The sequence below is a fragment of the Crassostrea angulata genome, chromosome 10 (assembly GCF_025612915.1).
Source record: "Crassostrea angulata isolate pt1a10 chromosome 10, ASM2561291v2, whole genome shotgun sequence".
NCBI lineage: Eukaryota > Metazoa > Mollusca > Bivalvia > Ostreida > Ostreidae > Magallana > Magallana angulata.
Window position 1 is genome coordinate 53708524 of NC_069120.1, and position 56905 is coordinate 53765428.

Genomic DNA, 56905 nt, shown 5'->3' on the forward strand with positions numbered 1-56905 from the left:
GATAAAAAATGAATATCTAAAATAATTATTTCACAAAGTAACAACAAAAGCCCCTGCGGGATTCGAACTCGGGATGAACAGATCACAAGTCCGACACTTTATCCACTCAGCTATGGAGTAAGTTACATGTTTCAGTTCATAAAATCCTTTTAATAAAACGAAATGTCATTTCGATCAGCGGTCAGCCTATTTGTGATGATGTATTTTATTCCACTTTAAAAACATTTAGCCTAAACAATGGCCATGACCATCCAGCCGTAATAAGCAATATTCGGAATGATTTCAAAATAATTAAGATTTTCTTCATCTTTCTTTCCACTAAATTAAGATACTAGTTGCTTAGAAAAGACATCTTTTTCTTTGTAATCTAAAACTGAAGCTCTCTGCTTTATTATTGGCAAACACATATGATCTCAATACTTATGACTGTGTAGAAGTGCAACTCTTCATCATTATAAACTATGTCTGGGTTGATTTTAACTCGATCAAGTTTTAAACATTTTGGATATCCAAGTTTGTCTCACAATTTGTTTATTATGAATATCTGTTTTTGAAGTTTTTGTACAATGAATCTAAAGTGTTCATTTCCTTCTTGGTAAACAACTATTGCTCAGAACAGATTGCATGTTTCATGGGATCACTTAGAATAGTCTTGTTTCCACAGGTACTCCTGTTGATACTGGTTGCCTTGGTAACAGTTTTTGGAGCAGGTATACACACAGAGGGTCCCCCAGTCAATGCTGGCTCCCACCTGGTCCACCCCCAGGTGACTCAGTAGCTGGGGCATCACCTACAGACACACACACAAAAACCCACTCTCAGATGCATGGCCGCATACATACAATTAACACATTTATAGTAATAAATGATTTATAGTAACTGTTTTTTTTTTTTAAATTTCACAGTTTAACATGCTTAACTAAAGTATTTCCAATTGTCAGTGTCAGATGTCAAGATTTACGACACAGTAAAAATGTACAGAGCACACATTTCTTTGTTATGTAAAATGTGCAACCCATTTAGGTTTCAATTTCCTGTGAAGGATTTATAGTAGCTAGATCATTAATTGACATTGATTGGAGCAGGGTCACCTTGACACACACTGTTAACATCTTCTGAGGCCTGTTCAGCAGAGCAGAGCTGCGTTTAAGATCGTAGCTGCTATGCAGGGCTACGTAGTTGAACGGTAACCTAGCCTAGCCACTACATAGATATTTATAGCCTAAATATTTTATGCTAAGCATCAAATTCAAGATGGCCACCTTAGTAACCACTTTGTAACAAACATGAAATCTATTTCTTTAGTGATATTTTGTTCATCCCTTCAGTTATAATGAATTTTAACATGTATATTTCCGCTTGAAATTAACAATTTTGTCGAACTAATAAGCGGGTAGGTTAAGGCAACTCATAGTTTAATGACCGTCAAAATTATGATCAATTTAAATAATTTTTATTTTTATGAAAACAGCGCTGGATATTAATACCAAGGGAAAGAGTTCACCAAGGTATTATTTTTCTACTTCGGAATCGACTCAATCTTTGAAGCTGCCGTGCCATGGTATCACGTGACAGTTAAAAATAGATCACTTTTTTACCTTAACAAAAAATCAAAAAGTGTAACACTACCCCGAAGTTCATTTGTATGGTTTCTACAATAATTCGATTGGAAATTAGTTCATGTTTATTAGTATTACTGCTAGAATCCTATTGTACATCGCATAAAATAAATATTGTAAATATTTATCTGAAACCCTCTCAACTTCTAAAATTTCATTGAAAATACTACGTATTTTTCGTTTAAAACAACAAAGCACAGGATTCTAGCAGCACTTTTCATGTAATTTAGGCATATACCGTTGATATTTACCAAAGTCATCTTTCCTAATATCCAGGGTAGTGTTACACTTTTGCCATTTTTTGTACACACTGACAGAGGAAAGGCTGGTCAAGCCATATAAATGTCGATCCCCTTACCTTACAACACTCGCTGATTAAACAAAATATCCATGCCTGTATTATCCTGATTATATTCGAACTGACACTCATCTAAATCTTAGGTATCCGTATTAAATAAGTCTTATTTCGGCATTGTTTACACTGCATTCCGATAATTTGTCTCCCGACATGATCTTCTCTTTTAAACATGCTTGTGACGTCATCAATGATAATTATACGTAATAGAGAGAAATCGAAGATATATTCAGTTAGAAGAGTTTCTAGTGATATTTCATGTCTGTAATTTTTATAATATAAACCAGAGATAAAGTTAAAATCGACATGTTTCTGAGTAAAATATGACATCATGCTGCTTATTGTGACGTCATATCGATTAGAGGAATTTGATCGCTGTGAGTTGCCTTATCATACCCGCGTAGTCTGTAGTTGAATATTTCCACTTCAAATTTGAGACCTAGCAGCTAACTTATCAGTCCGTTCAATAGACCTAGATATTTACAATCTAGCAGCTAGGCTAGCTGCTACGATCTTGAAAGCAGCCCAGGTGCTCACCAGAATTCCCTCTATGCATTTTACGCAAATTTTGGCGAGCGACTCATGAGCATCGATCTGTCTGCTAAACAGGCCTATATATACAACTCTTCATGTGCAGAAAACAGATTTTTTAAAATGAAATCTTCTCACTTTGATATAATTGTACTAGTTTTCAGTGTCTGTAGAATATACAATTATCATCTTGGTACTGTATATTTTGTCCACCTGGACATCAAATCAAACTGATAATTCCATTCTGTATACAATGCCATGTCTTTACAGTTTATTGTTGAGACTATAACATAATCATTTGATGTAGAATATATACATGTACATGCATGTATATTGATAAACATTAAGTCTTGACACATTTTTTTTTAAATTTCTGATTCTGTTTGACTTATAAAAAGACCTGTATTGATAGAAAATTCAAGTTGTTCGTAAGAATTGTTTCAGTCTATGAGACCAACCTGAAACTCAAACTGTCGTTTGGCTCCACAGGTGCATTGTGGGATATTGTCTGGTTTGTTGTCATTGGATACCAACAAAGGACTGCCTTCACGGTCATATCGCAAAACCTAGGCGGAACAATTACAAGTCATTTAACATATCGTTTGGACTATTTTATCACATGCAATATTGCAAGTTCTCATTCACTTATTTCAGACAAACTTTTAAATTACCTTTAAAATATATGCAAATTTAAACAAATTTCTGTGGAATAATGAACAGAGTTGGTGGCTCATTATTTGTGGATATTTCTAACCCATGTACGAATTAATATCCCACTGAATTTTGAAACAGTTTTATTTAGTACCATATTCATTTTGTAAAAATGCATCCCAATATAGCAGCAGAATTGTAGCTCCACGGGAAAATCAGGTTGATGGACCTTAGAACTATAGGTCCATCAATATAAATAACTGTATGGCACGCAACATTTTGTGCGCAATAAATATACATGTTTTTATATGATTGAACCTGAAGCTCCACGGTCTGTCAACCTAAATTTCATGTGGAGCTTCAGTTCTGCCAGCTAAACACCAACCCTTTCAAAAATTGATAATCCACAAAAAATTGGCCCCCACAAAATTGAAAGATTCCACGGTCAAATCTAGTTGATTACATGTATTTCCTGGAGGAGAGTTTGGTAAACCAAACATCCAAAGATGTTAGAATTAGACTTAAAGCTGAACACCGCTGGCAAATAAGAACCGTCACACATGTATATAAACCCTTCAAATCTGCTTGCACACCCGAAACTTGTGGCCTACATGTACCGTAGTACCGGATTCCTTTTATGATCTTTGGATTTTGTGCATTTATTTCTCAATTTTTGTGCACATTCTGTTTGTAAATAATGCATTGACCTGCTTATTTGATGTAAGTGATCTACTGTCCTGGAAAATGTACTGAAAATTTGTCAAATTCATAATTTCATAGCCACTAAACACTGAACATTACGACCTCATTAAGATTGAAGCCTTTATTACAATAATGTAATGCATGCATGTACTACCTGATCCGGAGCGTGCTCGACCCGCTTCCTGAACTTGCTAAAGGTCCTGTCCTCTGATTGGTTGGACATTTTCTCCAGCTCCTCCGGAGTACAGTCCTGTAACAGTGAGCTCGCCTTGTCCGATGTCAGAAACGAACTCAGCTCTTCTTTCTTCTCAGACTCTGACTTTTCTTCCTTCTTCTGAAACTCTTCTTCTTCAATCAGTAGTTCATACTCTGGAAAGAGAACCTGTGATCTCTTCGTAGATCCGTCCTCTACAATGTACAGTAAAAACATACATCAATATCAAATTTATATAAATAAAAATAATTCTATGTTTTTAGCCAACTTTGAAGATTAATAATAAAATTGCAAGAGCAATATGATAGGTTCAGCAAAATGCAAATTCGAAAAATTCAGAAATATGTACGATAGAAAATAACAAAAAAACTTTGATTATCAAAAGTGATTTTTCTGGGAAATCCATCTCCCCAGGAGTCTAGGTCAAATCTTTAGTCATTTGCAATAGATCCTTTGGATGGAGGACCTGGGACATGTAGGAGATTCAGTTCCATATGTATTAAAAAGTTGCAATTTAACATACTTGTCGCAAATTTGCGACTTGCAATATTTCATTCCAAAATTCCCCCCCCACATTTTACTACAGATATTGTCACTTTTACTTGCCTCTGATACTGTAGATTCCTTATTAAATGCGAGGAATTAATATATCCGCATAAAATCGCAAGAATCAACTAATGTGAACTTTAAAATCTTGTTTTTATTTTCAGACAGTTTAGAACTATATGAAATTATAACAAAAAATTGTTACTCACAATTTTATATTCTCACTATTTGATGGAAAACAACGGACTTGCGGAACTTAAAGTACTCGTTCAAAAAATAGGGAATTTACAGTATTAATATAAACAACATTATCAGCCCTGTAAAATAGAGTGGTTGAGTTTATTTACATGTCAAATGGTGACCTTGATCTGCAAGTAAATTAATCATATTTCTTCATTTTTCGTGGTTGGATAGTATTTTTAAGAGAAAATTTCAGGAAAGTAAAGATGTGACATCAGTCTGTGGAACTTAAAGAGGTTCGATCCTCTGATTTTGGGTAGCCATTTTGTGTCACCTCTAGTCTGGAAATTCTGTGTCATATATGAATTCTACTTGTAAATTCCTTTTTTACTATGCCAAATAAACTCTATTGAATAAAATAGTGAAGAAAAAATTCCATATTTAGAGAGTGTAGTAAGGGACTATATTTTGTGGCGGAAGGTTTTTAAGAAGAAAATGAACATTTTTCATAACTCAGTTGTTTTAGAGTACCATAATTTTAGCTTTCTTATTTTCCGTGCAGACCAAATTCTCAGATAGTTTATGCATTGGGATATCTTCGTATTGTTTCAAAGAACATATTTCAATAATATTTCAATATTTCTATCGACATACATTGGCATGTTTAAGTGATATTTCATAAAAGTAAAGAAAAAATCAACTCCAATTTCCCGCTAAAATTAGCTTATTTCATGCCATATCTCAAAATTTACATCATAGACCCATACTTTTGGTTTTATTTTCTGAATATTTAAGTTTCTTTTGACAAGTCTGTCATAATTTGAGAAAAAGTTTAAGACTTTTAAATTATTTAATTGCATGTTAAATAATAAATAACAAGAGGCCCATGGGCCACATCGCTCACCCGAACAACAGTTCCTTGTAACATTCTATTTCATAGCATATGTTATTTCTATTTTAAACTTTGAACCCCTTTCTGGGGCCCCAGTATTAGTCCGGGGTTTATGGTTGGCTTTAACAACTACACTATTTGAGGATCCTTGCATTGTAATCTCACAAACTGTAGCATTGTAGTTCTCAAGAAGAAATTTTTTAAACATTTTCCATATATATTTCTATGTTAAACTTTGAACCCCACTTGGGGCCTCAGTATTGGTCTGGGGGTCTTAGGGCCCAAGTATTAGTCCGGGGGTCACAATTTTACCAATTTAGAATCTACAATAGCCAATTATGCTTGCATAGTAATCTCACAAACTGTTGCACTGTAGTTCTTGAGAACAAGATTTTTAAACATGTTCCCTATATATTTCTATGTTAATTTTGAACCTCTTCTTGGGCCCTAATATTAGTCTGGGGGTCACGGCTTCCACTATTTAGAAACTTTACAATTTGAGAATGCTTGCATAGTAATCTCACAAATTGAAGCATTGTAGTTCTCCTCCATAAGATTTTTAAACATGTTCCCTCCTATCTTTCTATGTGAAACATTGAACCCCTTCTTCTGGAGCCCCAGTATTAGATCGCTTTTATAATTTAACGTTTTCACTATTTGAGGATCCATGTAAAGTAATCTCACAAAGTATGACACTGTAGTTCTCGAAAAGATTTTTTTAAACGTTTCCTATATATTTCTATGTTAAACTTTGAACCCCTCTTGATGCCCAAGTATTAGTCCGAGGGTCATGATTTAACACTTTAGAATCTACAATTGCCAAGGATGTATGCATAGTAATATCCCAAACTGTTGCATTGTAGTTCTTGAGAAGAAGATTTAACTTTGAACCCTGCCTGGGAGCCCAGTTTTTGCCCGGGGGTCACAATTTTAACATATAGAATTTTCACTATACATACAAGCTTTTGTATAAATATTGGAATTTCTGGTGCAGTGGTTCTTGATATGAAGATTTTTAAACAATTTCCCTACATATTTCTATGTTTAAGTTGTAGCCCGGACCGCCTGGGGCCCCAGTTTTGGTCCAGGGGTCACGATTTTTACAATTCAGAATCTTCACTATATATACAAGCTTTTGTGTAAATGTTGGCATTTCTGGTGCAGTGGTTTTTGAGAAAGAAATTTTAAACATTTATCCTATGGATTTTCATGTTAAACTTTGAACCATGCCTGGGGCCCCAGTTTTGGTCCGGGGGTCACAATTTTTAAAATTTAGAATTTTCACTATATATAAAAGCTTTTGTGTGAATATTGGCTTTTCTGGTGCAGTGGTTCGTGAAGATTTTTAAACATTTATCCTATGGATTTCTATGTTAAACTTTAAACCCCGCCTGGGGCCTTAGTTTTGGTCCAGGAGTCGTGATTTTTATAATTCAGAATCTTCACTATATATACAAGTTTTTGTGTAAATATTGGCATTTCTGGTGCAGTGGGTCTTGAGAAGATGATTTTTAAACATTTTTCCTACGTATTTCCATGTTAAATTTTGCACCCTGCCTGGGGCCCCAGTTTTGGTCCGGGGGGTCGCAATTTTTACAATTTAGAATCTTCACTATATATACAAGCTTTTGTGTAAATATTGGCATTTCTGGTGCAGTGGTTCTTGAGAAGAAGATTTTCAAACATTTTTCCATTGTATTTCCATGTTAAATTTTGAACCCCGCCTGGGGCCCCAGTTTTGATCCGGGGGTCACGATTTTTACAATTTAGAATCTTCACTATATATACAAGCTTTTGTGTAAATATTGGCATTTCAGGTGCAGTGGTTCTTGAGAAGAAGATTTTTAAAGACATGCACCCTATTTTCACTGTTTCGTAATTATCTCCCCTTTAAAAAGGGTTGTACACTTTATTTTAACAATTTAGAATCCCCTTTTCATAAGGATGCTTTGTACTAAGTTTGGTTAAATTTGGTCCAGAGGTTTTTGAGAAGAAGTCAAAAATGTGAAAAGTTTACAGACGGACAGACAGACAGACGGACGGACAGACGGACGACGGACAACGGGTGATCAGAAAAGCTCACTTGAACCTTCGGTTCAGGTGAGCTAAAAATAGTATTTTTTCAGTGCAAAAAGGTCAAAATATCAATAAGAAGAAAAAATTGCAAACTTTTTCATTATGATAATTTTAATTTTATTAATTCTAAATAATGTAAATTTGTATTTGATACCATGGTTCATTTCGATAAAAAATTATAGAGGGAAAAGCGATTTATGTGCAATTTGCATTCTCAGTGCAGAAAGGTCATATTAAATACACCGTAGCACCAAAAGGAGTATATAGACCGGGTCTTATTTTTAATTTTAAAAAAAGATGCAATAAATAGTGCTAATTGCTGCATTCAGTACCTGACATTATATTAAAAATACCATATTTTTTTAATAACCTAATTGTTTCACTGAAATGAAATAATCATTAAATAAAAAAAATTAAAATTGAATATCTGAATATAGAATAGCAATACTATAGTTGAACACCCCCCCCCCCTCTCTCTCTCTCTCTCTTGCTTAAAGCTGACATGAATTCATAAATACGCATTACATGTATTACCCTTTTATCTCCAACTACCGCCATATTAGTTGTCAATTTCTATTGTTCTGCCTATCGCTACACACCCCCTATATAAGGCCGAAAGCACTATTCATGCTTTACCGCATTCAGGTATTTCATTCACCCGAACACGTTACCTTGGACGAAAAGACGTGTAAAAACGCGTTTTGAACAAAAAATAATATGACAACCACTGCACTGGCAAGAAATATTCAATGAACGACGAAACAAGACAAACTGAAATCCAGACACTGATGCTTAAAAAATCCTCGATAATTGTAGACCGTTTTCCTGTGTATGTTATAACATTGCACATGCGCAATCACACACTGTGGCAGATCGAGCATTGTCAATGATCGCATGGATTTTTTTTGTAGGAAAAGATGTCACGTTGTTACTTTCTTGGGTTTACTATCATTTATCTACTGTGTTAGATGTAGTGCCGCCAGGGTTTTCAAAAAGATGCAGACGTTATGCACTCTGTATGATCGACACACGTGTTCGATGTGCATGTGAAGTAAGGCAGTACTATTTGTGCAAAATAGTACGGATACATTAGAAATTCTTTCAAAGAATAAATATATTTTGTATTTTATTCGTTGCTGTTTCCTTTATTCTTTACTACAAAGATTTTACTACAATATGTTGTTCATGCATTTAGAAGTCCGTGTAACCTGAATGCCTCGATCGGAAAGCAACCGACCGCAACTTTTTCAACCGGTATATATACCTCAGTGGCAGTAGAGGAGCGATCGAAAGTAATATGGCGACCAAATGCTTTTATGAATTCATGTCAGCTTTAAGATTAGAATAGCAATACTATAGTTGAACACCCCCCCTCTCTCTCTCTCTCTTGCTTAAGATTAGAATAGCAATACTAAAGTTGAACACCCCCCTCTCTCTCTCTCTCTCTCTTGCTTGAGATTAGAATAGCAATACTATAGTTGAACACCCCCCTCTCTCTCTCTCTCTCTCTTGCTTAAGATTAGAATAGCAATACTATAGTTGAACACCCCCCTCTCTCTCTCTCTTGCTTAAGATTAGAATAGCAATACTAAAGTTGAACACCCCCCCTCTCTCTCTCTCTCTCTCTTGCTTGAGATTAGAATAGCAATACTATAGTTGAACACCCCCCTCTCTCTCTCTCTCTCTCTTGCTTAAGATTAGAATAGCAATACTATAGTTGAACACCCCCCTCTCTCTCTCTCTTGCTTAAGATTAGAATAGCAATACTATAGTTGAACACCCCCCCCCTCTCTCTCTCTCTCTTGCTTAAGATTAGAATAGCAATACTAAAGTTGAACACCCCCCTCTCTCTCTCTCTTGCTTAAGATTAGAATAGTGATACTTTAGTTGAACACCCCCCTCTCTCTCTCTTGCTTAAGATTAGAATAGCAATACTATAGTTGAACACCCCCTCTCTCTCTCTCTCTTGTTTAAGATTAGAATAGCAATACTATAGTTGAACACCCCCTCTCTCTCTCTCTCTCTCTCTTGCTTAAGATTAGAATAGTGATACTATAGTTGAACACCCCCCTCTCTCTCTCTTGCTTAAGATTAGAATAGCAATACTATAGTTGAACACCCCCTCTCTCTCTCTCTCTTGCTTAAGATTAGAATAGCAATACTATAGTTGAACACCCCCTCTCTCTCTCTCTCTCTCTCTCTCTCTCTTGCTTAAGATTAGAATAGCAATACTATAGTTGAACACCCCCCTCTCTCTCTCTCTTGCTTAAGATTAGAATAGCAATACTATAGTTGAACACCCCCCCCCCCTCTCTCTCTTGCTTAAGATTAGAATAGCAATACTATAGTTGAACACCCCCCCCCCCTCTCTCTCTCTCTCTTGCTTAAGATTAGAATAGCAATACTAAAGTTGAACACCCCCCCTCTCTCTCTCTCTCTCTCTTGCTTGAGATTAGAATAGCAATACTATAGTTGAACACCCCCCTCTCTCTCTCTCTCTCTCTTGCTTAAGATTAGAATAGTGATACTTTAGTTGAACACCCCCCTCTCTCTCTCTCTTGCTTAAGATTAGAATAGCAATACTATAGTTGAACACCCCCCCTCTCTCTCTCTCTCTCTTGCTTAAGATTAGAATAGCAATACTAAAGTTGAACACCCCCCTCTCTCTCTCTCTTGCTTAAGATTAGAATAGTGATACTTTAGTTGAACACCCCCCTCTCTCTCTCTTGCTTAAGATTAGAATAGCAATACTATAGTTGAACACCCCCTCTCTCTCTCTCTCTTGTTTAAGATTAGAATAGCAATACTATAGTTGAACACCCCCCTCTCTCTCTCTCTCTCTCTCTTGCTTAAGATTAGAATAGTGATACTATAGTTGAACACCCCCCTCTCTCTCTCTTGCTTAAGATTAGAATAGCAATACTATAGTTGAACACCCCCTCTCTCTCTCTCTCTTGCTTAAGATTAGAATAGCAATACTATAGTTGAACACCCTCTCTCTCTCTCTCTCTCTCTCTCTCTCTTGCTTAAGATTAGAATAGCAATACTATAGTTGAACACCCCCCTCTCTCTCTCTCTTGCTTAAGATTAGAATAGCAATACTATAGTTGAACACCCCCCCCTCTCTCTCTTGCTTAAGATTAGAATAGCAATACTATAGTTGAACACCCCCCCCCCTCTCTCTCTCTCTTGCTTAAGATTAGAATAGCAATACTATAGTTGAACACCCCCCTCTCTCTCTCTCTTGCTTAAGATTAGAATAGCAATACTATAGTTGAACACCCCCCTCTCTCTCTCTCTTGCTTAAGATTAGAATAGCAATACTAAAGTTGAACACCCCCCTCTCTCTCTCTCTTGCTTAAGATTAGAATAGCAATACTATAGTTGAACACCCCCCCTCTCTCTCTCTCTCTCTCTTGCTTAAGATTAGAATAGCAATACTATACTTGAACACACCTCTCTCTCTCTCTCTCTCTCTCTCTCTCTCTCTCTCTCTCTCTCTGTTGCCATTTTAAAAAAAATACATAACATATAATACCAGCCAGCAGAATCGTAAACCAGTCACTGATGTCAACAATTTATGTGTTCGAAAAAGTTTAACAAGTAAATTATTCTGTAACGCACAGAACCGATAATCTCTTAAAGATTTCTCAAAGAAATGAAGTACCTGGTAATTATCACTTGATTGAATTGAAATAGGTATGGACAAATAATACCGCCTTACAGAATGGATGCTTCCTTACATGCCAAATGACGGGTGTCTTGTATTCACAAAGGGTGAATTTGATTGAATGATATGAATACCTCGAGTTGCCAGAGTTGTCAATAAAACACATATTGTATGACACTAGTGTTGAACATTTGAAAAGTTTACTCCTGCTTCTAGTGAAAACACAAGATTTTCAAGATGGCGAAAAAAGATGAGCAAGAAGAAACAGTGTTTTGTCTGTTTTACCATGAGCGCATGTTTGTCTATTGATCTCCTTTTAACATAAGCTTATATTTATAAATACTAATGTAGATGATAACCCGAGCAAGAGTGGGAATTGACACTTTACACATTATTATGATATAATGCTTAATAATTTGAACCATATTTTTTTGTTCATTTTTGTAGAGACTCTGTTCAATTTTTTTCCTTATCTTATTTTTTAAAATTGAAATAAAAAACAAACTGCTTTTTTATTGTATTTATTTCAAACCAGTGAATGGGTATTTAGTGTATATCTCTCTTAATTTGGTTCTTTAGGTCAATATTCAATATAATTTCTATTACTGTCCCAAATAAGAATTTCAGATACAAACAATCTGCAGGGGGGCATCCCCATTAAACTTCCCCGTTTCATACATACATCATTTATCCATATAGACGTAGAATACAATAATCTGTTCATTAATGTTTACAAATTAATGTCTGTCGTGGTTTGAAAATCTATGAAATTAAAACACACTAGGTTATGCATTTTTATCCATTTGCATGCATATTTTAAAACAAAGTTGTCAGATTCAAAGTATCTGCCAGATGGTTAACTCGCTCTACACTTTCCGCCATAATGTCAATTAGTCAACCCGTTTCTGGCCACCCTGCTCTAGAAAGTTCTTTCCATTGATACTAAAGTCGCAATAATTGTTCCATTTATAATATTTATTAACTTTTTGTATTAATCAAAGTCCAATCCAAGGTATCTGCTCGCGATGCATGATGAACTCGTCCTACACTTTTCGTTAATTTTGTCAATCCGCGTTCTTGGTAACCCCGTTCTGGAAAGTTCTCTCACCAGAGGCCATGCTTTCCAAGCGAATGAGTATCAAAACTAAAATCGGCCACTAAAGAAACGAATTGACTCATTTTATTTTCTCAACATTTGTCAAATATTAATTTTTATGTATTATCTAAATAGGCTCACAGTAAATATTTTCACTCTTTGCGTAATCATTCAATATTATTTCATTGCAAGTATATATTTTGATCGAGACTATCCCTGACTTGGATCCGCCAAAGTGTGTCCACCACCTTATCCTCATTTTTGCTATTTCGGGCTTGTTTATTGAAAACGAAAGTAGGTTTTTAATTAATTTCACAATAATAACTTATCAGCTAAAATTCAATTATACCTTACGGACATCATCACATATGTGTTGATATACCAAAAGTGTAAGCAGTTACTCTGGTGCAGGTGTTTTGTAGTTTATTTGCAAAATGCCTTAATTCATAAGTATAGATACAACTACCATTAAAAGGAGTACAATAGATAAACCTGCGCTGACTATGTATTAAGTCAGTAAAAAAGTGGGCGTTCGACTCATTTACCCATTGGAGATTCAAGAAAATATAATGACCCCTACCTATGACAATGACTTCATTCTTTGTAAAAAATGAACTTTAAATTGATTTAATTTCATAAAGTTACAGTTAAGACATTGACAATTCCTACAATTAAAAGAAACATTTTAAACATTTATTTTGTCGCAATATTTAAATGTCCTTAAGCATGTTAAGTGCAGTCATCCTTTGTTTTAAAAACAAACGACACAAAAGGGTTGCTATTTCACTGGCCCCTTATTAACATTTGCCCCTGATGTCGAGGCGGCTCTGATAGTTTTACGATTTTGCCATCGCTATAAATAAAGTTCATAATGTTTTGGCAAATGAAAAATTAAATGTGTACACTTTGTTCACTAATATTTCTGAAGTTTGTTTTTGTTTAAAGGCCGAACATTTTTACCGGGTGGTAAATCTCAGGTGAGGGCGGGGCTTAATTATTAGAGGTGTGAAAGCCTCCGGGGCTTGCAGTCTATCTGTGGTCGTGAACGCTGCTAATCGCTATACACAGGAAGCAAATTAATACACAGGAAATAAATAATTAGTCAGAATTGGTCTTAGTTTATTTGTTCTAATGACCATACGAAGCGATTTTATACGGAAATGGTATGTGTCGTCCGAATTTTCTCTAAGCACACGTGTGTAAAGCACAATTGAAAAAATGCAGTAAATCAATTTTGCTATAAAAGTATAACTCAGTACACTGTGTTTAGCACTTGACATTGTTTCAAAAGTTAATTTTAACAATTATAATAGTATAAGAAAACCATACGACTGGTAAGAATGTGGAATGTAAAGACAGCCATTATACGTCGAAAATTAATGGAATTTCTTTTTCCATGGAGTGACGTTTACACACACCAATTTCTTACCAGTAAATATAGCTTTAGTAGCATATATTGTACGTTTGTTGTAAAAAGAAAATTTGATATGTTTTGGAGCTGTCTATGCATTTTCGTGGAATTTATTAGGTCACACACATTCAACATAATTCAAATATAAATTGTGCGTATTTACAATCACTGAATAATTATTTTTCATAACCAATTTTAATACTGGTAATGTTTAAAAATCAATTTTCAATTCCCCCTTTTAATACATGACGGAAGATATCAAAGATAATGTTGTTAATTGCTAGTTAACAGAAATCCGCGGACCTGGCCAGATCACGCTTGGACGATCACGTCAATCAAACTGGGTGCTATTGTTTCAAACTTGATTGACAAGCGGCATCATTTTGAAGTTTGTACAGGTAAAAAAGGGGGCGTTTGTAAAATGTTCGGCCTTTAAGATCAATGCTTAACATTAATCATTCTGGGTACGAAACCATTAACTGTTCCCTTTTCTAAACATTCCCATGATGCAGTTTGGTTTGCTATTTTGTTTGCCCATATTTTAAAAAGAAATCGTCAGCAGCTTTAAAATAATATTAAAATGTCCAAAACTAGCGTTAATCTTTGTGATTTGGTCCATGGAGTAAGTTGTTCTTATCAAATATACATTTATTTAACACATGTATGTATGTACCTACCTTCAGAGTTGGAGCAATTTTGTTTGTGTCCATTTTTCCAATCAATAACCTGATGTTCTTTAGAACAGTAAGAGCGAGAGTGACATTTAGCACAACATTTCGGCCCTGCAATTCCACAGACCGCACATAGGTTATCCCCCTTACTGGGGATGGGCGTAGCAGGAGTTGGGGGGTCGGGGCTGTAAAAGTCATTGTCTCGTGGAAGCTGAGACCTCACCACACAGAAAGGTGCGTTGGAGTTTGGCTGGTGACAGTTCGGGTTCTTACACAGAAAAACAAAAACCGTCCGATGAAAAGCATTGCTGTCATCCTCAACTGGTGCATAAACTTGAAGTAAAAATATGCATATCCCACAGCATTTCGGACATTGTAGTTGATTTGGGGTAGGTAATGGTGCAAGTGACAACCATGCTGGCTTTCCACCGATTTTACTGGGGAAATGTTGACATGTTAAATTTTCTGGGTCAGTTTTTTCCACAAAACCCAAATCCACGTGCGATTTTTCTGCCATGTTTACGTTCGTTCAAATGCAATAGAGAACGAGAATAAGACCCGAGGAGTTCCGGATAGGTAATATTTTAATCATTTAGGCGTTTGTCATAAGCTCGATTTTGCATAAGGTCGTGGAACTTTCGAGAAAAAGGAGTTCAAAAAGTGAAAGTAGAAAAGCGTCGAAGCAAACAACTCCGCAGTTACTTCGGCGAGGATTTTTTGGTGCATAATGTCCGGCCATGGTCACAGCCACGGAGGAGGGTGTGGGGGAAATCACGACTGTGATGAACACCTGACAGAGGATCAGCTGGCAGCGGCGTACAGCCTTTACACGAAAATAAACATGGAAGCAGTCCAATGCCTGAACACCGACAGTCCGGCAAAATGTGTCTTCAAACCCTGGGACCAGAGACTTGACAGAGAAAAGGTGAGGGACACAACATTGATTCTTATATTTAGATCTAATTGTCTTTTATGATGCGACCGTTGGGGCGAGCGCAGCATAAATTACACACGGCTATATATGTATGTTTCAGACACATGTAAATGATAAAAAATAAATTCTATTTCTATCAGGTTGCAGCCACTATCAATCGCTGATGACACTGCCACTTTGGCGCACGTCCAAAATTAAAGAAAATAAAAATAAGTTCTGTTTTAGTATCTAAAATATGCAAATGATATGCAAGCAAAAACAACACGATCAATTTAATCAGGTACTTAAGCAACCCTTGTTAAAGGGTTGTTACCAAAAGGATGCAGTAAATGATTAAAAATAAAAATGTTTAATGCTGCAGTATGCATGGATAAAAATTTATGGTTTATGGTGTGGTCGGGTGAAGGGCGAAGCTGATAATAACATGATTACAGTTACACGATCAGATTCATTAGAAACATGCTCAGTTGGATGTAGCTGCAGGTCTGTAGCTCGAGAACTTGCATGGATGACCTGGGAGTAATGCCTCCCATTGTAAAAATCTGCAATTTAGGGTGCACCAAAAAATGCACTAGTTTTGGACAAATAACCCATATTTACACACAACTTCTGTGGAAAAAATTAGTACCAATAAACTCTTCAGTCTATTGATATCAAAACTTTCTCTTAACCACGCTACCGACCTTGGAAATTAAAGTATGTTAAATTCACATGGAGATCAAGAGTCGCCATTTTTACATGTAAACAAACTGCACCACTTCAATTTACGGGGCTGGTGATGGTATAGTGATGGTATCTATAGTAAAATGTCCGAGAATTTTTTAGGAATCAAATACATGTATTTGTATAAAATTTGTTCGAAAAAAAAGTTAATCAGTCCAAATCTAGCGCAGTTTTTTTGTGCGCCGTAAATTGCAGATTTTTACAATGGGAGGCACTGTAGCTCCCAGGTCGTCCATCCAAATTTTTTCAGACCAGGAGCTACAGACCTGCAGCTAAGTTGGATATGCTTATTTATTTATTCATTAGTATCATTATGCTAAATGTTGTATGCTCTGCCTAAATCTAGTCACTGTGAAGTCATGCTTGTATATAGAGCAGAAATCACTCAACAATTTCTTGTCAAAGTAACCATTTTCTGAACAATTTTCCAAGAATATAGCTTAAAACAACTCCATGTAGTTTCAAAACATTTTTTGATTCAGCAGAATGCTTTATTCATCTTTTAAATGCATGACATTCTTAAGAATTAAGATACACTATATATATAGCCATATGCAATTGACACAAAATTGTGGTTACAATTCTGACGACAGAATTTTCAGCATGTCAAAGAGCAGGTATAGGTCAAATTTTCTCTTTTCCCAAGCGTTGTTGTTAGAATTCACATTGCTTCCTGATGCTTAGTTTACTTAGTATACATAATTTATTATCTTAAAACATTGCATTTGAATGGCATTGAGAAGGGTTCAGACAGGGGTTGTTTCAAAACAAATAATCTGAACCTTTTCATTTCAGTGAATGAGATGAGCCTTGTTTGGGCACAAAGGGATTTATCATAAAAAATTATTGTCAAAATATTAAGCAAAAAGTGGTGGAAGTAAGAAATTTTGGGAAAGGGTGTAAATCTTCCATCTGGCTATGGTTGAATGAGAAGAATTGTCTCATTATGATAGCTGTAATAAAAGTATTAAGGTATTCAATGTATAATGAAGGGATATTGAACAATTTTGAATCATTTTGAACTAGCTAAATATGTGTTGCTAGATAACTATGAAAGTGAAATGAACCAAATTCACATGACAGACAACATATTAAGAGCTGCTCATTTTGCACCTTTAAGATTTTTTAAAGAGTTATCTCCCCTTGATGAAAAAAAGAAAAATTTAATTTCGTCAAAATATCTGCGGTAAATTATTAATTTTATTTCATATTTTAATAAAGAGACAGTTTATACAGGTAATAACCAAAAGAGTTTTGCAAATTATAAGTTACTTTTCACAATATCTTAATAAAACTTATGTTGCCCATAGACTTCAATGCAAAATTCAAGGTGTAATTAGTTCGATCATAATCAAAATTTTGAAAATTCCTTTGGTGGAGTATTTTATTTTGATAACACCTTCAAAATGATATCATGATTAAGAATATTGGACCATTCATTTATTAGGTACAAAATGTGGTCGTTATACATCGAATACCTTAACTGATGTAAGCAGAACATTTTAAACAGATATTAGCGTTTGGTGAGACCTTTGATTATCAATTCACAGTTTATGTAAAATGTTGTTAACAATTACTGATGCAGTCATATCCAACTGTTAAAATTCAAATGGGTTTAAAGGTGAACTATTTATTGGTACATAAAATGTGTTAATTCATATTTAGAATACTTCATGTGATAGGGCAAGCAGGGCCAGAAGAGAGCAATGCAGACTCTGAACTAAGACTTTTGGACTTATTAACGTAATTTTCCTAAAAAATTTGTACATGTACGTAGATGTAGATATATGCAATTCAAAAAAATTCCTTGGACATTTTAATGCCGATATCATTACTAATTTGCCTTAGATTTTCTCTTAAATACACTCGATGACCATGGAAAGTAAAGTACCCTGGTATGTAAAATAATAAAATTCACATGCAGATCTAGAGTCTCTATTTTAATATGTGAACAAAAGAAACCCTACTTTTGAGATACTTCACTTTACAGGGAAAGTAAGATGTTCAGGGACAAGTGATATACGACATCTACAGGAAAATGTCCAAGAAATTTTTGGTATCAAGTATTTGTACATGTACTAAAGGTTATAGGAAATTAAGTTAAAAAGTCCAAAATTAGCACCTGTTTTGTGTTCCTTAATTGCAAATGTTTTGTACGTGAGGAACTGTAGCTCTATGGCATCTCAGCCTGAATTTTTCCATGGAGCTACAAACCTGCAGCTAGACATGTACAGGTACAATGTATTTAGGAAAAGACATGATTCCAGATTTTAGGGTAAACATTTCATATGTAATTCTTCCTAACATGCAATATCTGATATGATTTCAAGCCAAAACTAAATGTTGATGGTTTGCTTTTAGTATGTTGAGAGTGATGCAGATCCCGAGTTACTGTTCAAAATACCGTAAGTCCTGCACACCTTTTATCAATTATATAATTAAAAGTCTGTTTCTCTGTAAAAGTCAAATTTTAAGTTTACTGGTGCATATTTATAGCAATGCATGTCATTATCTGTTGCATGCATTACAGATTTACGGGATGTGTGAAACTGAAGGGCATCATTGTGATTGGTGGAGGAGGAGAAAGCCACCCCAACAAGATGAGATTGTGAGTACCCAACATCTTGTTCCCAGTCTATCTCAGCTTGTCTCAGTCTCTCAATTCTGTCTCACTCTTAGTCTGTCTTGAATAACCTGTCTCAATCTGTGTTGTCTGTCTCTGTCTGTCAAGTTTTGTCTTGGTCTGTCAAGTCTATTTTAGTCTGTCTCAAACTGTGTCAGCTTGTCTCAGTTTGTTTTGCCTGTGTCAGTCTGTCTCAGTTTGTTTTGCCTGTGTCAGTCTGTCTCAGTTTGTTTTGCCTGTGTCAATCTGTCTCAGTTTGTTTTGCCTGTCTCAGCTTGTCTCAGTTTGTTTTGCCTGTGTCAGTCTGTCTCAGTTTGTTTTGCCTGTGTCAGTCTGTTTTGCCTGTGTCAATCTGTCTCAGTTTGTTTTGCCTGTGTCAGTCTGTGTCAGTTTGTTTTGCCTGTCTCAGCTTGTCTCAGTTTGTTTTGCCTGTGTCAGTCTGTCTCAGTCTGTTTTGCCTGTGTCAGTCTGTCTCAGTCTGTTTTGCCTGTGTCAGTCTGTCTCAGTTTGTTTTGCCTGTGTCAGTCTGTCTCAGTCTGTTTTGCCTGTGTCAATCTGTCTCAGTCTGATTTGTTTGTCTCTTTCTCAGTCTGTTTCTGTTTTATCTTTTTTAGTCTATTACTTTAAGTCTGTTTGGCTGTCATTTTTTGTCTGCTTCACAATGTTTCAAATATGTTATATTTTCCAAGGTTCAAAAATGCCCCAGAGATGACCTTTGATGATGTAGGTCGGAAGGCGGACCAGGAATTTGAGCTGACACCTGACTCTGAAGGCAATGTACAGTATGGAGTCATGTAAGCATCTATTTATGGCAAATTTTACATGTAATTTTTTTATTTTATAATTGTTTAAAAAAAAATACATAAACTGGATAATGTACACATAATATGATTTGCTGGAAGAATGTTTAATTGTGAGAAAATGTTGGTTTTTTTCACTATACAGAGCTGCCAGATTTAATAGTGTTGACACACTGACAATCCACTTTCCGTCCAGCTTTGGAGGAGATAATACCAAGATCTACTACATAGGACTTAAAGGCGACTTCCACGAAGTAAGCAGTCCATTGTTACTTGTAATTTGTTGAAAGAATAACTGCCTACTAGAAATAGGTTTGTTTATAGACTAGTAGTAAATTGGTTATAATGGTATGAATGGTATAGATCCGTGATTTGTAAACACCTTGTAGAAGATGGGAGAGGGATCAGGAATTGCTCTATATATTTACCATTTGCCTTCAAATTAAATTTTGCATTGAAGACACTGGAAAATACCCAGCATAAATGGTACTTTTATCATTTCCTGCAAAAATGTCTTGTATTTTATTTTAGGCTCCTCGTCAGGAAGTTGTCATAGCAACATACGAAGCTAGACCAATGCCAGATGACCATGACACTAAATCAGACTTTGAAAATTTCCACCACCCGATCAGCTGATGTACCGGTACTTGCCTTGGTGATCCTTGTATGCTTTCATCTCAACTGTTGCTGCGTAGATGGGAAGATGTTTTTCAAAAAAATTGAATTTATTGAATTAGTTTGTCTCAGGCTAAAACATATCTTTTTGACAAGAGGCCACACGACTTATGCAGAGACACATGAGTGTTTAAATGAAGTTTACTTTTTTTGTATACATGTAGTTGATGATGAGATTAAAAGTGTAAAATTGAAGATCATGCATTATGTTTTACCATCCAGTATATGAATGAATGCCATTGAAAGTTTTAATTAATTATGGTATAATGAACACAGGATGGGCTTTATAAAGGCACTAGTGGTACCGGTGGTTCTGTTGGTTCATATACATTTTTTTCTGCAACATACTGTAAATGTTTTATGTAACAGTGCCACAAAATGAAATGTTATTGCATGTATTCACAATAACTTGAAAACAAGCTTGCTAAGTGCTTTCCAGTACTTTCAGTACTTTGATTCAACATGTTAAGAGGCACTGGTATGAATGACATGAAGCAATGAACTCATTTCAGTGGAAGCCACCTTTTGTCAAACATGCTAAAATTACTACACGCTGTCAGCCAAATGGAATTATGCTTACAGTATTTTGTATGTCACCTAGGATAATCAATGTCATTTGAAGCATTAAACAAGATATCTGAGCCAATGCTCACTAGTGATATCCCCGCTCTGATTTGAATATGCAAAATAAACAAAGTCGTCACTTAATTAACAGGTAGTTGTTGTCCGATTGGTACAAAAATAGATCCAACCTTATGGCATGCCTTATCAAAGAGTGTGTTAAAATTTCAAGCATCTGCGATTAATAGTTGCTTAGAAATCTTAGACGAAAATTTTTGTTACGGACAGACAGACAGAAGGATGGATGGACAGACACAAGGGTAAAACAGTATACCCTCGTTTGGAGCGGGGGTATAAAAAATAGTGTGGTGACCCATAGTGTGTTTTTACATGATAGGGGATCATGCATGGTCATCCGACTCGCCTCACTCTAAAGCTTTATGGGATTACTTATTAAAATACACTGTTTTGTTTGGATCCTAATTTCCAAACAGTAAGGTCATTTGTAGCATGGTCTTCCAAAGAAGGATGTACAAGATAATACATGAACATTTTTCTGTTAGCGTTTCATATCTGATGAGTGATCACATTACGTTATATGACTTTATTACTGTACAATCAGGTTTTTAAAATTATTTTTAGATCAAGGTTACAATTAAAAAACAAAACTGATGTTCTTCAAAAATTCTGTGCAGTATCAGTAGTTATCTCATCCTTTTGAACTTGACCAGTAGATGAGGTGTGAGGTTTCAGAATTTAATTACGATATAGGTTCAGGAAATGGCAGGTTGCACTGGTGTGAAAAATCTCAAGGATCATTGATGCATTAAGAGAATCTACCTCGTAGTCGTTTGACGTTGAAGATATATACTAGTATTCCTTTGTACTTTTAACCTTACATTCTAGCTCAGACTATAGGTGTAATTTGGAATTTTAAATTGGAATGATTTTTCTGTTGATGATGAATCAAATACATTTACTACAAATTTTATCTGGGTCCAATTGGGCCCTCCAAAAAAACAATAATCTAAAGTACGTTTTCCGGGACCACACATTAAAATATAACGTGGTGAGCAAATATTTGGTTTGAAATGAATTACAGTAATCTATTATATATAAGAAAAAGCTGCTATTCACCTTTAAAAAAAAACCCCAGTAACATTAATAAATGCGAAAGCATTTTCAGAAAAACTAATAATCAATGAATAATTAATGTACCTGTATATAATTAATGTATTGCATTTAATTCTTTCCAAGGGGTGGGGGGAGGTGGAGAGAATGTGTATCTTTGAAAGTCTTAAGATAACAAAACAAATGTTTGTAGGCATATTTCAGACTAATGTGAGGTTTTAATTCCAAAACATTAAGTTGAAAACAAATAACAAGATGTATGTACCAGTACACAAATTTGATATAAATTTATTGCATATTAATGTAAAGGGTTTGTCTTTATAATTATAACAAAACTTTGTGTATATAATCTACACAACCAAAGATTAATGACCCATCAAAAAGTGTAAACAAAGAGAAAAAAATACATAAATTATATTGAATAGAAATTAAAGATACTGTAGAAACACTTATATTCGTTGGGTGAACAGGAGTTGTTGGTACAATCATCAATACACAATGCGTTCTATCTCAATCTTGGTAACCTGAATCACTCTACTGTACCAAACTTGGAAGAAGAAAAAATGCCCTGAAAAACGAATATTGACTAGAAGAAAACTTTTTCGTAACAAAGAAAAACAACTGGCCCCAAGTGATCAAATTTCAATCACTGTGACTTATTATTTGACACTGTACATAACCCTCTTATCTGATGATCTGAAAAACTTTAAATAATTGATGTATCTTTACAAAGCAACACTCAGTATTAAATAATATGTAAATCAAACACATGATGTGATGGTAACAGTAATATCTACGATTTCAGTGTTAATACCTCCACCTGACCCTATCTCACACTACAAGTATGACAGCATGATATCTGTAAGTATATATAAGTACAAGTAATGCCCATCCCCTCTATCTAAAACATCAAATACAGAGTCTACACTGCATCAATTTGTAATTTCACTAAATTGATACTGGAAAAATTTCTGACAACAAATTTAACCTTTTAGCTAATTCATTTAATATTAAAGCCTTTTTTTTCATCTTAAACATATTTAAATATATATAAAAAATGAATGGAAATAAAGCAGCCTAATAAAAAGTTGTATCTGCAGTCTTATGCTTTCTTTGTCAACAAAATAATATTTCTTAATTCTGGGTTTTAGAAAAAAAATTTGAAGAAGTAATTCAAAATAATCATAAGTACCAGTATGTGTGTTTAAAAACAAAAGATATCTTGGAATATAAGTATTAAAAACATATTAATGTACATGAATACAAAGAATTACATAGATCCATTCACTGATTTTTTAATCTTTGGCTACATCTCCCAGCTATTTTATAATTGAGCAAGGTATTATATATGTGTATCATGTACTACTATCCCATCAGTCTTACCCTATATAAAGTAAAGAAAAGATCCCATATAATCTTTTACCGGACTTATCTATCAGATCTCTGAATTATTATCAAAATAACATATTTAGTAAAATAACTGACCTCAAAAACTATTGTCACAAATCAACAATTATTGTTGTATAAACAAAAATCAAATTCAACAGTATCAAAATTAGAAAACATTTTTTATAAAATAAATATGAAATAAATCTGTTGAGCTCTGCAATAGGCACACAGCACATGGACAGTTTGAAAAATATTATTGCAAAAAGAAAATGTCAGAGCACCTGCTGATATGATGAAATTAAATAAGATTAAAAATATTGCTTTGTAACAACATTAAAATCACTTTTGAAAAATCACAAAAAATTTAAATTGTATAACATTTTGATATGCATATTGTACATACATATTCATGAGTATTCTAGAAGATTTTAATTAAAAAAAAATTTATCACCAACACTGTCATGGTAACCTGATAGTATTAAAGGTAAATAAGGCAAGGTACGGTATGTTGACGGACTGAAGACATAAAAAAACTGTCAGGAATACAGTTCCTCTACTACATCCTAGCGGCTGCGATGTAGGCGGTCCCGATACAGTCGCGTCCAAGAGGTAAACAGCTGATCTCCACTTCATATTCCCCGAGCTGAACGTCCATGTTACGTCCGTGCTTACCGGACAGGAAACAGACGGTGTAGGCAGCGATCTCAAACTCGGGACTGGTTCCCAGGAAGCAGGAGCTCATGGGCTTACCTTTCTCTCCCCGCCAGTTAAATTGTAGGGCGATTAGTCGGAAGTGTTCGTCATCCTTCACCTGAGAGATAAAACATACCACTATAGAACATTCTAAATTATAGGTACACTGTGAATTTATGTTTGTTCATCATTCTACTTCAATTTTAAGAGACAACCCTGGATATATAATAATTATAGTATTCTTTGTTTCAGTACAGGTATGTTTTCATGAACTCGAAGCATTTTTAATTCATTGTGAATACATGTATTAATTGTTAAATGCTGATTAAATGACCCTTGTGTTATAAATATAAAAAAATTGTGAATAAAATAAAATAGTACCGGTATAAACATTAAGAGTCATTTCATTATGAATATGGTGTGTGTTCACGGTGTAAAGACTGTACACACTCACCGTTTCTCGTCTGAAGTAACCATGGTAGTCAATGTTTCCAGCCTTCTCCTGGAGGTAGAACTGAATCCAGTTGTGGAGCCCGATGAAATGGTCCTCTCGGCCCTCTCCAACAAACACATGCTCAAAGCTACTCGAGTCAAAGTCCCTGCAATAATCAGATACATGTCATCACAAACACACTCCCAAATCAAAGCAGCATTCTTGTGATACCAGAACATCTAATTGCAAATCAACGAAAATTTGTTCTACCAACTCAATTTCAGTGAAAATAGACTATGTAGAGAGACTGCAAACACTTAATCATACACCCATAAAGATTTTAAAGTAAAGAGTTACATGCTATAATGAAGTATAAAATGTCCCAAAAAGAGGTACTGCACATAATTGAATAAATAACCACCTGTTTAGGGATATAGAAAGGATAAATTCCAATATCAAACAAGCAACAGCTCTCACCTGTCGCCCTTGGTCCTACGGACCAGACTGAACCAGGTTTTGTAGAGCAGTCGTTTGAATTCTATCTCGTCCTTTGGAGCCTTATTTTTCTCCACTAGATAACGATGGGCTTCTTGCATAACATCAGTCTCCATGATGGCGTCAATGAAATCTCGGTTCTCCTTCCTTTCTTCATTGGTGACCACTTCCTGTTCCCCACACTCCAACTCATAGTTGTCCAGTAAAGCTTTAAATGCTACGTAAAAATACAGTCAGAACATTACAATAAAGCTTTAAGGTGTTTCAAGCCAACATCAAAAATAAAAACCATTACAGAAAAACGTTAAAGGCTACATAAATTCAGTACATTACACACTCCAGCACAATTTTGTTCATTAAAGCTTAAATGGCTGCAGAAATTCAAATAAATTAAAACCATTACACACACTATACATTGTTAAATACTTGAAGTATACGTAAACCAACTTTATTCGCAACAGCTTTTTTCGTGATTAATTACAGATAAGCTGGTTGCGATGACTAATTTAAGATGTAAACTATCTGGAAAATAGTACAATAGGCACATTTGGGGACTGGTTCTCATCACGAAATATTTGCGACAAAGAGGCTTTTACAAACCTTGTGAAAATTTCTCTGGCTGGAATAAAATCGAATTTACAGTACACTTTTTCCATAAAATTATCAAACTCGTTCAAGGCCTCTTTAGCACTAATTAGATATATCAAGTTACAATATACAAAATTTGTAGTCTTCAGTTTGTTTTTTCTCTCTGAAAGGTTTTGTGCTTTGCATAGAGTAATGAGAAAAAAGGATATATTTGTAACAAATATTTGTAGCTCTGCTCAGAGGCAATAAAGATATAAATTTACCTGATGATCAGCAAATAGATACATGTATGAGGTATACTGTATGTAAGGCACCAATAATAGGTTCATCACTGATTAATTAAATGTTGATTAATTAAAGTTGATGCAAATAAAATTATTTGTAGATATATAAATCAAATCACTGAGGATGACCACCAAGGGACATAACTCCAGAGGATTTGAGGGTAGATGGATTTTTAAAGTACGGTAAATCTTTATGTTGACACATTATGCTTACTTTTATAGGTCTTTCGTTCAAACACATTTTCTTCATCCACCCAGGCAAAAAGTGTGTACTTGGCTCTGTCTCTCTGTAGTTCCCTTCCACTTGTCACATATCCTGGAAAAAAACAAACATGTACAGGTCAGTGTTGGAACGGCATGGGCAACCTTTGGTAGTGGATAGATATGTTGGGAAATTAAATGATGATAGGGAATTAAACCATTCCTTAGGTTTAAGAATCAAAGTTAATATTTTCTTCACTACACTCTGACTGTAATTTCATTAAGAAGATGAAAAACAGTCGTCAAATTAGGAATAATTGCAATGATTACAGTTTAGAAGAGAAGAAAAATAAACACCTCATCAATCATGAAATTCAATGTTCAATATGAATCTAATAAATCTAATTTAAGACTTTGATGTTCTGAATATATATATGTCTGCGTGATCCAATCAGATTGCATTAATTTACACATGTATTAGCCTAGCTCTGACTGTTTAGGTTCAACAACATCTATCTTCCATTGACTTAGACAACTGAAAAGAAAGGATTAGCGTATAACAGAGTGAAAATTAATGTTGGCATGGACTAAGTGAGTCAAACCCTGGTTTTAATATGCACTTCTGTTAAACTCTTTAAGGTGATATTCATGTGGATCTACAGTCCAATCTTATGTGGTAGATTGGGATTTCGTTTATATTTATTATTAGTAGTATATCCATCCCAATGTGACTTAATTCTATTAGTTTGGTAACGCACACTTTACTTGATAGCCAATAACATTAATGAGAGTTGTCTATTGTTCTATTCCCTATATATAAAGTCATGCAAGTCCTCATTTGAGGAGGGAGACAGCATGTTTTGCTAGCTAGTTTTCTCCAGATAGAGGACCACTGCTTATATACAAATCAGGGTCTTTCTTACCCTGTAGATCTATATCAAAGTCCTGCCCAGCATAGCATTTGTTGGTATCAAGTTCCCACAATTTGCCCAAAATTTCAGTCAGTTCAGGGTCTGGGTGAAATCTGGAATGCACAATTTATATGACATTAATTTAATCATGAATCTATAATACTGAAGTTCTCTTAAACAGGAGATATTGCATCACAAATACCACAAAAACTCCCCCCCAAAAAAGTCTAACCACAATGACAGCAATTTGACGTTTACTTTACAAAACATTGTTTTAAACAAGTTAAATAATATACTGCACATCAGATTAGGCAGCATCATCAGAAACCCACCGCCAGTCTTTGCCAAGTTTACTGACAGTCTGAGTGAGTCAGTTAGTAATTATAAGCTTATTTGAGACTGGCTGTGGGTTTCCCGCAGTGATTAGTCGGCTACCACACCCATTTCTTAAAGTGTCCATGCAACATCAAGGACAACCAATTTCCTAAGAAATAATGCAATACACAGTGTGCGTTTTCATTGCTTATTAAATGATTTTGATACTTTACTTATGCCAGGAAAAGTTTTGTTTTTCTGGCAAGTAAAATCCGAATTATTCTTGGCAAGAAAATATCAAAATCACTTAAAGGCCAAAAAAACTTATTAAAACATTTCGAACTAGCCCTAACTGTAGTGTAATTTATATCAAGAGGAACTCTGTTATTGTTTTTTATTTAAGGAATGAATTCAATAGTTATTTGTTTTGTACGATATAAAATGGTTTGGGGCAGTTTACGCTTTATAAACCGTGAAGTGGTTTATAAAAAAGCGTAAACTGTTTTAAACCATTTAATATCGAATAAAACTTATAAATATTGAATTCATTGCTTATAATTTAATTTTTCTACTCTTCATTGTAGATAAAAACGGTCATTTGACCTATAAAATGACGTAAAAGTGTACAAAATTCAAACGTAACGTCAGGCGTATTGATACGTTTTTGACGTTAGTCTTACTATGACGTAGGCAACATTCTTAATACGATATAAAATAATTTTTTAGCCAATCAGAAAGCGCGTTACAATCAGAATTAAATTATTCTCTTTTGAGAAAAGAATGTAGGCTATGCCTGTCGATCCAGTGTCCACTTGAACTTCTCAAAAGAGAATAATTGTTATTGAGCGAAGAACTGGCCGGGTTATTTTACAATCTACAGGTTAATAATTTACCTCAGGCTTCTGAATTTCTATCAATAAGCCTTCACATTTAACGGCTTACTGATAGAAATTCAGAGCCACGATCGCCAGTGGCCACACCCACAGTTGCGAAGGCTGACTTTATAATGTTAACCTTACAATACCTACCCTCTTCGACTATCGGCCATTATAATACGTGGACTCAGCTTTTTTGACACAGTTTACACTTTGTACAGAGATAAATATGACAGGTCGATATGCCCCCGGGCAGTGCACAAACAAATAGATAGATTCCGAACAAGCAATGCAGACGACTCTTAACATTTATGATACAAACGTTTTGATTGGACGACTGAAACGAAAATACCAATGAAAAATGTTCTTCTTTCATTTTTAGAAAAGGACGTTCACACAGCAGCATGACAACATACCTTTCTCCAGAGGTTTTGGCCGGATTTGACAAATATAAGGTAATTTAATCATTAATTTGTTTACTCTTTGAATTGTTTTACTTCAGTTTACGAGTTAGAAATCACTAAGTATTACAGAGGTATTGCGAAACATGCATAAACCGGTCTTGTGGTTAGATCACTGACAGTAGTCACAATACCTGAATACAGAGTCCAAACGTGTCCAGTGCGGAGTATATTCAATATATATATTGTTTTTTATTTCAAATTTTTGGTTTTTGTTGGATAAAATCATGGATGTTTAGCCACATTTCAGAACCTCTTTAATTTATTGCCCAACTATTGGTGATCTTCAATTCACAATTATTTATAATAAAATTTTGCCTGAATGTAGGCCTACCAATTTTTTGTTGTTGAATTTTAGCTCACCTGAGCTAAGTGATCTATTTAGCTGTGGTAACATAAGATGTATATTATCCTCATTTCTCTCAAAATTCCATTAAAATGGTCATATTTTTTAAAGAAGCACATTCTGAGCCCAATTAAGGTGAAGGGCTCTTTGTTTCTTGTAAAGAATACCACTACATCCTCCTCTGTTTATGTGTGACTTGATGTGTAAATCTTTATGACATTATTTTATGTGATTTGATGTGTAAATCATGATGAAATTATTTTAAGCATATATCAAACAAATTTTACAACTCAGTCATCAAATACTTAAATATCCTTCTCTTTAATACTTGAATGGATGAGGATAGTGTATGAGTGTATTCTTTAGACCTAAAACAATAAAAAGAATGTAAATATGCAGTGTAAATTTTTGAATTCTTAAGGTAATTTAATCCCATTTGCATTCAATGTTTTATATCCACAAAATAGAAATAAATGTGTTGCTTAGCAAATGTTGCGATGCTTATAGTTAGTCAAGCTAGTTGTGATAATCGTGTGTTTTTGCATTAAATTAATTCTCTCCCATGATTTCCTTTAATGATAGTGCATACAGGTTTTCACACTTTTCATTGTCTCCAATGTTTTTGTCTCATTATAAGCATACTTGTAGTGGTTACAAACCAGCTATTTTGTGTCTCCAATGTTTCCATCTCATGATAAACGTACATGAAGTGGTCTACATACCATATTTTTTTTATTTCAGTACAGTGCGGTGGATACCAGCCCGGTCAGCAAGTACATCACTCACCCCTTCTGGAACTGGGTGGTAGAGGTAGGCAAAGATAATCCAGTCTTTGTCTACTTATTTTTCTAAAAATGTTCTACAGTACTCGTATTTTGTTCAATTTAAGGGTTATTAGCTCACCGAGACGAAGTCAAGGAGAGCTTATGCTATACCCTCGGCGTCGGCATCGGCAGTGGCGTCGGCGTCGGCGTCCGGACCTGGTTTAAGTTTTTGTTGCAGGTCCTGTATCTAAGCTATTACTTGTCCTATCTTCACCAAACTTGCATGGATGATGCATCTTGACCTACTTATGGACTTGAAAGACTTGGATGCTGAATCTGAGTCCTAAATTTCAGATGCTGGAGGAGGTTAAGGTTGTTGGACCAGGTTAAAGTTTTTGTTGCAGGTGCCCTTTGATAGCAATATCTAAGTTACTGCTGGTCCATACTTCACCAAACTTGCATGGATGGTGTGTCTTATGATACTGATGCACCAGGCAGGCTTGTGTGCTGAATCTGAGCGATAGGCTACAGATGCTGAAGGAGGTTAAGGTTTTTGGAGCTGGTTAAAGTTTTTGTTGCGGGTGCCCTCTGATGATTATATCTTAGTTACTACTTGTTCTAACTTCACCAGACTTCCATGGATGGTGCGTCTTATGATACTGATGCACCAGACAGGCTTGAATGCTGAATCTGAGCCATAGGTTTCGGATGCGTGAGGAGGTTAAGGTTTTTAGAGCTGGTTAAAGTTTTTGAAACAGGTGCCCTCTGATGATTATATCTTAGTTATTACTTGTACTAACTTCACCAGACTTCCATGGATGATGCGTCTTATGATACTGATGCACCTGACAGGCTTGAATGCTGAGTCTGAGCCATAGGTTTCAGATGCTGGATATGGTTAAGTTTTTTGGAACAGGTCACATGTTTAATAGATAATAGTACTTTTTCAAACTTGCATAGTTGATTAAACTGTAATATGAATGAATCACAGAGGAAGCTTCAGATGAAGAGCTTGATCTCCATTATCAAGGATGCTAAAAAATATATCTTAGTTTTTACAGGTCCTAACTTCACCAAACTTGAATGGATGGTGTGTCTTATGATACAGATGCACCTGACAGGCATGGATGTTGAATCTGAGCCAAAGGTTGCAGATGCTGGAGCAGGTTAAGGTTTTAATTGCTAGTGCCCTCTGATGATGATATCTTAGTTATTACTGGTCTGAACTTCACCAAACTTGCATGGAGATGCGTTTTATGTATACTTATGCACCTGACAGGCTTGAATGCTGAATCTAAGCCAGATGTTTCGGATGCTGGATGAGGTTTAGTTTTTTTGGAACAGGTCACATGTTTTATATATAGATGATAGCTTGCATAGTTGATTTAACTATATTATAAATGAAACGCAGAGGTTGCTTCAGATGCAGAGCCTGATCTCAATTATCAAGGATGCTAGAGAAATCTCCTACCCCACTCAAACTTGCCCAATAGATAGATGTGTTTTTTGATAAATGATATAATATGATTCCTATGATATAGTATTGTATGGTATGAAACAATATTGTTTAATATGAAACAGTATAATATCATATGTAATATTATAAAAAGTTATATGATACGATATGATATTGTATCAATTTTTTTTGATATTTTATGTTATGATATTGTATCATGATATCTTTATATATAGTATTGTATATTATGATACAGTATTGTATAATATTATATTGTATAATTAATTTATTATTTTATCACATGATACTATTACATTATACATATATTACATGGCTTCGAGGGCGACATACCAGAATATTTGCCCCGAGGTGACAGGAAAGCCCTGGAGTGTTATGTCGCCCGATGCCGAAGGCAGAGGGCGACATAACACTCCAGGGCTTTCCTGTCACTGAGGGGCAAATATTCTGGTATTGTCGCCCGAGAAGACATGTAATATATGTTATATAACATTTTTAAACAAATCAAACTCAGGTTTTCATCATATTTATTTAATCCACAAGAGTATTTAATGGCACATGCTCATATTTAGTCAATGTACAATGTACAACGTCAAGTAATACGCTGATGATTTGGTGATTCTTAATCAATAATAATGATAGTGTACATTGACACTGCTGTTGTTGATATGCATAATGGGGGCTGGCTGAATCTTTGCAGGGCGGTTTTCTTTTTCCTGATACAGGTTGAGGTTTGTTGTTCTTGTTTCATGTGTGACGAATGTTTCCAGAAGCCTTCGTTCCTGTGAATCTGTGATTTCAAGAAAATCCATATCTGTTTGAAGATAACATTATCCCAATTTACATATACCACAGAAAAATAAAATATCGAAGATAAACGATTTGTGGTTCAGCTCTTTACCTTGAAAGTGGGATTCAGCTATATCGTCATCTTGCAGAAGTGACATGGTAGAAGAAGAGTTGCTACCTGTGCGTAAAGTGGCGGCGTTGTTTTCAGCTGTTAAATTGAAAATAGTTGCTTTATAAGAGAATTGTTGTGTCATTAATGCATTTTATAAAAAAAAATTCCTTAATAAATAAACTCAATACAAGTATTAAAACTACATACCATGAATAGAATCTCCAGTTATTGCCTTTGAAATTGACATTGCCATGTCTAGCTTTTTCTTATCATCAACATGAGCTGAATAACTTCGGATACTACTTTCAGACTGATGGCCAGATATGGACATGATATGTCGAGCTTCGAATCCCGATCTGTCTAATTCTGTGATAGACGTTGCGCGCAGACAGTGGTTCGTATATATCTTTGAAAGTCCGGCTTTTTTGGAAAGATTCTTCATTTTGTCCCCAAGCGTATTTTTTCCGACAGCTATTTTATCATACTTCAGTTCATTTCCTTTACTTGGTCTCTGCCAAAGCACATCAAGATCTTGATTCAGCTTATTGATATAGGACAGAAACGATCCATAAGGACAAAGAATACTGTCTTTAAGTTCGTACATTCTCCCACCTTGACTCTGGTTTTCGTCATTTCTGTGGTTTTTCGTCGCATGATCCCTTGCCATATACACAAATCGTCTACCTTCAGCATCCGTACCAGTGGAAAAGTCGCTAATCCGTAGTTCTCTAAGATTCTCCCTTCCCCTATTGCAGAAATACAGCATATAATCAACAAACACTTTGTTTTGTAGTCCTTCGGCTTCCTTTAAGTCGAATGAAGAATACAGTTTTTGAAGATCTGGTCTACTTATGGGATCCTTGTGCACGACAGCGCCTTTGCCTTCCTTTTTTATTTTCGTACACATGGCAAGAAATACGTTGTTTGCCTCTTTGAAATCGGGATCGTTTACTATGTCAAGCTTTCTTTTTTTTAGGAAATGCTTCTGAAGTCCATACCTTATTGATATCATGCTTCTCTTTGCGTACGTTTCCCCGTCTGAATTTCTCAATCCAGCGTAAAATGACTTCAAGAATTCTTGCAACTCTGGCTTGGGTGTTGTATACAATTCCATTACATTCGTTCCGGATTCATTACAAAATGTTTTCAAAACACTCACGCTTGAGTTTATCACTTTTGTCGTATTTGCCAAATTTTTCTCATCAATTAAGCTATCGAGTTCCTCTGAATTTAGATGAACAAACCGCAGACGTTGGCCTGACATGTTTGAAATTCGCGGATCTGTTTACGTTTGCTTGGCAACTGGCTTGTTGAATTTCGAACCCGACGTAATTAATATGCAGAATTCTTGCACGCGATGGTGATATTACAGTTTCGGGAGGGCAATATAACTACTTCCTGTGAAATATAACTGTTTCCGGGAGGGCAATATAACTGTTTCCGGTGTGATTCAGCAATTTTCAAGGCATAGTAATAAAATTATCTCATTTGGGACATAACGAGAAAACTTATTCAAAAATGTTATATAAGATATTGCAAAATATAATATTGTATCCTATGATACAATATTGTGTATTCTATAATATTGTATCATACGATATTGTATAATATGATATTAGTTTCTGTAAATAATATAGAATTATATCACATGAAATTGTATAATATTGTAATATTATATAATATCGTATCATACGATATTGTTTTATATGATATTGGTTTATAATATGACATCACATGAAATTGTATTGTATGATATTGTAAAATATATTATTGTATCATATGATACAATTTGTATGATATATTATTGTATTATATAATATTTTACTTTATCACATAATATTGTATCATTTGATATGATACAATGTTGTATCATATGATACAATATCATATTATTTATCAAAAATGATACAGTATCATACAATATCATACTATATTATACAATATAATATCATATGTTTCAATATTATGTCATATGATATTGTTATATAATACTAAATTGTTTTATATATTATAATATTGTATTATGTGATCAAATACAATAATGTATAACACAATACTATTACTTATTCGGTTAGTTACTGACTCACTACGGAAATATATTGGGTTGATCAATCTCATAGATGGTGAGGCGAAGCCGAGCCTTCTATGAGATTGATCAACCCAATATATTTCCGTAGTGAGTCAGTAACATACCTAATAAGTGTTTTGTTTTCTCGAGGACTATCAAGCGACATATTTATTCACAAATAGCGATGATCTACGCAAAGCCATGTACAAGATGCCTTACATCTCGTCCAATTAAACTCATTTAAACTCTTCAAAATTTTCATCTCACCTTTCAAATACTCTTTAAAAATCTTTGCTTTGCCCATGTTTACTTACAATGTTTTGTTGCTATTCAATTTCAAATGTTTTCTCCCTTTCCTCTGCAGAGATTTGAGCAAATTTCGTCGCTGCCATTTTGTTCTGCTCCAGACAAAACAATGTGACGTCAATATTCTAAAGGCAACTACTCTAATTTTAAAGAATTTCAAAAGGCAACAACTCCATATACTTTAAGAACTTACAGCATGCAGTTTATGTATAAAATACTATGAAATGTCGAAATGAGTAAGCGAAGCGTCGACCAATTGCGGCCATATTGCCTATTATTATTTCTCACAGAACAAATATAGAGATATATGAGGCAATCACGTGCTATGTTTAAACCAATGAAAATGTGACATTTCAGTCCAAGGGAAAACAAAATGTCATATCATATGTTACAATATCATATCTCATCATTGTTTATTATGGTATGTTATTGTATTATATGATATATTTTGTAAATATGATAGGATGCAATATTTGATTTTATATTATTGTATTGATTAACATACAATTTTTTAACAGATGATATATGATATTGTGTCAAAACAGAATCCATGAATATCCAAGATCATAAAGCATGATTTTCATTTAATATGATAAAGGAGGTCTCATAAAGGTGATGCCTCATAAGGGTGATGTCTCGTCTCGGTGAGCTTTGTAATCTGTGATTACCTATGTTTTCTCAATGATGTGTGTTTTCTATTTCTTCAACAACGCTTTTGGGTTCAAAAACCTTCTCTTGGTAGAAAAAATTAATCCTGTTTGAATGCAGATCAATGGAATATTTTAACATTCATCTTTTTATTGAGAAATATTTGTGATATGTTAGAATTATTTTAATCCTTTTAACTTACATTGCAGTTTGTACCCAAATGGGTGGCACCAAATCTATTAACCCTGACAGGTTTTTGTCAACTCCTTGTGAACTTTGCTCTGTTGACCTACTATGACCCTCACTTCTTTGCGGCCAGTAGAGACCACCCTGAGGCCCTTCCCATCCCTAACTGGGTGTGGCTGGTCTGCGCCTTCAACAACTTCATGTCCCATACTCTAGGTATGAGCCCGTTGGTATAGAGACAGACACACCTGTGGCAGGTGATCTGATGGATAATGGACGTTTGTTTGATATTCTGTGTGGGGGTTCCAATCTACATAAAAAATCTACTCCAGTAAACATGTGCTATTAAATTTTTTGATGTATGATTTATATACAGTAACTATTGATATTTTATAATTAAACAATCTTCCAAATGACATTTTCTTGGATTTAGATTTTCTGCAATCTAATTTCTCCATTTTTAATTCTCCATGGTTAATTTAATGCATGTTTGAGTGTGTTTGTGTGATTGTAGATGGTATAGATGGGAAGCAGGCACGGCGGACAGGCTCCAGCTCGCCCCTGGGGGAACTGTTTGACCACGGACTGGACAGTTGGGCCACACTGTTCCTGCCAGTGGCCCTGTACTCCATATTTGGGCGCGGGGAGTATGGGGTGGGGGTGTTCAGGGTCTACTTCATCGTGACCGGGGTCATGCTGTGCTTCATTCTGTCTCACTGGGAGAAGTACAACACCAAGATTCTTTTCCTACCCTGGGGGTACGACCTCAGCCAGCTGGTGAGGCAATACAAGAGATAAAGTCTGATAATCTGTACAGAGGTTAACATCAGGTTCTTTATCATGGGTACAAAACATGTTGTCAAATCAGATTTATACAAAATTTAGCATCAAGTTTTTTATCAGGTACAAAACATGTTGTCAATTCATGACAGATAAAAAGTTTGCATCGTACTGTTTATCAGGTACAAAACTCTATTAAATGCCAGATGACATATCCATTGGTGCTGAAGTAAAAACACTGATATTTTCTTAAGTGCATTCTTGAATACATTTGACTTTGCTTTTTTATTGATTTCATTAATATAATCTTTTATTGAATTTATGTCTCGGACACCTTTCTCATGTTAAGAGTTGGCAGGAGAATAAAAAACATATAAATTTGTATATACATATTAAAATCTGTATAGAACTTATTCAATACATTTTACTACAATTTGTTATCCTTTTGAATGCATGTCATTCTGTGTGTTTTGAACTTTCAAATCTCGTGATTTTTGAATGTAAATTTCTGTACAGGCAATGACCGGTGTGTACCTTCTGACCTTTGTGGGAGGTCATGACCTCTGGAAATTTAAATTCCCAGTGATTGACATGTACTGCTCAGAGGTCATAGAAATTGTCATGTATGGTGAGTGATCCTGCTGATATCAGTAAACTTGCTCAGAGTACCAGTAATAGAGACACCTTGCAGTGTAAAATTTTTTTACTAAGAGTAAACTAAGCAGATAGAGTTCATCAACAGGTGATATGGTGTACTAAGAGGGACAATGTGTCAAGGCCATTGCGTTAAAATATTTCAGTGAATTTTTTTTTCGACAGATAAAAAATGCATAAAGGGAATGTATGAAAATTGTTTTGTAATACATGTACTTTACATAATGTAGTCATTGTGTGGTTTCTGAATGTAAAGCTTTCTATTTTTTTTGTGTTTACAGTGGGATTTTTTATTCTTACTTTCCCTGCTACATTTTGGAACATATACAAGTAGGTACTTCACAGAACGTACTTAAATCCAATACAATAAACAATTACACCTTTTATTGAAGCATCATCAAGATTCCATGTTTTGTCTGTCACTTTTTGGTTTTCTTATGGCTAATTACCCATAAGGCAGGGTAATGACTCACTGTTTGATCGTGCTGCAGGTCGTACCGGGACGGAACAGGAAAACTGTATGGGCCGTGGGAGATGCTGCGCCCCCTGGTGTCCACGTTCCTGCTGTTCTCCCTGATGGTGGTGTGGGCGCGGGTGTCGACCTGTCAGGTGATGGAGCTACAGCCCCGCCTCTTTTACTGGACCACCGGCACCGCATTCTCGTACATTGCTGTATGTATCCACCGAACACATTTTATCATTGTGCACAAACCATAGTTTGCTTGTCATCAAAATTTCAATAAGTATCAATGACATATAATTTCTTAAATTATTCTTTGAAAAATTTCATTTAAAGGAAGTGAACATGAAAAAATTATCAAGGGCTAAAATTTGTCTGTTTGATGTGTATAATGATATCTGAAAACCGTTTAGACAGAGCTTTCCTGAGTAAAAAGATATACCACTTAGAATAACTAATTCTTGCAATCCATGAGCGCTGCCATATTGCTAAAATCATTACCTCCCTGCTGGGTTATCTCTAAGCATCTAAGAGAGGGCAGCACTGATGCTGCCGTCAGTGAGACACATTGCATTTATACACACGTTTAGTAACAGAGATAAAATGCCATCATCAAAATGTGAATGGAAACTTGAAAGGATTATGTAAAGAGTTGTCATTTTAAACAGTGTTTATGGAGGAAGATTTTGGATCTCAGAATGATGCATTCCCACCAGCAGTTAATGTGACATGTAACTAGAATGGAATGTCCGTGGATCAGTGTTATCGTGACCTATTTTTTCTTGCACTCGGGAATTTCTTGTTTATGAGTTTGAGCATTATGTGTGCTAGATAAATGAGCACACAAGGTGCATGCACAGCATCCTGACTTTTAAAAAGTGTCTTAGTCCTGCTATTCTTCTGACAGCATAAACAAAACCGGCGTTCATGTCATCAAGATCTTATGTATAAAAAAAACAAATCAGAAAAATTTCCAGGGCATTTAAATAAAAAGTAACGGTAGGAAACCCCACAAAGAAAATGGAATTACAATTTCATATCATTTTGAATTGAAATCTAAAAACAGCATTTTATTTTTGTAAACACTGACTGCCCAATGCATCTCCGTACAAACATCTGGAATGTGATGGTCTTATCTTTCACAAATTAGTTTATCTATATTCATTTTTGTACAAATCATAAATAGTTATCTGAGGTTCATTTATAGAAATGTACTAAATCCTTGTCTTCTCATGACAATACACAAAATTTTTCTTCACATCAAGGCATATTTTTCTTCTTAACTTTTATCAACTCTGTACATAAACACTGGCCTAGTTCCAACATTGACCCAGTCACCAGCAGCAATGTGGCTTATCTACGTCAGAGAACAGATGCATGCTGGGGAATAATGGATTACCTCCATAAACCTTTCACTGAGAGTGTTAAATTGATAAAATCTCTTGATAGAAATAAACAAAAAGGTAACAGACCTCATTTTTAAGTTTCAAAAGGCTTTTAAAATTTATTAAGCAACAATTATTTTTTTCATGTTCACTTCCTTTAATGAAGAATATAGGCAAAGAGCCAGGAGAATAGCCATTAACATACTTGAACATACAAGTAGGAAAATTATCTTAGTTTTAATACCTTTAATAATAACAATTAAAGTTGTATGTGGGAGAGTTTGCGATTTCACAGAAATCATTTCCAGCTTTTATATCTTTTTTATTAGTAAGGTATATTATATGGCACATTTAGTATGATCAAGAGACTTCTTTGAAATAAAGAATTTATGCTACAACAAGATTGGAGATTTTGGAAAATTCACAAAAATGGATTTAAGTAGTAAAGCCTTTTGGCTTTATTGGATTTGATGTACCATACTGTAATGATCAACCTGATATAAGTCAAAGAATGATTCCATTTTACTTATCTTTACATCATCTTTGAATAAATTGATGTAAAATTTAAGTTATTTCTATTTTAATATTATTTTTATCATGCAATTTCTGCTTGTTGACATTGCTATGCATGCCTGTATTGCAGTGTCGCCTGATTATCAGCCAGATGAGCGATACTCGCTGTGAACTCATAAACTGGCTCATACTACCCCTAGCTGCCATTGTAGCAGCTTCATCACTCCTGTCACTAGGGCAACTAGAGGTGTACCTTCTGTGGGCCTACTGCTTTCTAGTCACTGCTGCGCATATACACTTTGGTGTCCATGTGGTAAGTCTGCTTATGTTGATGTACACACTTAGGTGCCCATGTGGTAAGTCTGCTTATGTTGATGTACACACTTTGGTGTCCATGTGGTAAGTCTGCTTATGTTGATGTAAACACTTTGGTGTCCATGTGGTAAGTCTGCTTATGTTGATGTACACACTTTGGTGTCCATGTGGTAAGTCTGCTTATGTTGATGTATACACTTTGGTGTCCATGTGGTAAGTCTGCTCATGTTAATGTAAACACTTTGGTGTCCATGACTCAATGTGGTAAGTCATCTCATGTTGGTTTTGTACACCCACAGTTCATCTTTATGTTAGTAACTTGAAGTAGTCCTGATATGCATTCATTAAGTGTATACTTGTGGTTGAATTTCAATGTAGTGTTAGCCAATATACCAGGGATAAGATTCAGATTGACTCCCTGGGAAGAAAATAACTTGTAAAATTCAGTGTAACTCTTGTTTTCAGCATCTTTGTGTGATTCGTTTTTTAGCTGCCTGTTATCTTATCTCCTTGCTTTTGTTTCAGGTTCAAGAAATGTGTGATCACTTCAAGATATCGGCACTCACAATAAAACCAAAACAGTAGAGACGTCTATCACTTTGTTCACAGGCAGCTCAGGGTTACAGCATTATAGTAATGTATCTAGGGCCAGGGAGACTTGTGTGAGCTGAGGACATAGGGATCCTGTATGGAGACAAGGACCATATATATCACATCTGATCCAATTACTGTATTTTCATAAATCATTTCATTGTGCCATTTTATCTGCCTCTCATTCAGATGAAGGTTTCTATCTAATGTTTACATGTCTGTTAATCCATGAGAGTCCAGGTACTACAATGTCGACAAGTAAAGTTCTGTGTGAACAGAAATGTGTAGGAACTACTCATTGAGCTCACCCCCCCCCCCTTTTTCTTTTGAATTGCATTAATTGATACAAGGGGTAATTAGTACATGTATTTTTTTTGTTATATATTGAGCTTGAAACATGTGAACCTGTACGTGTTCATTTGTGAAAAAAAGAAGGAAACATGATTTTTGTTAAATATACTGTATTTATATTGACATACAAATTTCAAAGTCTAAAGACCTTTCACAGAAAATAATGTTGAATTACTTGGGTGTTGAAATAGTGTCAACCAACTTTTATTTGTGTGCGAGAAAACTTTTGTGATAATATTGTATTCCTGATTATTTCTTACTGCTGTAACTAATTGTTGGCATGTTTTAATTTGGATTTTTAACTGTGATGATAATTCACTGATACTCAATGTTTATTACATGTAAGTCTTAGTACTCATTGTTCTTCATTTCCTCACAAATAATTAAACATGATTTAGTTAATTCAGCCATTACTTATATATTGCAAATATGCTATTCATACAATTTCATTAACGTATATTAAACCCCATTTAGAACTGAAATCCAGTATCTGACACTGTAAGAGCAAAATGACAATCCACTGGCATCCACACACAGGCTTGAAACTGTTTTAAATCCAGAACTTGTATGTCTTTGTATATCATGTTTGATTAACTTGTTGGAGAAGGTTATTGAGTGATCTTTTCGTACAAATGGCGGAAACTTAACTGGGATCTTAAATCTTCCTTGGTTAATGTTAAAACAATTCAATTATGATAACATTAATTATTTATTGTTTTCTGGCTAATTATTCTTGTCGAATGAATGGAAAATGGGAAACATTAACTCTAATTGTTTCCTTTTGATTTTACTGCAAGTACATCAAATGGCAAGATACATTGTACTGAAATTGCATAAGACATGATTGCATCAGAAGATATCATGTATTAATTGTTGACACAGTTTATGTAATCATGTGATATCCTCGAAGGAACATTCCAATCTATGTCACGGTCCTCCAGGGATGGTGATTGGGGGACCATAAAATTGAGGCTACTGTATCATGTATTAAGTGACTGGATGCTTACAGAGTTGAGTGGCCAAACCTTGAAGGAGTTGAGCAGTGTATGCTGTATGTTGTTTGTTATCACAAAGTCATATTTAGTATTTATTTCATGTACATTTACATTCGGTGTAAGATGATGCTACATGTCTTTATTTCTGCTTCAATAGATATTGTATTTGTAGGAGGTTACAGGAATGATTGAATCATCATATTAAAATTGTGTTTTCACATTAATTTTTGTCATAAAATGATTAATTTCCCTTTCCTATGAATATTTTATTCTTCTTTAAACTAAAATCCTCAGCCTCCCTTACTGTGGAGGTTAATTCTTTATCAATATATGACGACACAATTTAGGTACTTAAGGAAATCTTTGAAACCGATGGTTTAACTTTTTTTAAATAAAGCGGGTGATTAGTACTTATTTAACTGGGATGTTCCAATTCACAGGCATATTTTATGTGCTTTATGTCAAAATGTCAGCATGAAGTAAATGCATGTACTACAATTAAGTTTTTACTGAATGTGTATGCTGTGTGTTTAAAATGATCACTGAGAATGCTATTTATTGTCTATCTTTAACTCTTATTATTTAGTTTGTATGAATTTGATTAGAGTGCTTGATTACATGTTTTAATGTATTTATAAATAAAGCAATATTATTTTAAGAGATTTCTTTAATTTATTTCTAATTTTCTGCAAACACATGAAATGGTTGGTTCCATGATAAAAACAAGTTTGATATATTTTTACACCAAGGGTGATACACACAACTGTCTGTTCTCAATCAGGAAGAAGAACTGGTTGAAATTCTAATTACCATATTTTGCCATTTATAATGCGCAGTGGTGTTTAATACACACCCCCACTTTGGGCCTGAAATAGGGAATAAACATAGTTCAGCTGTATTATATGCACCAAACTTTTGACCAAGCTGTTGGCTTTTGAAATCATGGTAATGCAGGGAAATTCAACGTGAAAATTTCTCTGTTTTGAAAACTTTGTGTTTTGATTATTTCTATACCAAGATAATAAGACTTAAGCGTACATCAGACAACTTCTACTGGAGATGCAAATCAGGGTTTCAAGTGCTTTGACTACAGACAAAACAACTCGGATATTAAATTATGCAATGATCATGCTTCTTTTGTTTAAAATTTTTTTCAGACTATGTTGCATCTTTTCCAAAATTATTGCATATTCAATATTGCTATCATACTTTAATTTAAAAAGCAAAAAGAGAAAACTTTGAGTCATCAATAATTGTGTTTATTCCTATCTATATATTGCACTAGCAAGAAACATCTGGCCTCGTTTACATACTGTATACAGGGAAATATTTGACCCTGTTTTATTTTCGCCCCTTTTGCCCTCATTGTCAGCGGGCTAAATCAAGACTGAGTGAATTCCAATGTCTCAAATTGTCTCTCTTTTATCACAATTTTATATAGGCGAATTAAAGACGGGGTGGAACCGTTTGCAAGTAAAGAAAGGCGAAATTAACACGGGCGAAAATAATCCTGTATACAGTATATGTAGCATTGTATATAAAATATCACATAACCAAGAAATTACAGATACATGATTGTACATTTACATACTTTCAGTCAACCAAGTGGGCATACTAAATACTAGAACACATTAACACATGCTATATATCAATTAGCAACAGAAAAATGAATTTACTAAACAAATACATATGCTTTTGCAGTCTGTTGAAGTTAATTAAGCCACTAATAGTAAAATATTGGCCAGTTGAAAAGGGACTGTGGTATAACATAATGTGTGAAACGAAATGTCTACATAAAATGTAATTTTATAACATTATAAAATCTATTGGTCCATAAATAGTCAATATATCACATTGTCACCAGTCTTGCTCAGTGAAACCAAGAGGAGCACCAAATCTTTGACACCAACAGCTGTGACAGATTCGCCCTCAGCTCGGGGCAAAAGCAAGAAATATTGCCCTCAGCTTGGGGCAAGGGCTGGAAGAATCGCCTTCAGGGCCTCAGTGTAGTTCTCAATATTGCACAACGGATTCCCCGATACATTCACATCCTCTAACGGGAGAGAGGAGAGGGTACTGAAGGCTTGAACTGTTCGTAAAGCTGTAAGGGGAAAAACTGCTGAATCATACATTTAAATAGATATTAAGCAGGAGACTGAAATAATAAAATTTTTAATTTTTTTTATTTGACCGTAATATTAATCGATACCCACCATTTTTCTGAAGATGAAGCTTTTTGAGCTGTTTACAATGTTGAAGACCCTCCACTGAGTCGATGTCATTGTTATTGGCAATAAGGACTACGAGACAAGGCAGGTTACCGAGGGGTTTGAGGGAGGTCAGGTGGTTCTGTGACACATCAAGCTCCTGAACCAGCACCATCCACTCAGTGTGACACAGAGAGGTCAGGTCAAGGCCACTCAAGGTCATGTCACGGGTGTTCACATCCTGTACATCAAGAACCTTCTCCATCATGAACTTACTTTCTGTAAAACCAAGTAAAGTTGTGAGAAAAATAAATCAACTCTTAACCAGTACAAGGTTGACCAAAGTGTCGTATCACATTCAACTGAAACATTACTGGGTATATGTCACAATTTCACTTATAGTTGCATTAAACAAATTGAGGAATACTTCACAGTATTTAAAGCATAACCTTACAAATGAATAAAAAAACAAGACTTCATGATATATGAAGCATACACATTACAAATACTGGTACATCAAAAGCATAACAGTATTAGAAACTTGCTAAGACTTCACAATATATGAAGCATAAACATTACAAACATCAAAAGCATAGTAGTATATGGAACTTACTGAGATCCCTATAGAATGCTTTTCTCTTGGAGTCCACTGCTGTCAGCTTCTCTATGGCCTCAGTGATGTCATCCTGGTACTTCTCATGAACTGGGTCAATGGCCTTCATTAAGTAGAGCAGGGTCAGCAGTACCCCTATATAGAAGCAATCATTGGTGAATAATTGGGCACAATGAGGAACCTTTAATTAAGGAGGAGTTCACAGGCAGAGTGTAAATAAAAATATATCGAGAATATTTGTAATCCTTAAATGACCAAATACCAGTACTTATCAAATGTAAGATTGTTTTGGATTCAACAATACATTAATCAATCAAAAGGAATGCATGTCTTCAGACCTGATATCTGTACATTGACCTACATTTATTTTCTGGCTCCACTGAGTGAAGTTCTTGGATCGCCTCCAGTTCTTTCTCCATGGTTGAGCTGGCTGCCGCACTCAGCTCGATGCTGAACCGAGTCCCTGCCTTGTAACTCGCCATGGTCCACGCTTCGTCCTGACCTTCGGCAAGCTGTAGGCCCTGAGAGAACTGGGTGCAGTCAGACTCAGTGAGAAGGGTCACCCCTATAGACAAATCCTCACCCCCAGGAAAACCATCCTTCACTGTCAGGATCTACAAATAACAACATATCGGTATCTACAGATATCAAAGTGTGTCAGGATCTACAGATATGAAAAAGTGTCTGATATCAACATGCCAGGATTTACAAAAATGAATGTGTATCAGATATCAACATGTTAGGATTTACAAATATCAACTTATCAGTGTGTGTCAGAATCTACAGATATTAGTGTGTGTCAGAATCTACAGATATTAGTGTGTGCCAGGATCTACAGATATTAGTGTGTGTCAGAATCTACAGATATTAGTGTGTGTCAGGATCTATGGATATTAGTGTGTGTCAGAATCTATGGATATTAGTGTGTGTCAGAATCTACAGATATTAGTGTGTGTCAGAATCTACAGATATTAGTGTGTGTCAGAATCTACAGATATTAGTGTGTGCCAGGATCTACAGATATCAAAGTGTGTCAGGATCTATGGATATCAATGAATGTCAGGGTCTACAGATATCAACACCTCATATATAGTCCACATATATCATTATCTGGTTTCTTTATGTACACATACATGATACAGGGCATTTTCTTTCCCTTATAAAACCTATCTACATGTATCAAAAAATACCTTTTAGCATCAACACATGCTGAAATGAGAGTTATTGGCTTGTACTGTTATACTCACCCATATAATACTGTAGCCATTGCAACACTTACCCATATAATACTGTAGCTATTGGTTTGTATTGCTACACTTACCCATATAATACTGTAGCAATTGCAACACTTACCCATATAATACTGTAGCAATTGCAACACTTACCCATATAATACTGTAGCAATTGCAACACTTACCCATATAATACTGTAGCCATTGCAACACTTACCCATATAATACTGTAGCCATTGCAACACTTACCCATATAATACTGTAGCAATTGCAACACTTACCCATATAATACTGTAGCCATTGCAACACTTACCCATATAATACTGTAGCCATTGCAACACTTACCCATATAATACTGTAGCAATTGCAACACTTACCCATATAATACTGTAGCCATTGCAACACTTACCCATATAATACTGTAGCCATTGCAACACTTACCCATATAATACTGTAGCTATTGGTTTGTATTGCAACACTTACCCATATAATACTGTAGCAATTGCAACACTTACCCATATAATACTGTAGCCATTGCAACACTTACCCATATAATACTGTAGCAATTGCAACACTTACCCATATAATACTGTAGCCATTGCAACACTTACCCATATAATACTGTAGCCATTGCAACACTTACCCATATAATACTGTAGCTATTGGTTTGTATTGCAACACTTACCCATATTATACTGTAGCAATTGCAACACTTACCCATATAATACTGTAGCCATTGCAACACTTACCCATATAATACTGTAGCCATTGCAACACTTACCCATATAATACTGTAGCCATTGCAACACTTACCCATATAATACTGTAGCCATTGCAACACTTACACATATAATACTGTAGCTATTGGTTTGTATTGCAACACTTACCCATATAATACTGTAGCAATTGGTTTGTATTGCAACACTTACCCATATAATACTGTAGGTATTTGTTTGTACTGCTACACTTACCAATATAATACTGTGGCTATTGGTTTGTATTGCAACACTTACCCATATAATACTGTAGCTATTGGTTTGTATTGCAACACTTACCCATATAATACTGTAGCAATTGGTTTGTATTGCAACACTTCCCATATAATACTGTAGCTATTGGTTTGTATTGCAACACTTCCCATATAATACTGTAGCTATTGCTACAATTACCCATATAAAATGTAGCTATTGGTATGTATTTCTACACTTGTCAATAAAATACTGTAACTATTGGTAAGTACATGTATTGCTGCACTTACCCATATAATACTGTAGCTATTGGTACCGGTGACATTCCTCCATTCCCCTGTAACTGGGCTACTGTTGATGTTCACTGACAACTGATGACCATGATTTACCTAGTAACGGAGCCAATAATTCAATATTAAAACAATTGTCAACAATATTTGCTTTCATGGTATACCTCTGCAAGACCTCAGGTAATTAAATAAGAACAGCCAGGTTTGTTATCTAGGATCTTATATAATCTCATTTATCAGAAACTTTACTAAAAACACACACACAAAAAATTGTTGTAATGAATCATGTGTCAGTTGAATGAAGAATAATTTTGACAATCAGAGAGTTAAAGTTTCTGGCACTGTGAACATGCATTCATGTACTTTAGAGGTAAATATACCTAAGCACACAATGTATGTGTCTTTTCACTTATTCATGAATAAAGGTGTGAGCCATTCTGAGAGTTTACCTGTATGTAGTTGGTGAGCAGCACTAGAACCTGGTTGGTTTTACGCGATGCATGAACACAACTTATCTGCAGTTTTTTCCTCCCTGCAAAAGTTCAATAGAAGACTCAATACCAAATTAGCAGAAATTAACTTGAAGATTCAATTTTGTCATTATATGTCAGTGTGAGATCCTTAAAATAAACATCTGAAACGAATCATTCTGCATCGGATGAAAGAGTTATCTTTTGAATTATATTATTAAATTTTGAAAGAATAAAAAGCTTCCCCAAATAGCATTATCCCTACAAGTTTTACCCCTCCCCAACAGTTTTACCTGTCCCCAGCAATATTATCCCTCTAAAAACACCTTACCCCTCTCCAACAATCTAACCCCTCCCCTTCAGTCTTACCCCTCAACAACAAACTCTACCTCCCCTTATCAACCTTACCCCTTCCCAGCAGCCACCTGTGGTAGAACCAAGCACTCTGGTCATCAGGATCAGTGAATATGGCATTCTGTACTGTTTCATGTTCTGTGATAAAAAAAATAACAGCAAAGTTCATTAGCACAAGATATGTACAAGTTAATAATTAACACAATTTTATGTATACTTTTATAACTTACAAACAAAAAATAAACATAGGTAATCACAGATTACAAAGCTCACCGAGACGAGACATCACCCTTATGAGACTTCACCTTTATGAGACCACCTTTATCATATTAAATGAAAATCATACTTTATGATCTTGGATATTCATGGATTCTGTTTTGACACAATATCGTATATCATCTGTTAAAAAATTGTATGATAATCATATGTTCATATGTTAATCAATCCAGTAATATAAAATTAAATATTGCATCCTATCATATTTACAACATATATCATATAATACAATAAAATACTATAATAAACAATGATGAGATATGATATAACATATGATATGACATTGTATTGTGTTATACGTTATTGTATTTGATCACATAATACAATTTCATAATATATAAAACATAAAAGTATTATATTACAATATCATATTACATAATACATCATAACATTGAAACATATGATATTATATTGTATAATATAGTATGATATAGTATGATACTGTATCATATTTGATACATAATATGATATTGTATCATATGATACAATATAATTTGATACAACATTGTATCACATCAAATGATACAATATTATGTGAAAAAGTAAAATATTATATAATACAATATAATATCATACATATTGTATCATATGATACAATAATATATTTTACAATATCATACAATACAATTTCATGTGATGTCATAATATATCATATTATAAACCAATATCATATTATATAATATCATATGATACAATATTATAAAATATTACAGTATCATTTTATACAATTTCATGTGATATAACTCTATATAACAGAAACTAGTATTATATTATACAATATCATATGATACATTATTATAGAATATACAATATTGTATCATAGGATATATATATTTTGCAATATCTTATGTAATAGTATCATGTGATAAAATAATAAATTAATAATACAATATAATATTATACAATATTGTATCATAAAATACAATACTATGCATAACGATATCATGATACAATATCATAACATAAAAAATAAAAAAAAAATGTAACATATCATATCGTATCATATAACTTTTTATAATATTACATATGATATTATATTGTATTATTTTCATGCATTGTAACGAAGTATATCATTGGTTCTTTTGACATCACGTGTCAAAGTATAAAAATGCAGATTGACCTGTACTTTCTAAAAATAAGCTTTAAAAACTCAGATTGACCTGTACTTTCTAAAAATAAGCTTTAAAAACTCAGATTGACCTGTACTTTCTAAATATAGAAATAATTTTGTTTTAATCTTGCCAATTCTTCTTTGGAAAATTATATAACGAATGTAGCCCTTTCACTCGGTCAATCCATAGATATATCGACTTCACAGAAAAGCATATCGACCTCGCACTTCGTGCTCGGTCGATATGCTTTTCTGTGAAGTTGATATATCCATGGATCGACCTCATGAAAGGGCTATATTTGTATAGTATCATATTTAACAATATTGTTTCATACCATACAATACTATATCATAGGAATCATGTTATATCATTTATCAACAAACACATCTATCTATCGAGCAGGTTTGAGTGAGGTAGGAGATTTCTTTAGCATCCTTGATAATGGAGATCAGGCTCTGCATCTGAAGCAACCTCTGCGTTTCATTTATAATAAAATTAAATCAACTATGCAAGCGATCATCTATAAAACATGTGATCTGTTCCAAAAAAACTAAACCTCATCCAGCATCCGAAACCTATGGCTCAGATTCAGCATTCAAGCCTGTCAGGTGCATCAGTATACATAAGAGGCATCTCCATGCAAGTTTGGTGAAGTTCAGACCAGTAATAACTAAGATATCATCATCAGAGGGCACTAGCAATTAAAACCTTTACCTGCTCAAGCATCCGCAACCTTTGGCTTAGATTCAACATCCATGCCTGTCAGGTGCGTCTGTATCATATGACACACCATCCATTCAAGTTTGGTGAAGTTAGGACATGTAATAACTAAGATATATTTTTTAGCATCCTTGATAATGGAGATCAAGCTCTGCATCTGAAGCTTCCTCTGTGATTCATTCATATTACAGTTTAATCAACTATGCAAGTTTAATATAGTACTATTATCTATTAAACATGTGACCTGTTCCAAAAAACTTAACCATATCCAGCATCTGAAACCTATGGCTCAGACTCAGCATTCAAGCCTGTCAGGTGCATCAGTATCATAAGATGCATCATCCATGGAAGTCTGGTGAAGTTAAGACAAGTAATAACTAAGATATAATCATCAGAGGGCACCTGTTTCAAACACTTTAACCAGCTCTAAAAACCTTAACCTCCTCCAGCATCCGAAACCTATGGCTCAGATTCAGCATTCAAGCCTGTCTGGTGCATCAGTATCATAAGACGCACCATCCATGGAAGTCTGGTGAAGTTAGGATAAGTAGTAACTAAGATATAATCATCAGAGGGCACCTGCAACAAAAACTTTAACCAGCTCTAAAAACCTTAACCTCCTCCAGCATCCGAAACCTATAGCTCAGATTCAGCACTCAAGCCTGTCTGGTGCATCAGTATCATAAGACACACCATCCATGCAAGTTTAGTGAAGTACGGACCTGCAGCAACTTAGATATTGCTATCAAAGGGCACCTGCAACAAAAACTTTAACCTGCTCCAAAAACCTTATCCTCCTCCAGCATCCAAAACCTATAGCTCAGATTCAGCACTCAAGCCTGTCTGGTGCATCAGTATCATAAGACACACCATCCATGCAAGTTTAGTGAAGTACGGACCTGCAGTAACTTAGATATTGCTATCAAAGGGCACCTGCAACAAAAACTTTAACCTGGTCCAACAACCATAACCTCCTCCAGCATCTGAAATTTAGGACTCAGATTCAGCATTCAAGTCTTTCAAGTCCATATGTAAGTCCAGATGCATCATCCATGCAAGTTTGGTGAAGATAGGACAAGTAATAGCTTAGATACAGGACCTGCAACAAAAACTTTAACCAGGTCCGGATGCCGACGCCGACGCCGACACCGACGCCGATGCCCAGGGTGTAGCATAAGCTCCCCCTGACTTCGTCTCGGTGAGCTAAAAACCCTTGTTGTATTCAAAATCGTGAAATTAAATAATTATTTTGAATAAGATCAAAAACTTAGTATTATCCTTTAAAATAGATGTCAGTGCAATAAAATCGGGTAATACATAACTGCCACATTGGTGCATTATCACGTGACAACTATAAATAGCTTACGTATATTCCTTCACATAAAATGAGATAGAACAACACTACCCCGCGGTTTCCAAAATAAAATAAAAATACCAAGTGAAGGCAAAACATCTCCGTTTAATCAAAACCGCTGCTAGAATCCTATGTATTTCCTTATTAAAAAGTTATTCATCCGGTTCTCGTAAAACCTTCCCAACATTTATAAAGTTTGCACGGAAAACAGCAAATTGCATTAAAACAACACACAATATGGGATTCTAGCAGCACTTTGCAATTAAAGCATTGATCAAACTAACGATACGTATAAAATTTCAAGTTCAATATACACGGGGTAGTGTTGTTCTAGTTGGATTTTTATATCGTAAACAACGACAGAGGAAAGCCTGGCCGAGAAATAAAAGCAAATTTACATACCTTTTAGCGAATGATTGATGAAACTAACATCTCCCCCAGTATTCTTATGTTCAATTCTCAATAAATCACACCACAATACTTTATTAGAGTTCTTAGATTAGTTATATTTTGAATTTGTTTACAATGCTTTCCGATCAAATTCACATGGCATTCAACTTTTAGTCATGACGTCATCAATGTGTAAATCTACGTAATACAAACTAATTTCTGGCGAAAATTGTCTTCAGTATCTTTTATTTGTTTTTGGTCTACGTTTCGTTGCTTATATATTTGAATATGTACATAATAACTAAGATTTGTGATTTCACGGAATTACATGTAACTCAGATTCCATATGCTTCCTTAACACCCCTGCGTGTTGACTGAATGAAATTTTTGAAAATATCATTTTTTATCTAAAATTGCACATTTTTTTGCCTATTTGACATATAAACTTCTTATCCATCATGCTTTCTATCATAATCAAGTAATTTTCTGCTGATTTGAGAAACTATTTCAAGGTGTTGTGAGGCACCTTAAGGTAGGACCAGCTTACCCTGTAACAAGATGTCCTCCTGCACTCTGACAGGGTGGGTAGGGTCAGGGAAGATAACAGGAAGTAGTTTACTGCGGTAATGCCACGACGAATAATTGGAAAAGTTGGTCTGTATTTTCTCTGTTGTGTACGCAAGCTCCTGTTCTAAATCTACATCCGAGGATAGGACCACGAATCGTCGATAATCCCAACAGTGAACTGTAAATAAAACCAGGAAAGTAAAACTTAAGCACTGAAATATTGCTAATACATAAAGTTTTTAATACATCTAGTGGATATGAAGGAGTACAATGTTGTTAAGATAGGCAATAACTCACAGTTTCTCTCGTCATACTCAAGGAAGGTGTTACAGAGCTGGAGTTCTCGCTCCCAGTCGGGGTGTGGCATGTTCTCCAGGATGAAGCTGCGGTGGTGCCAGGCGCCGTACGACTTTGGGTTGACCTTGAGACAAGACTCGAGGAATCCGAGCTCATCCTGCATCAGCTTCTGTACAAACTCTGTCTCCCTGTAACACCGCAGTCATCACAAACTCAACTACATGTATTGTTACACCATAGTCAACACAAACTCAACTACATGTACTGTTAAACCGCAGTCACCACAAACTCAGCTACATGTACTGTTAAATCGCAGTCACCACAAACTCAACTACAATACATGTACTGTTAAACAGAAGTCACCACAAACTCAACTACATGTATTGTTAAACCCCAGTCACCACAAACTCGACTACATGTATTGTTAAACCGCAGTCACCAAACACTCAACTACATGTACTTTTAAACCCAGTTGCCACAAATTAACTACATGTACTGTTAATGTGGATATTTCTGCATGACTTGATATAATGAATAATAATCTTGTGTACATCAGCAATAATAATGAGAGTCTATATAAGAAGTGATCATAAGTTAGCTTGTGTACTGGTTATTATTTACAGAGATTGTTAGATTTTGGTATAATTCATTTAGGCAGGCAACTCTCTGTGACAACAGTCACAACAGTAACAAAACACTGAACAGTGACACAACAGTAACACAATATACATACACTGTATACTGGTATACAGATTTTTTTCAATTGTATAATAGCACCATACATAATTAAAGCATTTCATACCTGTCAGGTAATTATTGTGTAAAATGTCTGCTATTAGAGAGGTTGGAATTTATAATGTGTATGGGTATGCATACGTGTGTTAAAACTACACGTACACGTTTTTATAATTCATCAGTTGAGATTTCTTAACCTGTAGGATATAAACGTGTACGTAAATCGACGCAGTTTTATGACATGAATTTATTTAGTTTATTCCAAATAAATGGTAAATTTCTTATCAACTTTCATGCAAATGAAGTTTAAAAATCTATATAATGTATCAGAAGAATACAATCCCTCATCAATAAGATTTTATTTTTTGTAAAAAGCTACACGTTTGTACTTACGTGTAGACGACAAGTTTAGAGAACATGTAGAAACCATGTCGTCACAAAAACTGATGACATAATACGTGAAGAATTTAGGTGATTCCCCTTGTTCCCGTACACGTTGGAAATCTCAACCTCTCTAATATAATTCCTGAGGAAGAAGTTAACTTACTTGTTGTCCTTCATGAACAAGAAGATTTCTTTGCGGTAATTCCATAGTGAATAGAAGTCTGGATTCACAGACAGAATTTCCCCTGTAAGCTTCAGTCCCTCCTCATCAAATTCTCCATTTAGTCGCTAGAAAAATATTTTTATATCATATATCATAAACTTTCCCAAAGAAAGATAATCATCCATTTCATCCAAGTATCATAGTTTGTTAGATTAACAGCAGATACAGTTATTCATTACACTTTGTAAACCAAAATGATGCCAGGTTCATGCCACTAGCAAAGATGTCCAATGTTGAGTTTGCTCCCTCCCTCCTTCATTTATTTATAATTCTACTATAGTTATTGCCGAGATCAAAGAGATGCCGCTAACATTATTCTCCAATATACCACGAACGTCATCAGTAAATTATCAGATCAGAAATACATATTTGTCTCGCACTGATCATGGAAGTACAACTTCAAACCGTAAAAAGTTTTAAAACCATGTCAATTTCATGTGTTACTTCCAGTCAAAACGATGTGTATTGCCTCAATTTTTATTTTAAAGAGATCAATGCGGCTGTTCCTAGGACCTTCCTAGCACATTTTCACTGCATGTTTTTACATAAAATATATAACTTGCAGTAGTAATAATCGTATTAAATTGCCCTTAAAATATTAGGAATGTGATTCAAAGATATTTTATAAATAAGTGAAGAGCATTAAAGTCCTAAGGAAAAGTCTGTCATCTGCATGTCATTCCTTTGATCGAAACACATGTAAACATTACAAAAAAACCGTTGGGGTAACACGGAACAGCCGTCAAAATGACCTAGATCATCTCTCTATAGGAGAAACGATCTGTAGAAATACTGGGCTGTTCACGGAACAGCCGTCAAAATGACCTAGATCATCTCTCTATAGGAGAAACGATCTGTAGAAATACTGGGCTGTTAGAATAGAAAAAAAGTTCTTGTTTTGGTGAATGTTGCAGGATAACCTCCTCAGTCTCGAAATGTTGTTTGAAATATAAAAGCCTTGGCTAACGCCTCGGCTTTTATATTCCAAAATAACATTTCTCGACCTCGGAGGTTATTCTGCAACATTCACAAAAACTCGTACTTTATTTCTTAACCATACACTGTCCCCCCCCCCCCCCAAAACCAAAAGAAAAAGGAAGAATTTTTGGTTTTGCGGGAAATATATAAAGTTGTAAAAAGTGTTCAGAAAATGATAATTTTAATGAATTTCATCATATCAAATATGGCACTCTGTACATGTATCTGAGTGTGTGTGTATTTATGGTATTAGGAGGCATACAATTTTATATTGCAGGAAATGATGACCGATTAAATACAGCAGTGCTGTATATACATGTTACGGTACTCTTGATGGCTCAAACTTGGAAGTTCTTAATCGCTCGAAGTATTTGGTCCTGATTTTTCCCTATATAGCCCCCTATGCATCAATGTCATCATATCTATTTTTAAAAATTTTGTACCAGTAGTTAAACAATCAATGTTTGATACATTGCATGTACCGGTATATTAAAATGTCTTTGCAGAGTACAGCAACATCAAATGTTGTTTTCATGTCATGAATGTTATTTATCTTACAAAGAATACGTGTAATAAATACATGTATCATGAAACCTGAAAGTTTTCATTTTATTCAGAATTGCATATTTACCTGAAAATATTGAATTAGTATTATTTATAGCATGTGATATGTGTAAGATTAGCATTAGAATGCCTTAATCATAATATATGGTCATACTTATTTTAAATGTTGTCATTCAACTTAGAAAATTTTGAATTCTTGAAAACTCAAACTCTTGATCTCTCAAAGTTTATCTTTGGCCCCACAGACTTCAAGATTTCTCGAGTTACCTGTATTGTGTATTTTATATATGCGGCTGTTACTGACCTTTTTAAATGCCCCAGATGTTGCGGCAGTGTAAAGTTTCAGTTTCTGCTCGCGTTCTTTCCGCTTTGCTTCCTCCTGTTGGGCAGTGGTCTTCACCTTGAGTCGTCCATGCTGAAAACACCACAAAGTAAACTTAGTGTACACATTGTATCACATACCCAGAACACAGAATCTGAATGTAAATATTACCCATTGTGTAAAGAAACTAAGAACAAATGGAGATGAAAATACACTTTGACTGTATTGTAGCAATACATTTAACTTTAAACAGGTATAATTAGTTTGAATTTTTTTTTAATTTTAAAAAAACCGCATCTTATGTTACCATAAATAGCATGAATTTTAAGATCTGTTTGTTTTAAAAATTCTTTAAGAATTTGGGTAATTGCACTCAGAAATCCCAGATTTAATCTGGAATCCCAGTGATTTATAGATCCTTCATTGATTTTGAATCCCATCATATTAAGAATATCCAAGTAAGAGATTGCACTGAAATAGTGTTCTATAGATCTATACATCTTTCCATGGACTTGGTGGGTACTGTACGTACTGTACCATTGCGTACATGCTGTATGAAGCCATACAGGCATAAGTCCACGATTTGCTTTCTTTTGAGAATTGTAGAATATTGATCTTTAATGATGATTTTTAAATCCTTTTTAAAGGGGGAGGGGCAACTTCAGAATCGTTGGGAATATCTATCTATACCAAAGCAGAAGCATGTCTTACTTAGTGAATATAAAATAAGTCTTACAGATTATGGTAAACGGCTTACCAATGATATATCCTTCAAACCACATCATATTGGTCGTTTGTAAGTGTTTGTCTTAGTGTACCATGGAAAAATTTACATGTCATTAAAAATACCCCCTCCCTTTTTATATAACTACGTTCGAATTTCCTCTAAGATAAAATGGGATTTACACTGTAGTTTAATAACAGAGTCAATACAGTGATAGGTACTCAAACACTGAATATCGAAATTTATGAATTATTTCATTTATACTAAAAAAAATGAATGATTTTACCCAAAAATAATATATTTACCATATCGAGTGTTCTTTGACAGCGGAATTTGCTTTTTTGGCGCCTCTTAAACACAAAAGAGCTCCGATATTAGGCTAGCCTTTAAGCTATTCGATAAAGGAAATAAATAGATGTTGATAAGACACACACTAAATCTATTAATATGTAGCAAAAATCAAATTGTAAATAATGTAAGAATATGGCTGGCTATGAATTATAATAAGTTACCAATAAACAGGCGTGTTTTACTTTTCAAGCTAAGAAATTTCATATCGGCTACTGTAGTATAAATTTGATTCAACACCCAACGGATCGTACTTTAAGTACATTGTTATTGAAAACGAGAAGGACATTTGTAAATGTGAATTGCAATGAATTCATGAAATGATTTTCTCATA

At 34.8% G+C, this 56905-nt stretch overlaps 6 protein-coding genes across 7 annotated transcripts; 2 read left to right on the plus strand and 4 right to left on the minus strand.

The window, feature by feature from the left end:
- Nucleotides 1–243: 243 nt before the first annotated feature.
- Nucleotides 244–15214, minus strand: LOC128167467 (programmed cell death protein 2-like). Its single transcript, XM_052833200.1, has 4 exons — nucleotides 14621–15214; nucleotides 4013–4266; nucleotides 2964–3071; nucleotides 244–790 (listed from the first exon to the last, which is right to left on the minus strand). Exons 1-4 carry the CDS (start codon nucleotides 15129–15131, stop codon nucleotides 638–640), a joined length of 1026 nt encoding a protein of 341 aa, XP_052689160.1. The 5' UTR covers nucleotides 15132–15214; the 3' UTR covers nucleotides 244–637.
- Nucleotides 15215–15251: 37 nt separating this feature from the next.
- LOC128167468 (PITH domain-containing protein GA19395-like) lies at nucleotides 15252–20564 on the plus strand. Its single transcript, XM_052833201.1, has 6 exons — nucleotides 15252–15539; nucleotides 18633–18676; nucleotides 18802–18879; nucleotides 19584–19688; nucleotides 19840–19948; nucleotides 20226–20564. Exons 1-6 carry the CDS (start codon nucleotides 15342–15344, stop codon nucleotides 20328–20330), a joined length of 639 nt encoding a protein of 212 aa, XP_052689161.1. The 5' UTR covers nucleotides 15252–15341; the 3' UTR covers nucleotides 20331–20564.
- Nucleotides 20565–22333: 1769 nt separating this feature from the next.
- Nucleotides 22334–28537, minus strand: LOC128168026 (poly(U)-specific endoribonuclease-A-like). The gene is made up of 6 exons (XM_052834097.1): nucleotides 28399–28537; nucleotides 27068–27168; nucleotides 26158–26259; nucleotides 25054–25288; nucleotides 24598–24742; nucleotides 22334–24261 (listed from the first exon to the last, which is right to left on the minus strand). Exons 1-6 carry the CDS (start codon nucleotides 28416–28418, stop codon nucleotides 24007–24009), a joined length of 858 nt encoding a protein of 285 aa, XP_052690057.1. The 5' UTR covers nucleotides 28419–28537; the 3' UTR covers nucleotides 22334–24006.
- Nucleotides 28538–28621: 84 nt separating this feature from the next.
- On the plus strand, nucleotides 28622–42101 carry LOC128167174 (ethanolaminephosphotransferase 1-like). The gene is made up of 9 exons (XM_052832749.1): nucleotides 28622–28700; nucleotides 29794–29862; nucleotides 35423–35615; nucleotides 35914–36176; nucleotides 36696–36807; nucleotides 37115–37163; nucleotides 37325–37505; nucleotides 39322–39504; nucleotides 40032–42101. Exons 1-9 carry the CDS (start codon nucleotides 28650–28652, stop codon nucleotides 40089–40091), a joined length of 1161 nt encoding a protein of 386 aa, XP_052688709.1. The 5' UTR covers nucleotides 28622–28649; the 3' UTR covers nucleotides 40092–42101.
- LOC128167173 (uncharacterized) lies at nucleotides 31755–33647 on the minus strand. Of its 2 annotated transcripts, none has more exons than XM_052832748.1 (3): nucleotides 32399–33647; nucleotides 32192–32287; nucleotides 31755–32080 (listed from the first exon to the last, which is right to left on the minus strand). In XM_052832748.1, exons 1-3 carry the CDS (start codon nucleotides 33453–33455, stop codon nucleotides 31917–31919), a joined length of 1317 nt encoding a protein of 438 aa, XP_052688708.1. In that variant the 5' UTR covers nucleotides 33456–33647; the 3' UTR covers nucleotides 31755–31916. The 2 variants fall into 2 exon arrangements, with proteins under 2 accessions (XP_052688708.1, XP_052688707.1); XM_052832747.1 differs by having other exon boundaries at nucleotides 31759–32104.
- A 579-nt stretch (nucleotides 42102–42680) lies between the features above and the next one.
- LOC128168060 (geranylgeranyl transferase type-2 subunit alpha-like) lies at nucleotides 42681–56595 on the minus strand. Its single transcript, XM_052834148.1, has 12 exons — nucleotides 56529–56595; nucleotides 55482–55592; nucleotides 53576–53700; nucleotides 52294–52481; nucleotides 51977–52174; nucleotides 47632–47715; nucleotides 47203–47285; nucleotides 46754–46852; nucleotides 44625–44877; nucleotides 44264–44398; nucleotides 43657–43929; nucleotides 42681–43544 (listed from the first exon to the last, which is right to left on the minus strand). The coding sequence occupies exons 1-12, from the start codon at nucleotides 56529–56531 to the stop codon at nucleotides 43405–43407; spliced, it is 1692 nt and encodes a 563-aa protein (XP_052690108.1). The 5' UTR covers nucleotides 56532–56595; the 3' UTR covers nucleotides 42681–43404.
- Between the last annotated feature and the right edge of the window lie 310 nt (nucleotides 56596–56905).

Coding starts and splice junctions, on each gene's coding strand:
- LOC128167173 (XM_052832747.1), bottom strand. CDS start 33,455: ATGTCAGGCCAACGTCTGCGGTTTGTTCATCTAAATTCAGAGGAACTC. Junction 32,288..32,398: donor AACTGGAGATTCTATTCATG/GTATGTAGTTTT, acceptor TCAATTTAACAG/CTGAAAACAACGCCGCCACT. Junction 32,105..32,191: donor AGCTGAATCCCACTTTCAAG/GTAAAGAGCTGA, acceptor ATCTTCAAACAG/ATATGGATTTTCTTGAAATC.
- LOC128167467 (XM_052833200.1), bottom strand. CDS start 15,131: ATGGCAGAAAAATCGCACGTGGATTTGGGTTTTGTGGAAAAAACTGAC. Junction 4,267..14,620: donor AAATTGCTCCAACTCTGAAG/GTAGGTACATAC, acceptor TGTACATTGTAG/AGGACGGATCTACGAAGAGA. Junction 3,072..4,012: donor TCGAGCACGCTCCGGATCAG/GTAGTACATGCA, acceptor TGTTCCGCCTAG/GTTTTGCGATATGACCGTGA.
- LOC128168026 (XM_052834097.1), bottom strand. CDS start 28,418: ATGGCCGATAGTCGAAGAGG. Junction 26,260..27,067: donor CTTTGATATAGATCTACAGG/GTAAGAAAGACC, acceptor GTTTTTTTCCAG/GATATGTGACAAGTGGAAGG. Junction 24,262..24,597: donor GTTACTTCAGACGAGAAACG/GTGAGTGTGTAC, acceptor TTTATCTCTCAG/GTGAAGGATGACGAACACTT.
- LOC128168060 (XM_052834148.1), bottom strand. Junction 47,716..51,976: donor GGAGGACATCTTGTTACAGG/GTAAGCTGGTCC, acceptor TTTTTATCACAG/AACATGAAACAGTACAGAAT. Junction 47,286..47,631: donor CAGGTGGCTGCTGGGAAGGG/GTAAGGTTGATA, acceptor GAACTTTTGCAG/GGAGGAAAAAACTGCAGATA.
- LOC128167468 (XM_052833201.1), top strand. CDS start 15,342: ATGTCCGGCCATGGTCACAGCCACGGAGGAGGGTGTGGGGGAAATCAC. Junction 18,677..18,801: donor GAGTTACTGTTCAAAATACC/GTAAGTCCTGCA, acceptor CATGCATTACAG/ATTTACGGGATGTGTGAAAC. Junction 19,949..20,225: donor TTAAAGGCGACTTCCACGAA/GTAAGCAGTCCA, acceptor ATTTTATTTTAG/GCTCCTCGTCAGGAAGTTGT.
- LOC128167174 (XM_052832749.1), top strand. CDS start 28,650: ATGACAACATACCTTTCTCCAGAGGTTTTGGCCGGATTTGACAAATAT. Junction 35,616..35,913: donor CTTCATGTCCCATACTCTAG/GTATGAGCCCGT, acceptor GTGTGATTGTAG/ATGGTATAGATGGGAAGCAG. Junction 37,164..37,324: donor ACATTTTGGAACATATACAA/GTAGGTACTTCA, acceptor ATCGTGCTGCAG/GTCGTACCGGGACGGAACAG.